Source organism: Pinus tabuliformis, chromosome J (assembly GCF_031772625.1).
Source record: "Pinus tabuliformis cultivar Carrire ecotype Pingquan chromosome J, CPIR1, whole genome shotgun sequence".
NCBI classification, from domain to species: Eukaryota; Viridiplantae; Streptophyta; class Pinopsida; order Pinales; family Pinaceae; genus Pinus; species Pinus tabuliformis.
Window position 1 is genome coordinate 1,422,373,591 of NC_142295.1, and position 72,089 is coordinate 1,422,445,679.

At 35.7% G+C, this 72,089-nt stretch overlaps 1 pseudogene; it reads left to right on the forward strand.

The window, feature by feature from the left end:
• Positions 1-42,781: 42,781 nt before the first annotated feature.
• Positions 42,782-50,997, forward strand: LOC149232676 (alcohol dehydrogenase class-3-like; annotated as a pseudogene).
• The last annotated feature ends 21,092 nt before the right edge of the window (positions 50,998-72,089 follow it).

Genomic DNA, 72,089 nt, shown 5'->3' on the forward strand with positions numbered 1-72,089 from the left:
CCTTGTCCCCTAAATTTGAATCTAAAGTTTCTGCAATAGAAGAAAAGGAGAATCTACGAAACCTCACTATGTCACAGCTGCATGGAATTATGACCGCTTACGAAATGAGGAAAGGAGGACCATCAGACAGAAGAGAAGCTGCATTCAAGGCTTCAGGGAAAGGAGATTACTATGATTCAGGACATCTATCAGAAGAAGACGAAGAATCAAATTTTGTCAAGAACCTTCAACGGGGTGCTGGAAGATTCAGAGGTAAGTTACCTTTCAAATTCTTTTCTTGTGGAAGAGTCGGTCACTATGCTGCAAAGTGTCCTCATAAAGAAAAGCTTGATAAAGGTAAGGAACCTGTCAGATGGAACAAGAAATAGAATGTAAATAAGAAAAATTATTACACTCATGAAGACAATGATGGACTTTCAAATAGTAACGAAGATGAACAAGGTAACAATTATAGACTCTTAATGGCTTTTGAAGATGATGATTTCATGGATTCTATAGATGAAGAAGGTCTGTATGAAGAGATTTGTAAACTCAAAATTTGTTTAGAAGAGAAAAATATGATTATTGATACTTTGCAATTCCAACTGGCTGAAAAAGAAAAACTTCATGAAAAGTTAGAATGTGAAATTGTTGGTCTTAGAAAAGAGATTGAGAAAACAAAATCTCTTAATCTTAAATTTGTTAAAGGATCTAAAACTCTGGATGAGATCATCAATGTGCAGCGTTCTCCACTAATCAAGATAGGTCTGGGATATAATGAAGAAGCATCTCAAGCATCCACCTCCAAAAGTTATCTTGATGCAGCAAGGAGGAGCGAGCAAAGGCCTAATAGAAATAATTAGGTAAATTAGGGACACTTTACCTCAAGAATGAACAAAGACTATCAGGTAAATCGGGGACAATCTACTTTAAGGACAAACAGAAGCTACAACCAGCCTCAGGTAAAACCTTCTCAATTTGCCTCAAGAATGGATGTCAATAGAAACTACAATCATTTCGCTGGTAGATTTGATAATCACAGGAGTTTCTTCAATGGCCATTGTTTCTCTTGTCATAACTTTGGCCACAAAGTAGCTCAATGTGTTGCCTATAAGACAATCATGACTAGAGAAGCTAAAAAACAAAGGAGCATGACTGGGATCGTGAAAAGAACCTACAATAACTTTTCTGCTCTTGAAAATGAAATAGAATGCTCCATTTGTAACAACTTCAGTCATGAAGATTTTGAATGCAGGAGCAGGTTTCAGCAGACAACTCAGAAGGACAAGCCTCAAGTGTCAAAACATGGAGAATGAAGGAACCACAACCAAAGAGATGTGGTATAGCTTTATATGCAGAAGGACAAGAAAATCAATGGTACATTGACAGTGGCTGTTCGAAACACATGACGGGTGATAAGGAAAAACTCCAGTCATATAGTGCCTTAGAGAAGGAGAAGAATGTCTCTTTTGGAAATGACACCCCTGCACTCATAAAAGGTTAAGGTTCTGTTCAGTTTAAAGAAAAGGTCAAAGCTGGAAATGTTATGTATGTTGATGGGTTAAAGCATAATCTGTTGAGTGTCAGTCAGATGTGTGATCAAGGAACGGAGGTAATATTTCGATCAAATGGATGTAGTGTTCGTGATCTTGATACAAGAAAATAGTGATCAAAGGCATAAGGACTCCAAATAATTTATACGTATTCAAAGAAGGACAACATCAATGCTACTAAGCAAGAACGATGAACACTGTTTATGGCACAGAAGGTTGGGGAATCTTAGCTTCTCACAGATAAGGAAAGCATGTAAATACCAGGAAGTTCGTGGTCTTCCAGACATCAGAATTCCAGACAATACAATTTGCAAATCATGTCAGTTTGGTAAGCGAACCAGAACTAACTTCCCTAAGAAGGAAGGATCAGCTAGCAGGCCACTTGAACTTGTCCATATTGATGTATGTGGCCCATCTAGGAAAAGGTCACCTCGAGCAGAAGAATATTTCATATTATTCATTGACGACTTTTCCAGGATGTGTTGGATAGGACTTATGAAGCACAAAGACAAAGCCTTTGAAAAGTTCAAATCATTCAAAGCCTTGGTGGAAAATGAATCAGATCACAAAATCAAATGCCTCAGGTCTGATAGAGGTGGGGAGTTTACCTCGAATGAATTTTTCGACTTTTGTGAAGAACATGGAATAAGAAGGGAATTCTCTACGGCTAGGACTCCACAGCAAAATGGAGTGGTGGAAAGGATGAACAGAACGGTTCAACAAATGGCTCGTGCTATGCTTGATGAGTCTGGAACTCCCCCAACCTTTTGGGGTGAAGCTGCATTTACTGTAGTTGTTATTCTCAACAAGACAAATATTCAGGTGAACAACACTCAAACTCCTCATGAGCTCTAGTATGGTGAGACTCCTTCGGTAAAACATTTCAAAATTTTTGGAAGCAAGTGTTATATTAAAAATAATGATGAAAATCTTGGCAAGTTTGAACCTAGAGTAGATGAAGGCATTCTCCTTGGTTATTCTCTTCACAAAAAAGCATACAAATGTTACAATAAAAGGCTTGGAAGAATTGTTGACAACATTGATGTAGTGGTGGATGAAAAAGAAAACACTCCCAGGCCGGTAAGATCTGAAGACTTCGAAGATGATGAGGACTATCCATCAACATTAAATTAGATTCATAATGAAGAAGAAACCCATTAGGCACCAAAGGAACAGATAATTATAGAAGAAAAGACTCCATCCAGGTATGTTCAAAAGAATCATCCAGAATCTCAAATTTTAGGGCAAGAGGAGGCAGGCATACAAACAAGAAGAACAATTGCAGAAGCTTCAAGCTATTTGGCATTACATTCCTCCACTGAACCAAAAAATGTAAGAGAGGCATGCAAAGATGAATGCTGGGTCAAGGCAATGAATGAAGAACTTGAACAGATTGAAAGGAATAACACTTGGGAATTGGTTCCTAGACCAAAAGATAAGAATGTCATAGGGACAAAGTGGATTTTCAAAAATAAACTAAATGAAAATGGAGATGTGGTTAGAAACAAGGCAAGACTTGTTTGTAAAGGATATGCGCAACAAGAGGGCATAGACTTTGAAGAAACCTTTGCACCAGTTGCTAGACTTGAGGCTATAAGAATGTTTCTTGCTCTCCCTAGCTTTCAAAAGTTCAAAGTATTTCAGATGGACATAAAATCTACCTTTCTGAATGGAGACTTGAATGAAGAAGTGTACATTGAACAACCAGATGGGTTCATCCTTGAAAATGATCCAAATTTTGTATGCGGGCTCAAAAAGGCTCTCTATGGTTTTAAAGAGGCTCCTAGGGCATGGTATTATCGGTTGGATAAATATCTTCATCAACAAGGTTTTATAAAAGGATCTACTGACAGCAATCTATATATAAAGGTTGATAATGAAAAGTTGCTAATACTTGTTGTGTATGTAGATGATATCATATTTGGTAGCAATGAAGAAGACATGAGTCAAAAGTTTTCCTTGGTGATGCAAAAGGAGTGTGAAATGTCCATGCTTAGTGAATTCACATATTTCCTTGGTTTGCAAGTCCAACAAAACAAAGACGGTATTTTTCTATCACAAACCAAGTATCTCAAGCAGATCTTGAAGAAATATGGGATGGAGGATTCGAAACCAGTATGTACCCCTATGGTGACAGGATGCAGCCTCAGCGCAAATGATGAGTCGGCAGTAGTACATCAACCAACCTATAGATCCATGATTGGAAGTCTGCTTTATTTGACAGGTACCTGACCAGACATCATGCATGCAGTGGGAATTGTTGGAAGATTTCAGGCAAATCCAAAGGAAACTCATCTTCAGGCAGTTAAGAGAATATTCAAGTACCTTCAAGGAACTCAAAACTATGGCTTATGGTATCCTAGAGATAAATATCTCACACTTCATGCTTATATAGATGCAGATTGGGCCGGAAGCGTGGATGACAGGAAAAGCACTAGTGGTGGTGCATTCTTCATGGGTCCTAGATTAGTATCTTGGTTCAGCAAGAAACAAAGCTCTATTGCATTATCTACAGCTGAAGCAGAATATGTAGCTACTGCATCTTGCTGCACACAACTCCTTTGGATGATGCAAACATTGCAAGACATGCAAATCACTTGTACTCCACCTATCTCCATCTTCTGTGATAATACAAGTGCAATCAGTATTTCAAAGAATCCTGTCATGCATTCAAAGACCAAGCACATTCCAATCAATTATCATTTTCTTCGAGAACAAGTGCTTGAACAAAAGGTCAAGTTGGAGGATGTTCCCTCTAAGGAACAAGTTGCAGATATACTCACCAAACTGCTGCCTAGCGAGACCTTTGAATGCCTCGGGCAAAAGCTAGGGGTAGTTGATGCATCATCTTGCTATTGAATCTTGTCTGTTTCAGAGATTGTTGGTTGTACGCGAGTTTCATATGAGGTATATGCGTACATTCTGTGGTTTATGGATTGGTCGAAGAACGAATGGCACAGGTTCAGGGGAACATATATTCTTCTAATAATGCATTGTTGGCATTATTGTAGAAATCTTGGAGGAGCATGTACAGAAGGAGTACATGGATGCTGATCTAATATTGCTGCTAATGTTTTGTCTCTATGTATTATACTTCTTTTGTCAAGGTCATGTAACAGCCTATGTCTAGGATGAATGATGTAATCTTCTTGGTTGTCATATGTAAATTTCTGATGAAGGATGATCCCCACTTGGTTGGGTGATGAATGTATAGAATCTTTTGGTGATAGGAAGGTCATTTGGTGTATGGTGGCTTATGGTCCTTCTTGAAGAAATTTTTTTTTCAGATCTGGCCTACAGTCAGGGGGAGCACGATCAACACAACAGAACAGAGTTTTCAGCATGTTTTCAGGGGGAGCATAATCCTTTGCCCTTGATGACAAAGGGGGAGAATGACTTTGAGGATCTTGGTGTTTCCATCAAGTCCAAAGGGGGAGATTGTTGGAATTATGATTCAGGTTTGGCGCTGTGGCATAGGTGTTGTCCTTGATGGCAACTCACTCAAGTGGAAAATATCTGTTCAGGCTCTCAAAATAATAAAAAATGTGATACCCGCAGGTGAGCCTAACAAAAGCTGTGGACCCACAGGTTCTCCGAACAAAAGGTGCGAACGTCAAATTCACTCACTTTCATGCAGAAAAGTGGGCGCACATGGGAATTTTTATGATTGGTCCATGGTATCTAGTCCGACGTGTTTGATCCTATGGTTTTGGTCCATGGTATTGCATCTAAAATATTGAACCCCGGTTTTTAGGTCCCTTGTATTGGCTTTCTATGGTATTGATCCATGGTTTGAGTAAGGGCTTGCCTATAAAAAGGAAATGAGATCAATTGGCTAAGTGCTGATGTGTTGAATATCTTAAGAGGAACAAGATCTGAAATATTTGTAATCGGTTGGTGAGTTAGAGTTGAACCTGAGCATGAGAAGACAGATCAATTGAGGGGTCGTGATCTCTTTGGCGCATGATCAGATCTATGGATCTGAGAGTTTGTCGCACATTAGAGGACTGATAATTTGGCTCTATTCGGAGGTCCGCAGATGATCCACAGCGCAGGTGCGGTGGTACCCGGCTCAATGACAAGATCAGGTGCGGAGGTACAAAGAATAGTAGAAGGAACAAGCACGAAGGTACACAGTCGAGTAGAAGGCGCAAGTGCGGAGGTGCGTAGTCCAGCAGAAGCCGCAGGTGCGGAGGTGCGCAGTCTAGCAGACAGATCAGGTGCGGAGATCCGCAATCCAGTAAACGACGTAGGTGCGGAGGTGCGTAGTTCAGAAGATGGATCAGGTGTGGAGGTGCGCTGTCGAGTAGACAGAGCAGGTGCAGAGCTACGCAGGCTAGACACAGAAGAACTATGGATATTCGCAGGTTTCTATTGGTGAAGTTGCAGACTTTTCTTGAAATATTTGTTGGCTTCCTTTTGTCTATTGTTGCAGAGTTTTGGGTTTAGATTACTAGTATTTCTTTTCTGGTTACTGCATTCTGAGAAGCTATTGGTTGATTCATTGATTGTAAAATGAGATTGGTTGATTCACATGTACTTGATGATTATTTGATGTTCATGGATCCAGTCTGAAAATTAATGAAACATGGTCCTTGGAAGAAAAGAAGTAGGTCAGCACCTACGTACTAGTAGCTCAGCTAGTACAAGAGCTAAGGGGGTTGTAGCTCCCTTCCAGGAGAGACTGGAAAACGAGAGAGGGTTGTAGCTCTCTGCAGGTTACAGCCTGCGTACTGGTAAAGGACTGCACCAGTACAAAATCATTGTAAAAGAAGTTTCTAATTGAAAGAAGATAGAGACACATTGCAGCAAGTCGTTTTCACCCACATTGGGTTTCCACCTTATAGCTGGTGTTCTCTAGTGTGTCTGTCCGTTTTTCTTGTTCCTGTTCATTATTATATGGTACTGACATTCAAATTAATGGTCAACAACTGAAGAATAAATTAAATTATAAATCTAGAGGGAATATTGAAAAGAATTTAATAATACTGATTCACCCCCCCTCTCAGTATTATTTCCAACAGCATTAAATTGTGAGAGGCCCCAGAATCCAACATTGCATTGTGTAGAATTTTGTCATGGATACTAAGGCTTATGTAAAAAGGTGGAACTCCTCCTTCTAATGGTTTTCCATTAACATTTGGACTGAATATAAGTTCTAGTTATCATCAAACAAGTTAACTGAATCCTCATTTTCAGCAATGTTTAAGGTATTGTTTATCTGTGATTTATAAGGTTCATTCTTGATCAGTTCTATTAAAGGGACTAGAATCTTTAGCTTTGCTATCTCTTCTCCCAAATTGAAAGGCAAAGAGGCTTTTTCTGTTTGAAGGTTTTGGGTTTCAGCAGTAGGGATTTGAGGAGGATTGTCTTCTTTTTCTTTATTGGGGATCTCTTTATGTGGATTTTCAAGTGGAATTGAAGTGGATGGTTGATTAGCAGAAGGTTGATCAGAGGTTATATCCACAATTGTGGGGCTAGAAGGATTAAGGTTCTGCCTAGGAAGAATTTGGAGGATCTTTGAAACAGGAGCTTGTTTTATTTTTTGGGGTTGATTTTGTGTTGTTTTCCTAGTTTTGTTAAGGACATCTACATTCCTTTTGCTTATTAGATTATATTGCTTGTGAACTTCGAAAATCACAGTCATATCCGTGTTTATAATCAAATGATTCACCAGAATGTACCTTTAATTGATGTAGCATATACAGTTCCTACTCATCTTGGGTTAGAAAAACAATGTCCTCATCATTTACTCCCATCAGGTTAATTTGTGTATCATGCTCTAGATTTTCTGGTTGGGATGCCTCTACATAATTTTCTTGAAAATGAGGCCTAATGTTCTGATCTGGTCCATTTTTCCCTATGTTTTGGTTATTTCTTAAATTTGGATTTCTAAATGGAGGTGCTTGTTGGTTATCCCATTGGGGTTTCCTTTCCATGTTACCTATTCTCTCCATTAGTCTTTCCATGTTTTTGGCCAAGTTATCTATTTTAAGATCAGATGGTGAAGTTTCTTCCTTAGCATTTCTCTTTTCATTTCTAACTCTAGCTCTTTTAGCTAACAAATTAGCTTCTACAATAACAGCTACACTTTGAATTTCTTCTAACATTGGGAGGCTTATTTCCTAATTTGGTATGACATATTAGTATCAAAACCATCAGGGAACTTTATTAACGCTAAGTCAGGTGGGGGTCTAAGGTTAACTGGGATTGCATTATATATATTATTGAATCTAGTGCAGTAATCTTGAACAGTTTCATTAGGTCCTCTCTTAATATTCTCATATTCCGAAAGGATTTGTAAGGGATTCTTTTTCTTTTCCAACCTATCAATAAACAACCTTTGGAAATTTGCTAGGTCTGCTATGTGGTTGGCAGGAAAGGCTTTAAACCACTTCTTGACATCACTAGTCAAATATTGGGCAAAGAGTCTCATCTGGACATCGGCTTCATCTAATTCATGTAGTTCAAAGAAGTCAGACATCTCGTTTACATATTTCTGGGTAGTGTAGTGACCAATAGCATCACACAAGGGCATCTTACTCTGATAATCTGCAGGCATAACATGAAGTTGGGAACGTAAAACAAGAGGAGCATATCTGTTTTCCATTTTTGTTGATTGGGAGGGGATAATTTGTGGGGTTGATATACTTGGAATTAATGTAGTAGTGGATGAAGAACTAGGACCAGTAGGTGGTGAATGAGTAATGATAGGTTGGTGAGGGAGTGAAGGTGTAAATGGTGGTGCAGAATGGAATTCAGAAGGTACTAAAGTCGAAGGGAATAATGGTGAATTCAAAGTAGTGGAGATCTTCTCAGAAAACTCAGTGGTAGTAGTAGTATTAATGGATGATTGTGGAGATTTCAGAATATACTCATCAATTGATCTGTTGGCCTGTTGGACTTCAAGGTCTGCAATGAAATCAGGGTCTAGAATAGTTTCGTATATTTCACTTTCAGATTTTGTTTTAAATAATGAAAGATCAAATTTCTCATCAAAGGGAGGATATTCTAAAAATAACCACTCATCAGGACATGAATTAGCTTTAACTAAAGGTGTTTGACTAACTGAACTTTCTTCTTTTTTAGATTTTCTTGAAATCAAGTTGGGATTATCAACTACTAGGGTAGGGTTGGGATCTGGATTAGCCCTAGTAAAATGAGTCTTCCTTGAAGCCAGAATTTCAAATTTTTTAATTGTTTTTGTGAGATTTTTCAATATAACTTCTAACAAACAACTTTAAGAGGCTCAAAATATAGAATTAGAATTTTCTTAAAGCTTTATTAGGACTGAGGAATTGTTGGTTCCCCAGTGGAGTCGCCACTATGTTATCACTCAAAATTTTCTCTAGAAGTTATTAGAAGAAAGAAAATGAGCGAGGTAACCACAAACCAACTTTGGAGCATAGGCTCTAGCCAACCTAAGTCCAGAGAGGGCTCTCTCTATATGATTTAGCTTTGTTCAATGGGATTTTAGGCTAGTTCTTAATGTTCAAGGAATTTTTTATTTGTATTGAAGATTGGGTGGTGGGGATCTTTAAACAGATGGACATGATGATGTCTCTAGTCCATTGGGCTATGGATTCAACAAAATAGCAACAGGACTGGATCAACTCACTAAAGGGAATGTTCAAAGGGAACGATAGTAGAGTAGAGTGCAGGTCTTTAAGCCAGAGGGATGGAAAAGGTTTTAACTAGGGTGAGAGAGCAATTAAGAATTCTCAGACCGGGATTGAAACGAGGAACAAAGGGTAATTGGAAACAAATGGCAATTAAGAATCCTTTGCTATAGATTAAAAGGAAATAGCCTAAACTAAGGAGAAATTAAGAATTCCTTATCTTAGATTATCAGCAGAAAACATGTATTTGCCTAACTGTTATAGCAAATTGTAATTAAACAAATTCTAATACAATCTTATAGTTATGGCATTTAGATTTAGATAAACAATATGGAAAAACTTTAAGAGATAACAACAATGTGAGAAAATACTTGTCTACACTTCGCTCTACACATGAATCCTTTGAAATATTGGGTCTTTATTCATCAATCCAGCTTGCTAGCTCAGTCAATGCTCCAATGGATTTACAGTCTTTCGATCAAGAAGTCTATAGAAATGTCTAAGAATCCACCCTACATACTTCGAATTGTGAAGTATTTATACTAAGGTGTTATTACAAATATCTCAAAACTGACTTTGAGATTTAATCTAGGAAATACAAATATCTTCTCGCAAGAAGATAGAGGCAGCTAATGATCTGCTTTCATGTTGTCCCTTTTATTGTAGTATTACTGGTTGTTATTGTTTGTTTTAGCTCTTATGCTCTTTGTTATTTGAGTCATTACGCTGGAGGCTTTATTTACTTCAGGCTTTCATCTTATACTCTCTGTCACTAATACTCTTTCACTCTAATGGCCTATCTTTATCATTTACTATGTTTCTTCCTTTACTGCACAATTTAACCTTTTACTGTGTGTTTCAACAGTAAGTTATTTTCCTTTTTTTTACGTGTATCAGCATCGGGAAGTGGATATTGATCAAGTTTCAATATGTTTTGTTTATTTGTCTTCTAAATGCATCTTTGGTTTGGTTCCTCTGTTTTGACTGTCAATATCTCTATATAAGTGTTTTCTTCTCGGCTCTGTGTGTACCTGTATAATGGTCTTGTTTATTTGAATATCGGCTTTTAACAGGTTTCTGGTCGAGTCTTGGAGTAAACAGGTTTTGCAACTAGTATTAGAATTGTTTATCCAAGCTCTGATCTTCGGCTACTTATCTGTAAAATTCAACAATAATTGAGAAAACCCCGATTGGTTGGAAAGGCACTTGATGGCTTTATTCGCCCAGGGATGCTTTGGGAAGGGGTCATGGCGGTGTTTAAGATGTAATTGGAGGTCAAGTGGTGTTATAGAGGTTCAGGGTGGCGTTGAAGGTTTATATGGGTTTACACTGTTAAACAAACAAAAAGCGTGAAAACAAAGTTTTCGGGGTTTAAAGTCTTAACGGGTAAATTTTCAAATATGGCGTGAAGTTTCATATTTACGAAGGATAGGTAGTTGATCGGATCAATGGGGAGGTGGTTTTTAGGGTCGTCGCATTGCTTTTGTGGCGTGGGCGGTTTTTAGGAGGGGTCACCCGATGTATGTTGGAGCTTAACACGTAGCCATCAGGGGGTCGAGGAAAAATGCCTTATCGTGTCGGTAAAGGTAGCCTATCGGGCTCAGTCGATATGGCCGCAGTCCGTTAGATTTACGCGATTGCAGTCTGACGGTAGTCGGGCAGGGAAGCTGTGGGGAGGAATTGAACGAGAGATGAGGGGGGCAGGGGTTTTAATCACAACGGTTTGGGATTAGCTTAGGAATAAATATTGGGTTAAGCGATCAGGCGGGGCTTAATTGCACAATTAGGGAATCGGGTGAGGTTATTGATGGGATTAACTTAGGTTTACTAGGATTAGGTAAAGTAACTAAATTTGTATTGAGATATGGGTAATTCATATAATTTTTATGAAAACTAAGGATTTGGGTATTTACATAGGAATTTATTTTATTTACGGGAAAAGGGTTTTAATGGGAAATATATAATAAAATTAATAATTAATATAAAATGAGTGGGCAAAGTGGGCTTTTCCTTATTAAAAAGGCAAAATGTATGTTTGCGATTATGCTTTATCCTTAGGATAAAAAGTTTTTTTGGGTTTTTTGAGCGGAAAGGGATTTGCTAGGGGGATTTTTACTTTTCCTAGGTAAATGGTGTTTAACCTTAGGAAAAGGGGTTTTCTTAGGGTGATGAGGGGAAATGGTTTGTTATGAAGGGGGAATCATTTTATGAAGGGGATTCAAGCACTTGTGTCCCTAAGTCATTAAGCCGAGGGTCCGGTCCCACCAAAAGTCAGAGAAATGCTCTGAGCCTCTTTAAATTGTAGGATTAAAAGTACTTAGAACATACTTGCGGATAGGAAATTAGTAAGTAAAGGGGAAAAGTGAATGAGGGGGAGTTAATCACATGAACTTGTAAACCTTTTGTATTTGTCTTCATAGTTGACCATACATGTTGAAAGATGAATCTAAGCATGATGCATGTGCTTTGCTCCAAGTAACTTTGTAGTTAAGCAACCTTTTTTCTACTTACCCATTTCTTACCTCTAACATGTTTTCTTCATTACTTTGGGTGCATTTAGGATAGCAAACTCTTATTCATCTATTTTTCTTTTGAAAAGTAATCTATCTAATTCTAACCTTATATCATCCAAGGGCTCAGATTAAACTTATGAGCTCCTTTTATTTTCTCTACCTAACTATAATCTGCCAAGATTAAACTGTTTGGTCATATTTATTCTCTAATCTATAAACATAAAATTCAAATCATGGAACAACCAAGATTAAATATTTTGATTACCATGGATTGTGGCAAGAATAACAAGTTGCACACAATCATTATTATGCATAAAAAGTAAATAGTAGTGGCATTTAGACTTGCACACTTTCATGGTCTTTTTATTTTTAGGGTTCATATATTTTCATTTTTTTGACCTTCTCTTATTCTTTTTGTCCTTTGATTTTTCTTTTAGGACATACCCTCTTTACATTTTTTACTTTTTTTAATATGGAAAACATTTGCAGAAATCAAAGGTATGTACAATACTACAAGGCTTAACCTTAGTCATTCAAAATTATGACTCCTATTGGTATAGGAACCTAACAAGGGGGAGATTTTGGTGGTTGAATTTGCATGCTTTTACCCACATTTTTACCTTGTTTCCTGTATCCATTTTACACCATTGTTGGTCAATTTACATTCTAAAACACACTTGTATACCTCTTTTCATGTCGATATGAATCCTTAATCAATGAAGCATAGTCATAGGGGATTTTTGCCTAAGTGGCTTGCTAATTCAATTACTCTTGCAGATTTGGAGGAAGAATGATAAGGAATGTGGTTTAATGAATGATGACCATCGATCTGGTAGCGCTATCCTGGGATACCATTTGCAATGGTGGGTCAACCTCTCAATCAAAACACTACTGTATTTATATTTTGTTTTTCTTTGGAAACCACTATGTAATTGTAGGCAGACAGTTGTCATAATTCTAGGAGATGTTAGTGTTAACAAATTATATAAGTAGAGTTACGGGGCTATGAAAGCCAATAGTTAAGATCGAAAGAGAATTACATTCACTTTGAGTATGTAACAACATACTTGGTAATTCCCTTTTTTATTAATGAAATTCTGATCTTCTGAGCATTTCATGATTTCTTAATCTTGCCGCAACCCTGATCAGGGAGTTGGGCACACTCTCCTGACCATGTGTTGTTGGAATAGATGTGTGCATAGATTTATTTCAGTTGAGTTATTTATCGTTGTGAATGATTATCAATGTGTTTTTGTAAGTCTTAATTTGTTTTTATTCATATTGCTGTTACAGTTGTTACTTGTTGTTATAATTATTGCTTTCTGTTACATATTGTTAAGTTTATAATTGAATGGTCAATGTTGGGTAAGGAAACTGTGGCCTGCATATTGCATGATAGCCTTGAAATAACGCGTAGAGCCTTGGGTTGAAAATTAATGTGGAATTGGGTGAATTTCATGATTCATATCTAAACACTAACATGTATGGCGGAGGAGTAGTGGTATAAAAAATTGTGGTATGGGAGCGTGTTGTGGCCACAACCACCACCCTATTAAAACCTGCCTTGGTAGAAATTTTGATTGGGTCCCCTAAAAGTCAATCTTTCACCTCTCCAAATAATCTATTTTATCCCAGAGACTTTAACTCTTTGCCGAGTCGAATCTTCATGGTTAAGCCCTCCTTAATAAAGCCCTGCTGCATGGTTCATTCATGAGCCAGTCTAGCCATCCATTCATTTCCTTCATCAAGACTTTTTTCAACCCTCAAAAACCTTCTATCGCACCTTTATTTCCATTATAGCTCTTTACAATCGAAATGCTTTGCAAACATGCATAACTCACCCTTTTTCGCCTATCGCAATCAACACTAAGGCATAATGTTCACCACTATACTCCAGACCCAACGACATTATTAACCATAATATATATATATATATATATATATATATATATATATATATATATATATATATATATATATATATAGATATAGATATAGATATAGATATAGATATAGATATAGATATAGATATAGATATAGATATATATATCTATATATATATATATATATATATATATATATATATATATATATATATCGGGTCCGGAGCCCCATCGCATATCGCAATCGGCGGGAGTCAAAGCTAGGCCATAAGGCCAATGCGATACAGTGGACCCGACAGGACTATCAAGTATAATACATACATTATTAGATCCACTTCCCCAATCACATGTCGCAATCGATAGAACCCAAGGGTTATATATAAGGTGCACTGTGATATACTGGACCCACCGACAACTATGAATTTGGGTATATAATATTTCACATGTGGCCTTATGATTGGATGCGAATTTTCCCGTGCATTCCCATGTTTTCGATAAAGTGTTGTGGTATGGTATTTAAAAGGAAAAGCCCATAAGGCAGACTCGTCGGGATTATTAAGTGCAACATATGCATATATCGAGTCCGCTTCCCCAATCGCATATCACAATCGAGCTTCAATGACACCCAAGGTCCTTTCACTCGCCATTGAAGCATTGCGATGCGATATGGCAAACCCAACGATAACTATAGGCCTGGGTGTATATCATTTGAAGTTCGACCTTATGGTTGGCTGCAGGTTTTCCCATGTTTTCCTATGTATTTCGCCAAAATGACGTGGTTCGGTTTTCGAAGGAAAATCTCGTAAAGTGAGTAGGTCTGCTCTTGAAGCATTGTTAAGACAATCCTTGAGTAAAATGAATATTAGGGGCAACAAGAATACGTGTCACAGCAAGGCCCAGTGGTTTGATAATTATAGTTGCTCTGTGTGCAAGATTAAATAGAAACTGTGGTTGAATGCAAGGATTGTTTATGATCATGTTGTGTTTTTTCATAATCATAAAACTAATGTTAATTATCTCTGCAGGCAAGGAGTAAAAGAAACGCATGAGCAGATCCTGAGAGTCCATATATGCGGATGTGTTCCATTTAAAGATGCAGCCTTAGGCCTTCTCGATCGGGTTTCCACGAGTTGCTTGTGTATTCCAAAGAGAAATTGTCCCAGGTTTCATCATGAAGAGATGACACATAGTCATCCTCTTCTAATTAATATCTATTCATTTCCCCAAGAAAGGAAGCGCTCCAGCAGATATGCCTTCTACGTGTCAGTAGCGACACTGATTGTTCTACGTCTGTGTATTCTAATATGTATATTGAAAAGAACAGGGGGAAGGTGAAAGGTTAGGGTAAGACCGAGAGTCACTTCTAGTTGCATAACTATTACCTCCAGATAGGAGAGGAGGACTTTTTTTGGGTAGGACAACTTTTGGTTTATTGTGAATAAAGCAAACTGTTTAGGTCTAAAAGGAGCCTTTTGTTTCAGATCTATTCTCTTCCTCTTTTATATGTTTGGAATCAGGGTGTTGTTGCTGGCATAAAGATAAATGTGTTTTGCTTTGTGCATATTGATAATATACAGTTCATGGTTATTCCTGGTTATTTGAATATAATTCAATGGCATGCTTAACTCGTGAAAGGTTGTTGATTTGAAACTTTGTTAAACATCAGTTGCAAGTGTTATTTGTATGGAAATGAATGTGTATTCCTGTATAAGTAATTGTATTGCAATTAGGATTTAATATAGCCTTGTTCTTATGTGAACCAATAATTGATTCATTTGAACTTAGAATCTATATATGATGTTTAACCTCTTTTTTGTTATGCTCCTGTAGGATAGATTAGGATAGTTAGGACTAGACTAGAGTAGTTAGAAGTAGTGTAGATAGGATTTTATACATATAGGTTAGTTGTTTCTTTTGTTGATTTAAATTGAAGTCTTTCTCCAGGAAGCAATCTCTCAACACCTTTAACAGTTTATGTGATCCTTTAAAACCCGTTGGAGCTAGCCATCCCAAACAAAAGCAGATTTAATTGGGGTTTGTGATCGGGTTAGTTCCCCTTGTTGGTATAGCAAAAATTTTCCATGTCAACAAATTGGTGCTAGAAGGAGGGCCTGAACCACCGTCCACAGCTTTTTATGATTTCATCTATAAATGGCACGCATGGACTCGAAAATATTAATGCATGGATTGTGAAGGTCGAAAAGACCCTTCCTACCATTTGGAAAAGCCTCATTTCGAAGAAGAGAAACTGTGGGAGTATCCTGTCACTCAATAACAACCAGTAAGAATACTTACCCGGGCTTATGCTCGTTCCTTCTCTCAGCTCCCCATCTTTCACTCTTTACCTCCGACAACTAAAAGAAATCCAAGGATCTATTCCATAAACGAAGAGACATATGCAACCCCGTCTCTTGAAGATATTGTGCTAGATTCCTTACAAAGTATCGACACTCCCTGGGAAGAAATTCCTGAAGATCCACTCTCTGAAGGTAATCCCTGACCCAATTTGGGAAATCCTAATAAAGAACGCCTCTAAGAAACCTTCAACCAGAACATCCCTATCCATAATATGGCTAATGTTCCTCTTCCAGGTCGGAATCAGCTACAACCGGGTGGAAACCAATTCCCACCTCCTCCAGGAGCACTCCCTCCCTAGCTCGCTCAAGATGCCGTAGCGGTACCTAGGAAGCAACATCCCTTACCAAAGAATGCAGAAATAGTACTGCCTAAATTTGACCCTAAGTGGGGAGACACTGCTGATAACCATATTCACTCTTTCTTCCTGGTCGTGCACATATTGGGGGTAGCCGATGAAGATGTGGTATGTCACTTGTTCCCTTTTACCTTGATTGGAACAACCTCCACATGGTACTTTAGCTTGAGAATAGGATCGATCACCTCATGGGTCGCCTTTCAAGAGGCATTTTTGGACAAGTTTAGCGATGAAAAAACACCTACGGCCTTAATTTTAGAACTATCCCATTTGAAAATGGAAGCCAATGAAAAGGTCAAGGACTTTAACATCCAGTTCAACACTTTGTTCAACAGAATCTCAGCTAATGCTACACCTACTGAGGAGGTGCTCATGGAATTCTACATCACTGCTCTCCCTGTCCCTACTGCGATGTGGGTCAAGAGGAGTAACACACAAACCTTACAAGGTGCAATCGATGAAGTAGTAAAAGTCGAGAATGAAATGATCAGTCTCACAACATGTCATCATACAACCGAAGGAAAGAAAGCCTCTCAGTCATCCAAGAATAATAATGGGAGTGATAGAAAAGTGGCTAAGGGCAAAGAAATGGACACCACAGATGTGGAAGGTTTGCATCGGATCATTAAGAAATTGACAAACACAGTCATCGATATGAAAATCAATTCTGGAGAGAGTACAAGTGGGAATGGAGGAGATTATAACAATAGAAAACCTTTTAAATTGTTCTATCGCAAAAGGACAGAAGGTGTTCATGGTCAGCTTGCATTGCCTGCTCCACCCAATGAAGGGAATTTAAATACAGAAGAGTTGGCTCTTATTGGATCGCTCCTTAACCAAGAAGAACCTATAGTGGAGCTAGAGCTAGAATAAGAAAATGAGAAAAAATACCAAGTAGAAGAGCCCTTGGATGAAGAATCTCAAATCAATATACTGTGGGATTTCTACACAAATGAGAACAATGACAATGAATGACATAGTATGGCAGAAATCCACACTAATGAAATCCATACACGAAGTAAAGGGCCCCTTGTGGGTGTGATGAAGCCTATAGACTAGACCAAGAAAGATGTTCACCCTTTGAAGGCATCCGCCCCCAAAGTTCCTGTCGAGAAGGGTAGACCTAGTGGTGAGTCCAAGAATACTCCAGTTGCAAACTATCCAGAGAAAGACAATACATCTCCAACTGCAACGAGGGTGACTCAAAATACTAAACTCCCACCTAAGAATGGCAAAACCGGTATGTTTACTCTACCCTACCCTATTTATAACATTGATTACAACATTGTGGATGATCTTAAGAAATCTACGGCTAATATCACATACTTTGATTTGCTGAAATTAATGCAGCAAAGAGATTTGCTCTTGAAAGCTATGAATGAGTGGAACTGTAAAACTCCCACCATCCCAAGCAGCCAAACCAAGAATTCGGTGTCTAGACCTATTAGTACCCCCAGTACAACCCAAATACCACCAGTTATGGAAGCCACTCTGTCTAAAATGAATTGAAACCCCCAAGATGTCAATGCAGCCATGATAGGGAGAAACTCAAAATCCATGACTCCACCTTTCCTTATCACATTTGAAATCCTCAACATGGACGTACATAATTTCTTGGTAGATTCCAGTGCCTCGTCCACTGTGATGCCTTATGTTGTTGTTAAAAGACTGCATGCGATACCCGAGAAAACTGGGACTCAAATTATGCAATTGGATAAGACAAATGTGAAAGTAATTGGGGAATTGGCAGAGGCGTTGATTCGGATGGCTGGTAGACCACAATACACACAAGTCATTGATATAGTGGTAGTCGATATACCCGAGGCTTATGGAATGCCACTTAGTAGGGACTGGTCAGCAAAACTGAATGGATATTTCTCAACTGATTGGTCCCATCTCTTGCTGCCTCAGAAGGGGAAGGGTGATATGATGAGAGTTGAACATGAAAGATACATGAAGTATGTGGTGACAGAATTAAACGGCCCCAATGAATCTGTTTTGGAGAATTCCCTGTAGAAACAATTGAAGAAAATCCAATAAACACACAGTTGGAAGCTCTCCCCTGTAGTGCAACTAATGAACCACCCTGTAATATAGTAGATGATAGAACTAATTTTGTAGGAAGAAATTCAATTGATGTAACATTAGAATCTATATTTTGGACACTCTATTTTGATGGCTCTAACTGCCTTGAAGGTGCAGGTGCTGATAGCATTCTCATTGATCCACAAGGGAACCAACATCTGATGACTAGACAGTTGGAGTTCACGTGCACCAACAACATGACAAAATACGAAGGCTTGCTGCAGGGCCTGAAAAATGCCATTGATATGAAGGTAAAAAATATTAAAGTTTTCGGTGACTCATAGATAATTGTGGACCGGGTAAGGAAGAGGATACACCGTAATTCGCCACACCTGGTAAGATAACAACATGAGGTATGGAACTTAATTGACAGTTTTGATTCTTTTATTATCACATACATACCTCGAGGGCAAAACCAAGATGCTGATCTGATGGCTGGTATGGCTGCAAAACATTTTCCTGATTTTAGATTAAAGAAGAATAAATGTTTTGTTGAATTGATTTTCAGACCATCCATGCCTGATAACTTCTCAAATTGGCAGGTGTTCTAAGATGACGAGCAAATCCTTGAGTTCTTGCACTGCGAGAAGACATTCGAGAATGCAATCATTGATGAAAAGGAGCATGACAAGCTTATGGATGAGAGGGAAGATGAGGAAAAGGATCAGTCCAATATGATTCCCAAGTCAGTTGTCAAGATGGAGCACTTGTATGACCTGCATGATAAATTCAAGAAGCTGACTAATTGCAAAACGCATAGCTCGTCCATGAAGTATGAATCGGTCAACCTTGGAACCAAAGAAGACCCAAAAAATGTCAATGTGGACTTGGGGTGCTCTCCACAAGAGAAGGTTGCATTTTCTAAGTTGTTTAAAGAGTACAAGGACGTCTTTGCATGGACATATGGTGACTTAAAAACCTTTGACACCAGCGTTATGCAGCATGTAATTCCGTTGGAAAAGGAGGCTAAGCCCTACCAACAAAAGCTTTGAAAGATGCATCCAAGCATAGAGCCGCTGGTGAAGAAATAATTAAACAAAATGTTGGATGCTAAAATCATTTTTCTAATCAAACACACCTGTTGGGTAGCCAATCTCGTTCTAGTAAGAAATAAAAATGGAGACATCAAGCTGCGTATCGATTTCAGAAACCTGAACAAAGCATCACAAAAGGATAACGATCCTATCCCTTCTATGGAACACATTCTTCAGTGCGTTTTTGGGTCTAAAATGTTGTCCCTATTAGATGGGTTTTCAGGATATAACCAAGTGTTGGTGTCTAATGGGGATCAGCTTAAGACAACCTTCAACACTAAATGGGGCACTTACGCATATCGTAAAATGCCTTTTGGACTTATTAATGCGGGCGCCACATTCCAGAGAGCTATGGACATAGCTTTCTGAGGGTTGATTAATAGATCAGTAGTGGTTTACATGGATGATATCACTATGTATTCATATCACAAAAGGGATCATATTTATCACCTGAAACAGATTTTCAAAAGATGCCGAAGATACGAAATATCGTTGAATCCCAAGAAGAGCGTCTTTGCAGTTACAAAAGGGAAACTATTGGGTCATATCCTTTCTAAAGAAGGGATTGTTATTGATCCTGAAAGAATAGAGACTATCATGAGAATACAACCCCCTGCAAATAAAAGGGCAATGTAATCCTTCTTCGGGAAGATTAATTTCGTTAGGAAATTTGTTTTAGGTTTTGCAGAAATAGTGCGTCATATGCAGCTAATGATGAAAAAAGATGTTTTGTATAAGTGAAGCAATGAAGCTAAGAAATCGTTTCAGCGAATCAAGGAGGCCATCACAGAAGCTCCTACCTTGGTCAGCCCCAATTTCGGGAAGGAATTCTTCTTGTACACTTTTGCTTCTAATGTTTCATATGCCGCAATCCTCACTCAAAAAAATGATGATGGAAATGAAGTCCCTATTTCTTATATGAGCTCTAATCTTCAGGGAGTAGAACTGAACTACCTAGACGTGGAGAAACAAGGCTTTGTAGTTTTTAAAGTCGTAAAACACTTTCACCCTTATTTATTAAAGGCCAGGACTAAAGTAATCGTTCCCGATCCTACTGTAAGAGCCCTCTTTGTGTAGAAAGAAATGCGTGAACGGAGAGGAAATTGGATAACTGAACTTCAAGAATTCGACCTCGAGATTAAGTTGGCAAAGATAGTTCAAGGGCAGGGATTGTGTAGGCTAGTTGCAGAAGCCTTGGCAGATAAAGAAGGGGTGCCCAAAGAACTAGAAATGCAGAGCATGAAAAAGGCACAAGTATAACTCAGGGAGGAGCCCCTATGGATTAACAAGACGCTGATGTATGAGCGCGAAACACCAGAAGCCCTTTTGGATCCTGAGTCATGGTATCATGACATACGTTTTTATCTAACATGGGGATCATGTCTTGAACACATGGATGCATCACAAAGGAGAGCGCTCATATTGAAATCTAATCAGTATCACTTGGCCAATGACACATTATACAGAAAAAATTATGATGGAATCTGGCTGAGATGTTTGGAAAAGGGTGATGTTGATCATGTCTTGAAAGAAATGCACAACGGCCCAGTAGGTGGTCACTACGAAGGAGATACCACTGCTCACAAAATATTAAGAGCTGGATATTATTGGCCCACAGTGTTCAAAGACTCGCATGCCTATGCTCGCAAATGCAAGGTATGTCAAACCACTGCAAGGCGAGAAAGAAAGCCAGCTGTTCCCCTCAGGCCCGTTATGATTTATCACCTGTTCCAGCAATGGGGCCTAGATTTCATAGGCAAGATCACTCCAAACTCTTCGCAGCAACATAAGTATATACTCACGGCGACCAACTACTTCACCAGATGGACCAAAGCCATCCTGCTTTGAAAGGTAAATGAAGATGAGGTAATATCATTTGTTGAGAAATTCATTATCAACAGGTTTGGTATCCCTGACGCTCTCATATTTGATAATGCTTCTTACTTTTCATCACTAAAATTGACTAAATTTGCAATTGATAAATCAATTCACATAAGTTATACATCAAATTATTACCCCCAGGGAAATGGAGTTGCAGAGTCCTCGAATAAAAACCTCATCCCCATAATCTGTAAATCTATCACCAACAACCAGAGGAACTGGCACAACACTCTAACAAACGCCCTTTGGGCCGATGGGGTCACCCCAAAAGTGGCCTTAGGAAACTCCCCATACTTCCTTGTGTATGGATAGGAAGCCATCTTGCCTCCCAATGTTACCCTACAATCTTTACAACTCTCCCAAGCCTCAAGAGGGACCCCTTCAACCTTACTTCAAGAAAGGATCAACCAATTGGTGAGGTTGGAGGAATTGAGAGATAAAGCTAGAAATAAATTCAGAAATCACCAAATGATTGTGAAGAGATGGTTTGATCGCCATCTGGCAGGAGATAAAGATTACCAAGTAGGAGAGCTAGTCCTGAAATGGGACAAGTTGAATGAGCCAAAAGGTAAACACACGAAATTCCAACACTTATGGCTGGGCCCATTCCAAGTTGAGGAGAAGATTGGTCAGGGAACTTACAGACTGAAAACTTTACAGGGAGAAACTGAAAAACTCCTTGTTAATGGCCAACATCTTAAGAGATACTTATAGTAGCCGCCACATGGTGGTTACCTCCTGAGTAGGTTAGGATTCATTTTATTTTGCTATTATCTTAGTTATAGTTTCATCCCTTCCATTCTTGTTGTTTCCGCAAAGTTCATTTTCCTTCTGTTTTGAATCTCAATCCTTTCTCAGCTAACTGATTTCGGTCCTCCAGTCTCATTTTCGCCTCTTCAAATCTCTTCAGATTACCCTCATTCACTGCCTTTAGCTTTTGCACCCCTCATTAACCTACTGATGAGTCTGCTGATCCTAAATCCATCGTTACCTTGCAAATCAAACAAACTTTCAATGAGCCCATGAGAACTTGAAAATCAACTGTGGAATTCAAATTGAAGTCACTGATTAGCATCTGTTGGGAACTAGATAAGATCTGTTGATTACTTGGATACCTGGAGCATGTAGGGGCATAGTTATAAAACAAAAATGTGTAACTACTACTGGACTGGCATGGAGGAATGTTGCATTTTAAATAAATCCCACATAGTCCTAGCCTATGCTTGCTTGTAAGGTTTGCAATTATTCTCCATTGGTCCCATCCACCACATTAAGTTTTCCAATACCTATCGTCTGCAAGTAAACCTCCTTTCATGGGATAAACTCACTACCATATACCCTCTGTAAAATCAAATTGTGCTCTAGTCCTTGGGCCTGAAACTAGAAGGACTTATTTAAAAGAAAATGAAATGTTGAGTCCTTATGCCAATCTGGAAGGACATGTTATTTGGGAAGCTGGTTGGAGTAGGGACTGTTTCTAGGCTTAGAGTACCAATTGACACAGCAAGCCCAACCTTGCTTAAGCGGTTTAAAAATATGGCATGATCCATGACTATGCCCCATTCAATCATATGAAAATATAGCGCTGAAATTCTTATATAAAGTGTAGATAAACATATCTACATCAAGTTTGATGAGCGATAAAGAGCTGAGGTACACACCTAAATAGGTATTGATAGACCAGTGATGGCCCCGAAAGGACTTTTGAAAGTAGAAAATAGGTAAAGGAGGGTCAATTAATCCCATAATACTACCATTGGAGAATGCTTGTCAAAGCCTTATTAGCAAGTAGAAGCTATTTGTCTTTATCCCACCTGTAGCAATTAATGTTGAAGTGGAACCCATGCCTGTCCATCTATACAGTTTGCATTTCAAGTTTATCTTAACACCTTGATGTTCTATTGATCCAAGGTTTATTTGGAAACAGAGATAACTGGTTCACCCAGCAGTTCACCATTTTTTGTGGCCACAACCACCACCCTATTAAAACCTGCCTTGGTAGCAATTTTGAATGGTTCCCCTAAAAGTCGATCTTTCACCTCTATGAGTAATCTATTTTATTCCAGAGACTTTAACTCTTTCCCGAGTCGAATATTTATGGTTAAGCCCTCCTTAATAAAGCCCTGCTGAATGGTTCATTCATGACCCAGCCTAACCATCCATTCATTTCCTTCATCGGGACTTTTTCAACCCTCAAAAACCTTCTATCGCACCTTTATTTCCATTATAACTCTTTCCAATGGAAATGCTTTGCAAACATGCATAACTCACCCTTTTTTGCCTATTGCAATCAACACTAAGGCATAATGTTCACCACTATACTCCAGACCCGACGACATTATAAACCATAATATATATATATATATATATATATATATATATCAAGTCTGGAGCCCCATCGCACATCGCAATTGACGGGAGTCAGAGCCAGGTCATAAGGCCGATGCAATATAGAGGACCCGACAGGACTATCAAGTATAATACATACATTATCAGGTACGTTTCCCCAATCGCATGTCGCAATCAGCGAAACCCAAGGGTTATATATAAGGTGCACTGTGATATACCCAACCTACTGACAACTATGAATTCGGGTATATAATATTTCACGTCTGGCCTTAGGGTTGGATGCGGGTTTTCCTGTGTATTCCCTTACTTTCGATAAAGTGTTGTGGTCTGGTATTTAAAAGGAAAAGCCCATAAGACGGACCCGTCGGGATTATTAAGTGCAACATATGCATATATCGGGTCTGCTTCCCTAATCGCATATTGCAATCAGGCTTCGATGACACCCAAGGTCCATTCACTTGCCATTGAAGCATTGTGATGCGATATGGTAGACCCGATGATAACTATAGGCCCAGGTGTATATCATTTGAAGTTCGGCCTTATGGTCGACTGTGGGTTTTCTCGTGTTTTCCTGTGTATTTCGCCAAAATGATGTGGTCCAGGTTTTCAAAGGAAAATCCTGTAAAGTGAGTAGGTCTACCCTTGAATCATTGTTAAGACAATCCTTGAGTAAAATGAATATTAGGGGCAACAAGAATACGTGTCACAACAAGGCTTGGTGGTTTGATAATTATAGTTGCTCTGCATGCAAGATTAAATAGAAACTGTGGCTGAATGCAAGGCTTGTTTATGATCATGCTGTGTTGTTTCATAATCATAAAACTAATGTTAATTATCTCTACAGGCAAGGAGTAAAAGAAACGCATGACCAGATCCGAAGAGTCCATATATGCGGATGTGTTCCGTTTAAAGATGCAGCCTTAGGCCTTCTCGATTTGGTTTCCACGAGTTGCCTGTGTATTCCGAAAGAGAAATTGTCCCAGGTTTCATCATGAAGAGATGACACATAGTCATCCTCTTCTAATCAATATCTATTCATTTCCCCAAGAAACGAAGCGCTCTAGTAAATATGCCTTCTATGTTTCAGTAGTGATACCGAATGTTCTACGTCTGTGTATTCTGATCTATATATTGAAAAGAATATGGGGAAGGCGAAAGGTTAGGGGAAGATCAAGAGTCATTTCCAGCTGCATAAGTATTACCTCCGGATAGGAGAGAAGGACTTTTTTTGGGAAGGATAGCTTTTGGTTTATTGTGAATAAAGTAGACTGTTCGGGTCTAAAAGGAGCCTTTTGTTTCAGATCTATTCTCTTCCTCTTTTATATGTTTGGAATCAGGGTTTTGTTGCTGGCATAAAGATAAATGTGTTTTTCTTTGTGCATATTGATAATATACAACTCATGGTTATTCCTGGTTATTTAATTATAATTCAATGGCATGCTTAACTCATGAAAGGTTGTTGATTCGAAACTTTGTTAAACATCAGTTGCAAGTGTTATTTGTATGGAAAGGAATGTGTATTCTTGTATAAGTAATTGGATTGCAATTAGGATTTAATACAACCTTGTTCTTATGTGAGCCAGTAATTGATTCATTTGAACTTGGAATCTATATATGATGTTTAACCTCTTTTTTGTTATACTCCTGCAGGATAGATTAGGATAGTTAGGACTAGACTAGAGTAGTTAGAAGTAGTGTAGATAGGATTTGATACATATAGGTTAGTTGTTTCTTTTGTTGATTTAAATTAAAGACTTCCTCTAGGAAGCAATCTCTCAACACCTTTAATAGTTTATGTGATCCTTTAAAACCTGTTAGAGCTAGCCATCCCAAACGAAAGTAGATCTAATTGGGGTTTGTGATCGAGTTAGTTCCCCTTGTTGGTATAGCGAAAATTTGCCATGTCAACAGAGCAGTATGGGAGTATAGCAATAGTATAGTGGACATTGTTCAATGTATACCATTCAACATTCGTGGACTGATGGTATGCGGGACTGGTCATATATATATATAGTTGAGTCTCGAAAATGTCATTCATTTCCATTACACTTTCACTATTATGTTCATTATATCACCTCCATTTCACTACTATGTCACCACATTCATCCCACTTTCATTATCATTGGGCCACATTTATGTTTTTCCAATATTTATTAATTCTAAGCCTTTCAAGTGAATTTGTGGTTAAAAATTAGAAAATAATGTGCATATGCTTATACCTAACAAATGGGTTGAGATTGTTGACATGTGTAGGTTGAAAGAAGGCTTTTAGAAGACCCTTATGTGGCACTCTAAGGCCAAATTCGAATTTGAGTGAAAAGAATCATGGGATCATGAGGATATGTGTCACAGCTCCTAATTGTATTGTAACTCTAAGAAGACATGTGTCTTATCAGTTCCTATTTTGATTAGGACGCTAGAGGTAGAGGGAGAGATTCATGGACTCTCATTAATGACATGGCTTCTCATCTTTTTGTATAAATAGGAGATCTCTCTCCTTCATTTGTTAGTTCTTAAATCTCTTTAGCTTGTGAGTTCTTTAGCTTCGAGTTTGTAGTTCTTCCTTAATAGCTTTTGAAAGCTTTGGAGAACTTTGTTGTACTTTGTGACTTTGAAGAATTTGAATAAAGCTTTGATGTTCTCAACATGGAAGGAGATGTGAAGTAGATTTCATGGAGCATATTAGAATGTAAGGTAGAGTAGATTTCATTTTGTAATTTTGCTTTAATTTCATTATGTCATTTGATTGCTTTCAAGTTTGATAGATTAGATTTTTCGTTCATGCAATTTTAATTCATGCAAGTGTGTTCAACCGGTTGATTGTAGATTAGTAATGCACATAGCTTTTTAATGACTAATGACATGATGGAATCATCTTGTCCTTCTGCTGATTTATTTTTTGAGTTCTAATTCCAACATTGTTATCTCTTTCAGTTTTGTTTTGTTCATTTACTTTTCTGCAAGATAGATATTAGACTGCTCATGTCATTTTCAGTTACCTCCTACAGCCAGAGTGACTCAAATGGTGAGGGATTGAAGTATGAATGCGTAGTTTGATATTAAATTCTTTTTCTGCAAGTTAGTTATTGAATTGCTCATGTCATTTTCAGTTACCTCCTATAGCCAGAGCGACTCAAATGGTGAGGGATTGAAGTATGAATGCGTAGTTTGATATTAGTTTATTTTTCTGCAAGTTAGTTATTGAATTGCTCATGTCATTTTCAATTACCTCCTATAGCCAGAGCGAGTCGAATGGTGAGGGATTGAAGTATGAATGTGTAGTTTAATATGAGTTTCATTTTATGCAAATTAGATATCAGATTGCTCAATTTGTTTATGATTACCTCCTATAGCTAGAGCGAGTCGAATGGTGAGGGGTCAGAATATGAGTTGATGTAATATGATTTAGTTTACTTTGCTTACAGTTTTTGAATTGCTTTAAGTTCGGTTTTCTTTTTATACAGCAGCAAGGATACTGGGTTTCATAGTCACTAGCTCATTGATTGGTTGTTGCATTCTATTTTGATTGAAGTAGTTGCATATTTACACTTTTGTTTAAGTACTAATTCCATCAATAACATGTTTTGAGATCTTGTCTTGAAATCTCTATCCATACTTGTCCTTTAAAAGTATTCTTAAGACCTTAGAATAGGATTTCCATTTGCATTAGACACTTTAGGAAACCAACAAGAACAAAATCTCCAAAACAACATAAACTATAAAACAACGAAGTAAGAAAAAGGTTAACTAAGCACATATGGTGCACCACACTTCATCAGTTTACGATACCCGGATTGATAATTTATGTAGAGCAATTTAAGACGTTAAATTGACTAGACATTTTGGCACCATTGCCAGGGAAGTATAATTAGGAGACCTTATTTCTTACATCTAAAAAAATTAATAATTCTTGAGTATGCTCTCCTCCTGCACTTTGTGTGATCTGGAGGATCAGAAAGAGGATTGTTATGTAAAAAAAAAAAAATTAATAATTCTTGAGTATGCTCTCCACCTGCACTTTGTGTGATCTAGAGGATCAAAAAAGGAATTATTATGTTAACAAAAAAAAAAAGAAAAAAAAAGGGAGACAAAATAAACTTCATCATTTCAATTGATTCAAAAAAAGAAAAAATGAAACCCAACTACTTTGATAGGTTCAAATTGTCTAAAATTGACTGGTTATGGTTTGTAGTGGTCCTCAAAACACTGTATCCTATTCAAATAAGGTTTTGCAACTTAGCTGCGGAATGTAGCCTGATTCCACAGCTGGTTGAGAATTCCGCAGCTGTTTCAAGGTTTAGCAGGTTACAAGCATTCAATAAAAAAACTGACCACATGGGCATCTCTAGAATTGTCCCGACATGGATCCTATCCTAGTCATCCAGCTAAGACTGATAAAAAATGAGCTTAAAACCTCAGCCAAAGTCCTTTTTTTCGCATGTTTTACTTGAAGTCTTTGCTGCCTGAAATTGAAAATCATTAATCCTTATTATAAAAATTTACAATTTTAGAGAAAAAAAAAAAGAAAAATAATCTATGGCTTTCACTGTGGCTTCAACAAGAAAATCTGCCTCCCTGTTCAAGCTTTGGCCTGAAACAAACCTGCAAGAACATTTGTTAAAAAAAAAAAAAAAAAAAAACACCATTGTTTTGTTTAATGAAATGTATATGTATATTTTTAATTTTTGAAAATATAACATATAATTTTATTAACAAAACAATTAAAAAAACATTAAAAAGAATATAATAAATTTTATTATTTTGTTTGATAAAATATATATGTGTATTTTTAATTTTTGAAAACATAACATATGTAATTTTATTAACAAAAATAAAAAATAAAAAATAAAAATTACGTTTCATACAATAAAACAATCTCTGCATTTCTTGAAGTAAAGCATCAAAATCTCCAGACCTTGATCTCTCGAGCTGAGCCAGCTAGAAAGAACTGCACGCGAGTCTGATGCTTAACACATGCAAGTCAAACCTGACTGACTTTGATTTCACTTGAACTCGTAGTTGAATGAAAAAAAATCGATCTAGCTCTAGAGAGGACAGAGAAGGAAAAACTCTCCATGGCTGCGTTGAAAAAATTTGGATTGAAGCGAGGACTTTTTAACATGTATGGTAAATGCAGAGAATGCACAAAGTCGTATCATACAACCACTAATGCGAAAATTTTACAGGCCGAATGCAGAACGGTAAAACTCAAAAAAACGTAAACAGCTAAAAAAAACGTCAAATTTCAAATGCACGATTTGGCCAAACAGAGACGAATTTGAAGAAAAGAAAACATGGGTTTTTTCACCAGTTGGGTCAATTAGATAACTCAGAAACCATTTTAGGAGATTCGTGGTGGTCTGGGCGAAATCTTCGGTTCTTTGGAGCCCATTTTTGTAGGCCGCGGGGAAAAAACGAGATTTGAATCAATTAACTGATAGTTGATTTAATTGCTTTTGATTTGGAATAATGGCATGCTAATGATTAACCGTTTGTTGATTTTTTCCACCACGTCTTCTTCACTTATGCCACCTATTTTCAATTCATTAACGCTTGTTAACAACAGTTTCGATTTAAGGCGGCTTTCCATTATGTGACTTATCCTAATTGAACACGACTCTCTGTCATTAAAACCCGTGAAATTGTTGCCACCCGTCTGCGCTTGTTCCGCTACTTCCTATTTAACAATAAGAGGATCAAACACGACACTAGAATTATATGAAAAGGATTATAGCTTGTCGATATTTATTCCTTTGGCATATGTTTATTCCTTGGTTATTCGGGGGATTCCTTACAAGGCGTACGGTAGCATTGTTCAAATTTATAAAAAGGTGAGTTCTGCTCTAAGGCCTGCGGCAATGGAAAATGTTACCAATCAAGAAATAAGGAAAGTTATTGAAAATATATGATAGTGGCATCAGCAAAGCCTTCTGCTGTAGCACGTCTGAATGACCCATTTTTCAGAGATGTAGAGTCGAGTAGGTAGTGCACATGCACGTTAAACTTCCCAATTATTTTGAGATTGACTTGGGTGTTTCTGTTACAGCATGCATAGGAATTGTTGGTGACAAATACTAATAAAAAAAATATGAGCAGCACAAGAGTTGGTACTCTGATCTATTTCCATCTTTAAAACTGTTTTGCTTCATATTTCAAAGTTTTTATTTTTCAGGCAAACAGTAAAAAAAAAAAAAAAAAAAAAATGATGGGGCTCATTGGGAGAGCTAAATCAGTTGAACTTTCTTTAGCTAGATAAAAGGGGCAGTCAGGGATATGTGTCTGATGGTTGACTGTTTCAGCCACTTTCCGCAGCTGATTCAACTTTCCGCAGCTGGTTCAACTTTCCGCAGCTATTTTGTTAAACTCTAGGTTGCAGGTGTCATCAAGCAAAACAAGCCACATGGGTAGCTGGGGGAATGTCAGTACATGGATGGTGTCCTATTCATTTGATCCAATTCAATGAAAAAGACCCCGGTCAAGAGGAAGTCAAGTTGAGTGTTATCACTAAGTCGCCACACTGAGTCGCTGCATGTCAAGAAAAAATAATAATTTTGAATCAATGAAATGAATAAGTTATTTGCTCACTTTTCTGAAGGTATTGATTAATTTTGGACTGATGATGAAAGATGAATGGCTAATTTTTTATTCAAGATTTTTAGCTACAGAAACTGTGCACATTCCGTAGCTAAAGTCCAATTCTTTAGCTGTTCTCTAATTCCGCAGCCAGAAAAACCTCATTGTTCAAATCAGCCTATCTTTCTCATACAAAATCAGATTTTGATGATTTAAGTATCGTTGGAAAGATCTCAACAAGATCTACACAATGAGAAATCTATCATTAGAGTTTGAAATGGAAAATAATGAAATAAATTGCTAAAAAGAAACAACATTCAACTTGGGGCACCAATTCCAAAGGAGGTATAAATTCTTTTGATTTTTCCTTTGAGAACTTGTTTCATTAATACAAATTCTTTGTTTTGTGTGTAAATATCATAACTAGAGAGATTTATCACCTCTCTCCTTTGATAATCTTACATTCCATTGTAGAAGAAGTATTAGGATTTTTTGCAGGTTCCAGGAGGAAGAACAAATCACTACAAGAGAATGGTGTTTCTCTAAGAGACCAATTTGTTTCATAAGAGGATGATCAACAACAAAGAGGAAATATGCTGATGCAAAATCAAATCCAAACACTTGAAAAACTTTCAGATACTATTGTCTCCATCACATCCATACTTCATAATAAACCATTCATCGCATTTTCCTCCATATTTTCCATTTACATTCACATACACTTTCCATCTCTTTTTGTCCATTCATAACCCACAAATAAAAGCAAGAGGCTCATTCACATGCTCATTGCCCATTGCCATTTCTACTCTCCATTGCCATTTTCCATTTTCATCTTCCATTCCTTGTCATTTTCATTCCGCAAATAAGCCCTGCTTCAATGAAAATTATTGAGTCCATAGTCCTTTGAGTCTAAGTTTTTTGTAAAAACGCCTTGAGGCTTGCATGCCTTAATGGCAAGTCCTCATGCTGACAAACAATGGGAATACATTAATGTCCCTTGTTCGTTAGATCTTCTAGGTGACTCGACATCGACAAATTCATTCGTGCCTAGCAAGATGTGTTTGGGCATCTTGACTCATTGTCATCAATGGTGAGAGTTCTCATGTTGACTAGTGGCATCCATTAATGGCCACTAAGACAACAATTTCCTACTATGTTCGACATCAGAACATCTTTTCACATAGTAGGAATTGTGCCAGTGAGTTTTGAAGACATGAAGGCTATTATTTTCAACATTTTGGAGCAGATTCAACAAGTTTTAGTAGAAGCAATAAAAAGTCATCTTATCTCTCTATCCATGACTCCTCTTGTTCAGCCACTTGAAGAAGAATATGATCAGAAATTTTCAGCCACTACAAATACAACTCATCCATTCCAAAGGGTAAATGAAGGTACGTCATTTTCTAACTTTTGACCATAGAATTCCATAAAAAGCTAGAATCATAATTGTTGGAAAAACATTTCTCTTCCTCATTTCATAAAATTGCCAATACCATCAGTTGGGGGGGAATACATTCATATTCATATCTTGCCATGTCCATATCATATTCAGGAGCCCACATACTTCCAACATATATTAATTATTACATTGTTATTATGAGCATACAATGGCTTTTGAAAAAGTGCTTAAAGGATAAATTGGATACAAACAAAATCATGGTTGTCACGCAAGAACCAACCATCATGCAATCCAATAAAGATATACTTTGCAACAATAATCAAAATATCATTATGCAAAGTTCAAAGATCAAAATAGAAGGCAACAAAAAAAAAAATGGTTGTAACAGAAGAACCAACCATGTTGCAATTCAAGTAAAACACTTTGCAAAAATATGAAGTTATCAAATGATATCATGCAAAGTTAAGCCAAAGCTCAAGGATCAAAAGAGTTAATGTAATATATATTGCATGAGGACATGCAATAGCTTCAGTTGGGGGGTATGTTGAGTCTTGAAAATGTCATTCATTTCCATTACACTTTCACTATTATGTCTATTATATCACCTCCATTTCACCTCCATTTCACTACTATGTCACCACATTCATCCCACTTTCATTATCATTGGGCCACATTTATGTTTTTCCAATATTTATTAATTCTAAGCCTTTCAAGTGAATTTGTGGTTAAAAATTAGAAAATAATGTGCATATGCTTATACCTAACAAATGGGTTGAGATTGTTGACATGTGTAGGTTGAAAGAAGGCTTCTAGAAGACCCTTATGTGGCACTCTAAGGCCAGATTCGAATTTGAGTGGAAAGAATCATGGGATCATGAGGATATGTGTCACATCTCCTAATTGTATTGTAACTCTAAGAAGACATGTGTCTTATCAGTTCCTATTTTGATTAGGACTCTAGAGGTAGAGGGAGAGATTCATGGACTCTCATTAATGAGATGGCTTCTCATATTTTTGTATAAATAGGAGATCTCTCTCCTTCATTTGTTAGTTCTTAAGTCTCTTTAGCTTGTGAGTTCTTTAGCTTGAAGTTTGTAGTTCTTCCTTGATAGCTTTTGAAAGCTTTGGAGAACTTTGTTGTACTTTGTAATCTCGAAGAATTTGAATAAAGCTTTGATGTTCTCAACATGGAAGGAGATGTGAATTAGATTTCATGGAGCATATTAGAATGTAAGGTAGAGTAGATTTCATTTTGTAATTTTGCTTTGATTTCATTATGTCATTTGTTTGCTTTCAAGTTTGATAGATTAGATTTTTCATTCATGCAATTTTAATTCATGCAAGTGTGTTCAACCGGTTGATTGTAGATTAGTAATGCACATAGCTTTTTAATGAATAATGACATGATGGATTCATCTTGTCCTTCTGCTGATTTATTTTCTGAGTTCTAATTCCAGCATTGTTATTTCTTTCAGTTTTGTTTTGTTCATTTACTTTTCTGCAAGATAGATATTAGACTGCTCATGTCATTTTCAGTTACCTCCTACAGCCAGAGAGACTCAAATGGTGATGGATTGAAGTATGAATGCGTAGTTTGATATTAGTTTCTTTTTCTGCAAGTTAGTTATTGAATTGCTCATGTCATTTTCAGTTACCTCCTATAGCCAGAGCGACTCAAATGGTGAGGGATTGAAGTATGAATGCGTAGGTTGATATTAGTTTATTTTTCTGCAAGTTAGTTATTCAATTTCTCATGTCATTTTCAGTTACCTCCTATAGCTAGAGCAAGTCGAATGGTGAGAGATTGAATTATGAATGTGTAGTTTAATATTAGTTTCATTTTATGCAAATTAGATATCAGATTGCTCAATTTGTTTATGATTACCTTCTATAGCCAAAGCGAGTCGAATGGTGAGGGGTCAGAACATGAGTTAATGTAATATGATTTAGTTTACTTTGCTTACAGTTTTTGAATTGCTTTAAGTTCAGTTTTCTTTTTATACAGTAGCAAGGATACTGGGTTTCATAGTCACTAGCTCATTGATTGGTTGTTGCATTCTATTTTGATTGAAGTAGCTGCATATTTACACTTTTGTTTAAGTACTAATTCCATTAATAACATGTTTTGAGATCTTTTGAAGTGCTAAGTTTTGGAAGTTACCATTAGGGACATAGGCCTTGTCTTGAAATCTCTATCCATACTTGTCCTTTAAAACTATTCTTAAGACCTTAGAATATGATTTCCATTTGCATTAGACACTTTAGGAAACCAACAAGAACAAAACCTCTAAAACAACATAAACTATAAAACAACGAAGTAAGAAAAAGGTTAACTAAGCACATATGGTGCACCACACTTCATCAGTTTACGATACCCGGATTGATAATTTATGTAGAGCAATTTAAGACATTAAATTGACTAGACGTATATATATATATATATATATATATATATATATATAATGAGTAGAGAGGTACGAGCAATATGGCCTTTGGAGGAATATATAACGCGGAGTGTGTAGGATAAACCAGTGTGTGGGAGGAACAATGGTATAGGATTTACCACAATTGTTCTGACTATTCCAAGGTTCGAGTATTATAAATAAATGCAAAAAGAATATATTAACAGATACCATGATGATAAAACGTTTGGTTGGTCAAGGATGTTTGGTGTTGGAGTATAGAGGAGGCCACATGATGGAGCTGGTATGGCCACCACATGTATATATTACATGACATATATTACATAGCAATTCTGTGTGGATTCAACACTGGTATCCCAGTTATACACCTACACTCACACCAGTGGGAGGTAACGGAGCAGCAATGGAGTGTGGATGGGAATTGATACTAGGGGAGGGGAGTATATATCATACCAACCCACATAATACATAAGATTTTCAAGCACAAAGATTTCACCGCACCAGATTTGACAGTCGTCTATATGTAGCCATTACACAGTTTTTCCAGCAAAGAGATAAGCCAATGTACATTCAACCAATGCTCAGAAAGTCCACTAGATTGGTGTAACTCCCAAATTGATAGACCTGTAACAGTAACAGGACTGAAGCGAAGGAGTTACAAGGGAAGAGAGCCAAATTTAGAACATAGAACCTGAAACATGTGCTCTGATACCATGTTAGACGCACATGGAATCTGAAGAGACATGAATGATAAAACAATTAATTTCCTTTTCTATTAACATCGATGTACATTTATAATACATTCTTGTGATTGTTGGATTCCTCTTCCAACGTCTCTTGGACTCCTTTAACCGTTCATCTCCCACACCTTAACCCTTGGCAGATTAGGTGTCCAACAGGACCAAAGCACTAGATTTTGTCAAAGTGGACCGAACCAAGCAGGAAAGATCAAAGTGTTCAAAGTGGAATGAATCAAACAAGCGGGAACAGAGCATAAATTCTATAGAAGGTTTTAGGAAGTGAGATGAAGAGAGAGAGAGATTAGACTATGAAAAAAATGTTGTTGAGATGAAGTTCCACTACTCTCTATTTATTTTATGATTGTAACATATCTCTATTGTAATTTTCTCCATAAGTCCATAATATCTCACACTTTATCATAGATTTGTCATGTAATGGTCCAATCTATTAACAGAAAAAGGTGTTGTGGGAATTACTTATGTGTTTATTTATATGGAGTGTTCGTAATATAATAGACCCATTTAAAATTTTGTTAATATGTTGTTTAATGTGGTAGATAGTATTTTCTTTGATGCGAGTCTTATTTTTACTTCCATGAACGATTTTGAATAAGCAAACGAATGTTGTGTAAATATTTAAATAACGAATTATTTCTCTATTAGTTTATCCTCGAATCTATCTATTGATACCCTTCATTCTTAATTGCCTTGGCATGCCTCGAGAGAGACATTTGTCCCTTGCAGAGGAGTGAAAGGGTCAGCATTGCATTAGAATACAACAAAGAATTTTATTAGCAACCAATGGTTGAACCCTAGGTCTTCAAGTAAAATTTGGTGCCAACGCTGCCTCAGGGTTCCATCCCTACGTATTTTTCTACCCACTCCTTTGTTTTCTACTAGGCCATGGCTCCACTTCCCTCCACTACATTTTAATGAGAAGTGTGCTTTAAATATCAATTGCGTGGTGATCATTTCAAAGTCCCATTGGATGGAAAATTGGCTAGCACGTTGAAAATAGACAGTTTGACCCTGATGGGTCAAGGGTTCATACCCGCTGAACCCATATTTATGTTGATAACAATAAACATACATAAAATCGTTAACTCTAAGTTTATCCACTAGTTGGGTCAATTAGGGGCCCATTTCACCACCAACTGGGTGCCACGTGGCTTGGGCCACTCAACTACCTCCAAATTTAGTAGTTTCGCCAAATTAAACCACGACTAAACCTGTTTCTAATTTTAGTGAAAATGCCGCCAACTTTAGCTACTTGTTTGGCCAGACCACAAATTTGCTAATGTCCCAAATTTATCTGGTGCTAACTAAATTCTTTATTTTTGTTAGGTTTGACCAAAACTTTGACTGAGCATAATTTTCGCATACGAACTTGGATTGAGCTGTTGTTTGCACCTTTGGATTCCTTGCAATTATATCTTTGATATAATCTTAGTTTCGATGAGATTTGAGGACATTAGGGATCTTACTGGATAATTCCTCCCCACTAAGAATCTTTTGGTCCTCTAAAAGTATAAAGAGGAAATGCAAGCTAATGTACTTCCCCATTTCTCTAATTGCATAATAAATGTCTCTAATAGGACACACTTTTCTCTCCTTCACCTTTGTACTTTAGAACCAGAATGATGAAGTCGACACCTGTATCCATATTCGGTAGCTTCTAATGTGTGTGTCACAACTTGCAAGATTCCAAGCAATACCTTACTTGCCACCAATTTATAAAACACTCATGGTCAATTTTTACAACATAACTCATACCATTTGCTATCCAACTAAAGGCCAAAATATCACTATGTCACGTATTCAAGTGATGTTATACACTTCATCAGATTTACAAGTTCTTGCCCATCTACGGGGTCTTTTAAAAGAAACATGTCATTTACAATGGTTGCCATGCTCAACTACTTAAAAAGGCAACCCATATATTACTTAACTAAGCTAATGGGCTTTCTTGTTGTAGTTGGCTTCCTTTTTGAACTACTCCATTGGTCGGTTCCCTCACAGGTGCTTTCATGTCCTTCCAATCCTTCTTTGGGTGTAGCTTGAGATGGAGCTTCCAACATGTGGATTTTTTATGTCCACCCTTGTTGCAATGGCTGCAATGGTTTTTCTTCCTTCAAACTTCTTTTACCTTCTTTTGTGTCTCCTTCATGAGTGGCATAACCTTCCTTAAATGGTTATCTTTGGTGTGGATCTGGTGAGGAGAACTTGACTCAATTCCCCCCTTAAAATGTTCACTATCACTCGAAGGTTGTGATGTTCTCTCAACATCCCACACTAACTCAAACTTGTCGCTTGAAGACTCTCTTGTCTCTGTGGGATTGGAGTGTCTTTCAGCTTCCTCTCTAGCATAACCTAATCCGACATATGGAGGTAGTTCCACCAGTCGGATGCGATTCACAATGCCATGGCCATTAAATCCTAGGCCCTTTCCTTCATATCCCATCTTCTTCATTAGTTTTGAACCGATACATGTAGTGTTCTTTTCAAAAACACCAAAATCATCATCATAATGAGAACATGAAACTAAAGAATCACTGACACTATTTACCTCAGTTTCCAATTCTGAAGCGGGTGAGGATGGATTCGCTAAGCCTTCATTACACTTCAACTTTTCTAAGGCCTCTTTTATGGCTTGTAGCTAAAGCTGCAATCCCTGCTTCTCCTATTCTACATCTTGTAGGAGTCTTCTCAGTTCTACATTCTCTACTTGAATGCTCTAATGATCTCCTCAAGTTCTCAGAGCCAATCCATAGCTATGATCTTCATCTCATCACTTAAATCTGAATACAGGTCATGTTGCACTATAGCAACAAATTATTTCTTCCTTTTTCCACCATACTTCTTAGGCTTTAACTCCGAATGTAGTTTCCAACAATGCTCCTCATCATGCCCTTCTTTCTTGCAATGAGTACAAGAGGGATTTTCATCCTTTTTCATTATTGTCGTTGTCTTCTTTGCATGGTCATCTTGTTCAATCTTTTCCCTTCTTCCAAAATGATTAACTTTCACACTAGCTTCATCAAGAGTAGTGGGTTCAAAAAACAACAATGAATGCCAAAGATAACTATGCAAAACACAAATATATTTCATCAAAGTATCAGGTGAGTCTAAAGGAATATTTAATTCCAATGCTTGTTTCCTAAACTCCTCTATAAAACTTTGAACATCCTGACCTTTACTCAGTCTCAAACGTTTCCATTCCATCATGGCTTTTCACTGGCATCCCAATGGATAAAATTTCCCTTTTAATGCAAAAGAAAACTCAGTCCATGAAGAAAGGAGTTTACCAGTATGTTGACTACCTTTTTGAAGCTTTCTCTCCCACCAAACAAGAGTTGTGTCTCCCAGTCGAAGAGATGCCAACTGGATCTTTGCCTCATCTTCTTTAATCTATTATCTTCAATAATACACTTCAATCTCTCTAATCCAGTTGTTTAGCTTTTTTGCATTAGCTTCTCCATTAAACATGGGAAAATCAAATTTCACATCTAACTAAAAATTTGGGTTTTTAGAAGCATCTCTATGATGTCTATTTGAATAATGAGAATGAGATGAAGAAGAATAATAATATCACTGGAAGATGGATATGGTGGTTCAGTACATTCTCCTCCATTTCCCTGATTTATCGAAACATTTTCCTTTGGCTTCCCTTTCTTCTTCTTTTTCTTATTTTCCACTCGATTCTCATAATCTGTAAACAATTTATCTACCATGTCTGCCATCCTGTAGAAATATTTATGGAAATTCTTGGTGCAAACATCTTTATTCTCCATTTTCCTTTTTCATGTTGCATGTCCAATCTCTGGGTCAAAAGACTTGAATTTTCCTTCACCATCTTTGAGTTTAGCCTTGATTATCATCTACACTCGCAATTCACATCGAAAACAAGACTGCTCTGATACCAATATGATGCAGGATCTTCTCTTCGATGATGTTAGCAAAATTGCATAAAAGAACATGTACAACTGTAAATGCAAACACTTAAAGAAGAATCAACATAAGAGGAGACCATAAAGACAATGCACCCAATGTGGGTTACATCTCTGGGCCCAAATTCAAAGTGGAGAGGCCTCCTCATTCATCTCAGCAAAAAGAAAGACAAGTACATGGAAAAATTCATCATTATACCTCCAATTTTGGGAGTGACCTGAAAATGGGCCACTCAAATCCCAAATTTGATTGCACTAATGAAATCCTTCCGAAATTCTTAGTAAAATGAGTATATATTCTGCCACCATTAACTCTGGACCCCCCTAGGAATCTTCAAGATTCCACAATAGAAAAGGGAATATTCTAGCCCTATGCAACAACGCTCTTTTGAAAATTTTAAAATATTTGAAATTTCTTAATGTGTTGGATTTAAAAACGAAAACAATGACTTTGATAAAATATTTTATATTCTAGCATGTAGGTTTTTACTCAGATCTTTTTTTATGTTATATCTTCTCAAACAAAATTGAGTAAGCGATTTTTATTTTACACTTGGCATCTACTCTACTCAAATGTTGGAATGAAATTCTCTCACGCAATTTATTTCCATAAACTTCAATATCATATTTTTTTTACTTATCAATATCTTGCCATCTATAATATGGTTTGTATAATAAATTGCATGCAATGTGAAAACACTTAAACACCAACTAAAAATTATATAATTTACACTAATTTAATGGTTTCACAAATACATACAAGTTCTTTAATAATGACTTCATGTTATCCTTTGCCAAGGAAATTTTACTTGAATTTAAAGAAATTTTGCATGAATTTAATAAATTATTTATATGGGTTATTTTTTTTCCCTTTCTAAGTTCAAATTAAAAATAAAAAATTAAAGAAAAAATTAACTTTTATGAAAAAAGCAATAATTTCCTTCATTTCTATTTATTAAGTTATTTCTTAATATTTATAGCTTGATGGAGTAATTTCTCAATCCTATGTTTAACCACATTAAGGGTTCATTGAGTTATTTGAAATTTTATCTCAAGTGCTTAATCAAGCATTTTAAACAATCGATCAAGATGTTGAGGGCCTTAAAAAAAAGTTTTAGCTTCTTTTTTGTAAATTTCTCTGCAACACCATTTTGTACCCTTGCAAATTTAAGTATTTGCCTTTAAGTGGCAGAGTTAATCATGTTGGATTCGTGAAGCAATCTTATATCAAATGACATATGAGTTGACATTTTTGAATTCATATGATGTTTTTCATCTAATTTCTTTCAAATATTACGTTTGAAATTTTGTTGGACAACTTCAAAATGGTTGAATAAAAAATCAATAACACAAAATATACAAAACCAAAAAATTTCAAAAAATACCATAATGTTCATTTATGAGTCCTCTTCAAAAAGGTACTCTTGGTTTTTGAATTTATTTAAACAATAGAAAAAAATCTTACTATGAACATGTCTCAAAAATGCAATTCAAATATTAATTGTTCAACTTCTAAAAATAATTAAACATATAATTTTGCATTAAAAAATAAAATTTTAATATGCATAACTTAGTTCTCTCTGTGTAGATCATGCTTACATATGAGGATTTTGAATTTTGATTTAGAGTAAAAAGGTGTTAGATCATGCTTACATATGAGGATTGTGTATTTTGATTTAGAGTAAAAGGACAATTTGTGGAGAATTATGCTGTGTTAATGATATTTTTTGCAAAAAAAATTAGTCATATAATCTGTCAATTTTCCATTAAACCAAATGTTTGTCCTTTTTATAAGTTAAAAATCTCCATAATAAAGTGAAGATAAATCTCCATAATTTATAATCTTATTATTATTATTATTATTATTATTATTATTTAAAATAAAATTGTAATTAAATTAATTTTTATTTTTTTAAATGTTTGGAATATAAAATATATCAAAAAATAAGTATCTTGATACTTATCATAATACTTATCACGCTTTGAATTTATAAAAACCCAAAATATATATATAATCAATCAATTTAATTAAAAATCTAATAAAATTTATAATTTTAAGTCATTAAATATACATACTATAAATATTTAATAGCTTAAAATTTTTCAAACACTTTGAATCCATTTTTTTATTTCAAAATACAATTTAAAATATCAAAGAAATATTTCAAAACTTTTAATCCAATTTTATATTTTAATGATTTAAACCCAAAATAAAAATACGTTAAAATCTCACCAAAAACCGTATGTATCATATTGAAATAAAATAGACAAAACACAATGGATAAGTCCACGCCGACATTAAGTGGATATATCATAGGACGGACAACACGACAGCGAGAATTGCTACGAAGATCTCGTGTGCCCTCACAAAACGCTTTGTTTTTCACTCGTGGATACTCCCATGGCTGTATCCGTGAGCGTAACGGCAAAAACCTAGCAAATGTGGAGAAAGCTATTGTGACAAATTCAGTGTGTGCAGCTCACTAATTGTACTGAGAAACTGCGCGTCTGACCTCTAAGGACCGCAAAAGACGTGTATCTCTTTGATTTCTCCCCCACCAATATTCCGTTGATTTAATTTATTTAGGTTTTTTATTAAATATTATATTATTGTATGTGTAAATTTTAATTTTGAAAATTTATAGATTTAATTTTAAAGAGATATATTTTAATAAATTTTAGTAATCAAATTAGGGTTAAAAATGAACAAACTATTATCATATATAAATTTGATATTTGATTTAAAACTGATTTTAAAAATAAAATATATATATATATATATATATACAAGAGGAAAGACGAAGCCATAATAATGGAAATTGTGTCAAGATTTTGAAAAATTCGCAATCTAAATTTTTGGAATTTTGGAAATTCTTGTTAGAGTAGTCAACCTTCAGTATTTTGGGTGCCTCAAGGGTACTTGATAGTGCTACTGTTGAATCTATTTCCGCGGTCAAAAAAATGATTCAAACACTCCTAGCCTAAACTTTTTGAATTTGATTGTCCCAAAGAATTTGGCTGACGAAATTGTGACCTCCGTAGACAACACATATAACCATTGATATCTCACTGAAAATTAACTTAAAAAATAAATAAATTATTAATATTAAGTAATGGTTAGTGCATAGCAAAATCAATTGGTTATTTTTTCTTTGCAGTTGGGTATTTAACTAACTAGAATTTATAACTAAGGATGGCTCGATTACACACAGTTGCAAGTAATATTTCAGATTTATCAAATGAAATGATAAAAAAATCAACGAATCTAAGAAAAAAAAATTGCATTTAGGTGTATTTCTATGATCTTTTTTGGTCCTCTGTAAATCCTTTTTCTTCAGTAAGAAAAAAACACTGTATTTATATTGATATGTGTAAACTAGTACATCTGTCCATATATCATATATATCATAACATTTCCTTCATATAATAAAACTATCCACTGAGTATACCTCAGTATAGATCTTGTCCACATAAAATGTTCCTTACTTCTCTATGACATCATCATAAAAGAGGAAAATAAGTATAGGAAAGTATCATTGATCCCATATCAAAGAGCACAATATATACAACATCAGCCATTAACTACAATGGGCTATATAACAGTAGTGTCCAAAATAAAATAAAAAACCAAAGATAAAACAGTCCATGTAACCCTCATCCACATAAGACGATATCAAAATAAATATCCCCTATCCAAGGAGTGGAAGTGTCCCAGATCCATAGTAATGCTGCCCAATCTTAACTCAATATGCATCCCTTCCATGGTGTCCATAAGTCCCCTCTTTGACAGTGAATCATCATTCTAATTGTAATCCCGATTGATATGTTGGATCGAATATACACTATGAGAGTCTCAATACCCAATACAATTGAGCCATCCCTAAAGATGAAATTGAGTGAGATCGTTAAATCCTTCTTTATTCCATTTGTCTAACCTACTTTGGGTTTCCGATTCAATAAATATCGAATCATTATTGTAAGTATCACTTTATTCAGTCCCATAGACCTAGCCGGTGAAATCCCGTTACTTCCCAGAAACCCATGTTTCTCATCACTTCAGATGCAGCAGGGAAAAATGCAAGAGGGACTCATGGAATCCTCTACAATGGCGCAAATTATTACCTGCAAGGGTGAGAACAGAAAAGAAAACTTATACATATATGAATTAAATTCTTCAGGTCGTATATTCTCATTTATGTAGTTAGTTACATCTAACCTGCTACGAACTACGTATCAACTGGTGTAGTATGGGAAGCAGGGCAGCCCATATCTATCCAACAAATCCAAGTGGCTCCTACTTAGGACAAAGAAGTACAAATCGAAATCACTCACACTTCTCTCTGTCATACTGATATTTATTTCTGGAAAGGAAAGGTACCACTCTCATCATCTCATTTTTCATTCATTTTATTGAAGGTTCAGTTTCATTATCTCATTTTTCATTCATTTTATTGAGGGTTCAACTCCATCTTTGCTTAATGTAATGTATTTAAACATTGCAGGATGGAGGAGCTTGGTTTCCAAGGATTCTGGGTCATGAAGGTGTAGGGTAAGTTCATTTTATATATGATCTTTCAATTACATAAGGGTAATTGAAGTGTATTTATAGATGTCTTATGTCTAAGTTGATACATGAAATTGAAAAGAAAAAGGTTTGATTTTTTTAATCCCTTCCCCTGTTTCCTAGTATTTTGATTGTTAAAATGAATATATCGTTTCTTCATCTACCCTGGTTTCAGTAAGTATTGATTAGCTTTATCATTATGACACATTATTCATCCAACGAGAATGTGTGGCTCACTCACACATTATTGTAGAAAGCGTCGGAAGTGAAGTTACAGAGTTGAAAGTAGGAGATCACGTGATTTTGACATACATGGCAGAATGCAAAGAATGTGAGCTTTGTCATCGAGGAAAGAAAAGAACAATGTCTGTCAAGTTTTCAGATTCAACTTCATGAACAAAGTTGCTTACACTCACAAAAAATGTCAATTCTCTGTCAACGGAAATCCCATCTATCATTTCTTTTGGTTGTCCATATTCAATGAATATACAATGGTGCACGTATCCTATGTAGCGAAAGTGAATCCTGAAGCTCCATTGGAAAAGATCTGTTTGCTTGGATGCAGCATTTTGGCAAGTAGTACAATCATATATTCTTCACTAAAATACACCTAGATCTGATATCCTTGCCCTGCAAAAATACACAAGTAAAATGGTTGATGCATCAAAAAATGGAGCCTAGTTTTTCATTTCCAGGATTAGGAGCTACCTCGAACGCTGGGAAGTTGAAGCCTAGTGATTTGGTATCAATCTTTGGATTGGGCACCACTAGCTTGGCTGTAAGTTGTCCCAAATATCTGAAGCAACAAATATACATACACATATTTACATAAATATTTTCTCTTGTGCAACAAAGAGTTGTTTGCATTCTATGCCTTTCTAATTACTATCTACTAGTGAATCCTGCATTGTTCAGGTTGCAAAAGGGGCTCAAATAGCTGGAGGTTCCAGAATCCTTGGAATTGACATTGACCCATGAAAGGAAGAAATATGTGGGTTGGAATTTGGAAACCACACACAGCAATAACCTCTATTACTTGAGTATATATAGAAACCATAATTCTTTGGGTTGATTCCCTTTAACATTTACACATGGGTATGGTTGTTCTGAAATTAATAGTTGTCATTTTATTTCCTAACAGCTAAACGATTTGGGGCCACCAAGTTTCTTAATCCATCTGGGGTCACAAAGTTTCTTAATCCATCCGATTTGGATAAACCCATTCAAGAGGTAATCTATGTTAACTAATCTTTCAGGATTGTTATTGTATAATATGTAATTGGTTTTACATTCCATTTTTAGGATTAATAAGTTACCGAGACACAAATGTCTCGTACCTAGATTGCACATGTATAAATAAGTAATTTTATCATTAATATGATGCTCTTTCATTGTGTTCTTTCATTGTGGAGTTTATTTGGGCTTGTACAATGGTACCAAAGCCCTGGTTGAGTTGTTTCTAAACTCCATGTACTTGAAGTCTAAGGCATACAGGAGAAAGAGAACGTGAAGACTGTGAAGATAGAGTGAAACAGAAGGTTAATCCAGTGGAGAAATGCAGTGGGATGCCCAAACTATTGACTCTTTGTAATTTTTACATCTTTCAGTGATAACGAAATACGATAGGAGAAATTCAGTGACATAACTTTTTTTTAACATATCCTTGGAAGTTAAAATACATGTTGGAGTTTTGAGTGCTTGTTGTTCTCAATAAAAATTGCCAAGACTAAGTCGAATGCCAATAATTGTTGGATTGTTTGTTAAAAGTATTAGTTCCATGCATCCAAGGGTCGCTTGTTGTTTTAATTTTGGGAGGCTTTATTTGCATTTATTGCATCAAACAGGAGTTTACTTCAGTGAAATTTTTGAAAAATAGTATTTGCATTTACTGCAGTAAACAAGAGTTTAATCACAGTATTTGCATTTACCACAGTAAACATGAGTTTAATGACAGTAAAATTTATGAAGGATAATAAGATACATTTACTGCAAATCAAATATATCTGAGTTTTCTACTGAAAGATTTATGAAGGATACAAAGTTTTAACTGAAGTATTTGTGAAGGATACTTAAAATGAAGGATATGAAGGATACAAAGTTTTTACTGAAGTATTTGTGAAAGATACTTAAAATGAAGGATATATATATTTGGTGGTTTGAATTAAATTTTTAATTGAAGAGTGGTCAATTTTCTAGTAAAATAAAAATTTTGGAGGCTAACAAGATTTGAACATAGATCTTTGCTAGGCTATTTTTGAAACTTACCATTAAACCACAAAGCCAACTTTGTTTGAAACAAGAGGAGAAACGAATTTATATCTTTTCAGAAGTATTGCATATATTTTGAATTTGAAAGGATTTGAAGAATACTTGGTTGCATAACAATTATGACTTCAATAGTTTCCATAGTTGGAGTTGTTCTTAATGGAAAGGAAAATTATCAAGAGTGGTTTAGAAAGCTTAAAAGTGCCCTTGTTTTTAATGATTTGTGGGAAGTTTTTCAAGGAAAGAAGGATAGTGATGGAAAAGAAATTGCACCAGAGCCACCTGATAATGAGAAGCAACATGCAATTTGGGAGACAAAAGACAACAAGGCATATGCATTAATAACTGCATCGGTGACAGAAGAGGTAAGAAGATATATCGTTTCATGTGGTAGTGCATTCGAAGCATTAAATAATTTGAAAGAATTATATGATTCATACTCAGAACATGAAATTATTCAATTATTGTTAAAGTTGTTTAATTTGGAGATGAAGGATAATGATCTTTGAAGAGTGCCTTTGAAATAAAAGCCATTTTTCATGATATAGAAGCCAATGGAATTAAAGTAGATTTACAACTTACAACTTTTATAAAAGTCCTTCACCCTATCTATTCACACTATTTGAAATCTCTCCAAGCTAGTGGGTAGTTAAAAGACATTACATTTGATAAACTAGTAAGAAAAATAGATGAGAGAGAAAAAGCCTTTGGGAAGAAAGAGGTTCCACCTAACTCTAATGTAGAAACTTTGTGCCTTGCACAAAAGGATCAGAAATCTCATGCTGAAACTTCTAGAGGTGATAAAAGTAGTAGAGGTCGTGGTAGGAGAAATTATAGAGGCAGGGGGGGCAAAAAATAATCACAGAGGCCGACAACAAAATGATAGACAACAAAGGAATTTTAATGAGAGACTAGCTATCAAATGTTTTAGATGTGGTAAAATTGGTCATACTGCTACTAACTATAAAATCCCTTGGGAGAAAATCAATGAAAGGAGAGAACAGTTGAATGAAAAGAAAGATCATCCTCCACCAGATAAGGGAAAATCATAAGAGTATGCACATTACATTGTTGCTCACTGTAATTTTAATATTAATGATGTTTTCAACACTACATTTTCTTCATGGTGAGATAGTTGGATTTTGGATTCAGGAGCCACTTGCCATATGAAATTTAGGCGATATTTTTTTGAAACATTCAATGATGATATTGATGGTGTTATTTACTTTGCTGACAAGTCTCAAATTAAACCATCTGGCATTGGGTCTATTCGTTTGAAGATACTAAATTTTGTAGATTATGTTCTACAGGATGTACCTTATATTCCACGGTTCAACAAAATTTGATTTCTTTATCCATATTCGACAGTAGGGGCATTCTATTCATATATTTGATGGAATCATCGAGATAAGAAGAGAATTTGATCATGCATTTGTTATGATTGGTGTGGAAAACGGTACGCTTTTAAAATTAAATGGTACTTCATCTACTAATTCTCGTGAAAGTTTTGTTCTTTTAGCGCAGAAAAGTGATATCATGTCTCCTAGCTTATTGTGGCAAGTTTAATTTGGTCACATAAAATTATGGCAGCATCAAAATTATGAAAAAACAAGGTATTAAAGGTCTTCTGACAATTCCAAGAAATATTACACCTTATGATGCTTGTATTATAGGAAAGCATTGTAAAAAACCTTTTCATATTTCTTCTTTCATATCTTCACGAAAACTAGGTCTCATCCATTCATATTTATGTGGACTAAGGTCTTGTTGCAACTGCAAATGGAAATAAATATGTGCTGGCATTTATTGATGATTACTCGAGAATGTTTTGGGTGTATTTGTTGAAGAATAAGTCACAAGTGTTTGAAGTTTTTAAAAATTTCCATTTGATGATTAAAAATGAAACTCAACAGAATATAGGAATTATTAGAACTAATAATGGTGGCGAGTACACTTCTCATGTTTTTGAACAATAGTTGAAGGAAAATGGAAGCAAACATCAGACTACCATACCGTATAATCCACAACAGAATGGCGTCTTAGAATGTATGAATCGAACTTTGCTTAATATGGTTAGAGCTATGATGTTCTTTAAGAATATTAAGTTGATGTTTTGGGGAGAAGCAGTCCTTTGTGCAGCTTATATTCACAATCGTTGTCCTTCTTCTGTCATCAATAACAAATCTCCTTATGAAATGTGGTATAACCGTCTTCCTGCTATTCAACATTTTAGAGTTTTTGGTTCTCTATGATATGCATTGATTCCTAAACATCAACGCAACAAGTTCGGTGCTAGAAGTCACAAATGTATTTTCTTTGGATATTCTACTACTTCCAAAGCTTATAGTTTGTATGATGAGGAGAACAAGAAGTTCATTCTTTCTCGAGATGTTGTTTTCCTTGAATCAAATAAAAATAATTGCATTGTTGATAGGAAACTGACTCATTCGGAAAAATTTCCATCTAAGAAGTTCTATTTTGAATCTGATAATGATGTTCCACACACTGAGGGGGATTCCCATTCTGGATCAGCCTATGGTTCTTCCATATTTGACTCATCAGAATGTTACTGCTGAAGAAAATTCGGAATGATAGTAATGTTTCTGCAGGACCAGAAATTGCTGTTGAAGAGGTTATTCTTGAGCCTGTTTTTCAAGATGAGCAACCATCACAACCACTTCAACAACCTTTACGAAGATCTATACATGCTCGAAAAGTTCCAAGCAAGTATGATGATTTTGAAACAAGAATGCCTTCTATAGGTGATTCAGGTAATTTTTCTCATGACTATGAATTCAATCGTTGTACAATTAGCGAACTTAATTGTTTTGAAGAATTCGCTAATTGTGATAAATGGAAGGATGCAATGCAAAAGGAATATGATGCACTTATTAAGAATGGAACTTGGAGGTTAGTGGATCCTCCTACAGGTGTCAAACCCATTGGTTGCAAATGGGTGTATAAGATCAAATACAAAGCAGATGGTTTGCTTGATAAATACAAGGCAAGACTTGTAGCAAAAGGCTATGCTCAGAAGGAAGGCATTGACTACACAGAGACATTTGCTCCTACAGCAAAATGGGGCACAATTAGAACTTTGTTTTCTCTTGCAGCTTGGAATAGCTAGAAGATACACCATATGGATGTTAAAACAATTTTTTTGAATGGTGATTTGAAGGAGGATGTTTATATGTTTCAACCTGAAGGTTTTCTATTAAAGGCAAAGAGAAAAAGCAATGAAAATTGGTTAAGGATTTGTATGGAATGAAACAAGCATCTCGTGCATGGTATGAAAAGTTAACTGAACATCTTCTCAAGTTGAATTATAAGTTATTTGATCTGGATGACGCAACTCTTTTTGTTAATAAAATTGGAAAGTCAGTTGTATATTTGGTTATGTATGTAGATGATTTGATGATCGCATGAGATAATGATGACTATATAGTGTCTGTTAAAAGAGAATTATTGAAAGTTTTTGACATGACATATTTGGGTTTATTACATTATTATTTAGGGATTGAAGTTGATCAGAAACCCAAATATATTTTCATTTCTCAAAAAAAGTATATTGGACAGCTATTGGACAAATTTGGGATGCAGGATTGTAATCTTGTCGCTACTCCTATGGAGCAGAATTTGAATCTTACTTCCACTGAAGGAAGTATGTTTGAAGATCCAACAAAGTACATGCAACTTGTTGGAAGTTTGAATTTTCTAACTACTACTTGACCTGACATAGCTTTTGTTGTAGAAATGAATTCTAGGTTCATGCATAAGCCATGTGAAGGTCATTGGAATGCAACAAAGCGAGTGCTCAAGTATTTGAAAGGCACTCGAACATATGGCATCAAATATTCCAAAGTTGCAGATTTCCATCTCACCGACTATTCAGATTCTAATTTTGATGGAGACAAAGAGAATAGAGTCCCTACTTATGATTATCTAATGATTCTTGGATTAGCAACCATTAGTTGGAGATCACGCAAACAATATGTTCCTGTTGATTCTACCACCGAAGCTAAATATGTTGCAGTAGCTCAAGCTACAAAAGAAATCATTTGGCTTCGCAAAATACTTGAAGACTTGTAGGAGAAACAAAAGGCTTCAACTCCACTACTCGTCGACAACTCTTCTGCAGTTCATTTGGCTAAGAATCCTAAGTTTTAAGATCGAAGCAAGCATATTAACACCAAATATCACTTGATTCGACATTATGTAGAGGACAAAGTTATTCATATGACACATTGTCCTACTTCAGAGTATATCACAGACATATTTACAAAGCCACTGGGACGTGAAAAGTTTGAAAAGTTCAAAATGTTACTCAGCATGTCAAATGTCCCTTCGAATTAAGGAGGGAATGTTAACTAATCCTTTGGTATTATTATTATATAATATGTAGTTAGTTTTACACTCTGTTTTTACGGTTAATAAGTTACCGAGACACAACTATCTTGTACCTAGATTGCACATGTATAAATAAGTAATTTTATCATTAATATGATGCTCTTTCATTGTGCTCTTTCATTGTGGAGTTTATTTGGGCTTGTACAATCTGGATTCTGTAAAGTCTCCAACACTAGTTATTTTCAGTCTATAAGGCTGGATTTAAGGGCATGAAGATTACTGACGCTAATAACATGTTGGGGATTTAGTGAATACTGCAGTTGTTACAAGTGTGGCAATCTTAGTGAGACTTGTGTTTGTTGATGTAAAACAATAGATGATGATTCCTTCATTAAAAATATGGCCCTACCTCTTTTTCTCACTAAATAAAATGCATTGTTGACAGCAGGTGATTACAGAGATCACTGAAGGAGGAGTAGATTCAAGCTACGAATGTGTTGGAAGAGTCGAATTTATGCTCTATGCACTTCAATGCTCTCACTCGGTTTTATTTTTGGTATCCTAAATGATTTGTCAAGTTTCGTATGTTAATTGCAATTTTTTCAATGATCCAACTAGGTGTGTACAAGAACATAAAAGACTAATTAGGTTTAGCTTCCTCTTTGATAACAATTTTGTTGGAAATTTTTTGAGATTTGCATTGCAGGTATGGGGAAAACAGTGATATTGGGTTTAGATGAGCTTGATAAGAAGATGTGTTTCAGTCTATTGAAGCTTCATGATGGGCGAAAGCTCAAACTTGTACCCTTTGGACTATTCAATATTTCTAATATACACAAACTGGTAGATAAATACATGAACAACTTAACTTCTCAATCTTCCTGCTCTCTAATATCTTCTAAATTGAACAAATACATAGGAGAATGAATTGAGAACAAATTTGGTAATGATTGCAGGAATTTGATCTAGACAAATACATAATCCAAAGAATGGCATTCTCAGATATTAATGCTGCCATGGAGTTTCTTTTAGCTGGGAAGTGCTTAAGGTGTGTCTTTATATGGATCCTGATTGATAGGATAAAACAGAGGACAACACAGATTTTATGTTATTGTGGGTTGCAAATATAATGATTGATAGGATGAAACAAAGGACAAAACAGATTTTATATTATTGTGGATTGCAAAGATACATATGGAGCATCTTCTCACAAAGATCGGTAGCATTATTGTGATGGTATATAAGCTTATGGATTATCTAGATCTTTTTGGAGGGCTTGATTAAAAATTATTTTCCATGTTGGTGACCTCATAGAATTTGCCCAGTGAATTTACAGCCATACAAGTAAACGCAAAGCAGTTTATCATATCATAATTAAAGCATCTTTATATTCCAATATAAGAAAAGATTTCCTGATCATTAAATATTAATTATCATTTCAATTTTTATTAATGTTTATATATGTTTTGAATATAACTTACAATTATTTTTATTTAATTAAACATAAAAAAATTAATATCCCAAATTGCAGATTAGTTAAAATTAATGAATTACAAACTCCAATAAGATCTAAATTTACTATTAACAAAAACTATGTTTTCCATGTTAGTAAAAGAACAATGTTTCATCATCAAAACATACAATATATTTTAATACATTTTCACTTTAAATATATTTTCACAAATAGTTTGCTAGTGAAGTGAATTTACAGATGTATCACTAAACTCAATTATCATTAAATATTTTTTTATTAATGCTAATTATTTATAGATTTTAGTTTTAGAGAAATATTTAAAATTGTTTTTATTTATTTAAAAATAAATAGGTTATTTTTTCTAGACTTAGAAGCATTTTGTAGGTGTGAAAATTTAAGCATTATAAATGATTGTCGAATTTTCCAAATAATTAATTATCCTTCTATAACAATTATAACTATCTTCATTATTAATTTAACAACTGAATTATGATGTTTTTTCTTATATCTCATTTCACTTATATTTATGATATTGATAAATATAAATTTGAAGAAAATGAGGAATGCCATTTTTTTTACTGTCATTGGTACTCTTTTTGTAAACTAGCAATTTCCCCAAAAAGGTGCAGAGAGACGCAGATAAGAATGTTAAGTTGAATGTAATGCCCTACTTGATCCTATCAGGCTAATTTTGATCAATGTTTAATTAATCTACAGATATTGACTTATAATTATTAAGTAATATTGTTATAAACTTACACTTGTGAATCTTAATTTTATTTTACTAATATGGATTCATTATTTATTATTATTCTATTCTCAATGTGTCTTCTCAAATCTACTTTTGGATAAAATATGGTAATTTCCAATTTATTTCTAAACTAAATATCCATGTTTATGTTCCCAATGTGTCTTCTCAAATCTACTTTTCGATAAGATATGATTTTCTCCAATTTATTTCTAAATTAAATTTCCATATTTCTATTCTCAATGTGTCTTCTCAAATCTACTTTTGGATATGATATGGTCTTTCCTAATTTATTTCTATATTAAATATCAATATTTCTATTTCCAATGTGTCTTCTCAAATCTACTTTTGGATAAAATATGGTATTCTCCAATTTATTTCTAAATTAAATAGCCATATTTATATTTCCAATGTGTCTTCTCAAATCTATTTTTGGATAACATATGGTCTTCCCCCTATAAGATGTGGCCTTCCCCGGATTAGATATGGTCTTCCCCAATTTTTTTTTAAATTAAATATCCATATTTCTATTTCCAAGGTGTCTTCTCAAATATACTTTTGGATAAGATATGATCTTCCCCAATTTATTTCTAAATTAAATGTTCATATTTCTATTCTCAATGTGTCTTCTCAAATCTACTTTTGGATAAGATATGGTCTTCCCCAATTTATTTTTAAATTAAATATCCATATTTTTATTTCTAAGGTGTCTTCTTAAATCTACTTTTGAATAAGATATGATCTTCTCTAATTTATTTCTAAATTAAATATCCATATTCTATTCCCAAAATGTCTTCTCAAATCTACTTTGGATAAGATATGGTAAAGAAAGTCAAGGATATGAAAATAAAAGGATGAAGGGGTAGTCATGACATTAACGATAGGTGGTTGAGGTGGGTGGGAGGAAAAAAAATGAACAAGAAGGAGGATGAGAAGGGAGGGGGGATCCTTAGTCTTTTTTTTGGCATTAAATGAATGTGGAGAAAGAGGAGGGAGAGAATGGAGAGAAAAATGGGAGAACTCAAACTTAGATCTATTGGAGAATGTTGGTTTTAACTTGGACACACTATAGCTAGTTGGACTTCGGTTCAGAGGGCAAGGGAACCTCTAGAGGTTCACTAGGCTAGGAAATTATTCCTAGTTGGCTAGGAGGGTAGTCATGACATTAACGATAGGTGGTTGAGGTGGGTGGGAGGAAAAAAATGAACAAGAAGGAGGATGAGAAGGGAGGGGGGATCCTTAGTCTTTTTTTTGGCATTAAATGAATGTGGAGAAAGAGGAGGGAGAGAATGGAGAGAAAAATGGGAGAACTCAAACTTAGATCTATTGGAGAATGTTGGTTTTAACTTGGACACACTATAGCTAGTTGGACTTCGGTTCAGAGGGCAAGGGAACCTCTAGAGGTTCACTGGGCTAGGAAATTATTCCTAGTTGGCTAGGAGGTAAATTTAGTCGGGTAGTCAAAAGAAGCACCCCAACAGAGCCAGGAACATCCCAACCAGGCTACTGGAACATGTATTCTTCCATTTGTTGACTACTTATGTAAATTGTTACAATGAAAATTCTTACTTGTTTAATATGTTGTAAATAAATTTTACTTGTATATTATCATCAAATAAATTTTGAGATATAAATATGTTATTTCCCTTCTTATTGTGTTTTAAATGATAAATTTAGTTTGATTAGAAGTCCTAGGTTAGGTCCTAACATTAATTAAATTGTGGTTTAGTTTTCATAATAATTTAAATATAAATTGATATATTAAATATAAATTTTCAATGTTTTTATTTTTTAAAATTTTTAGTTCCTAGGAAATATTTAGGCAAAATCACTCCTAGAATTGACCCATGACTTTCGATTAGAGAGGTGCTTTACCAACAGAAACTCATCCAATTGAGCTAACTGTCAAGGCTTTCCTCAAATAGATATACATCATATGTTTTTTTTTATCATGGTTTGGTAACAATGATATGATCCATTTCTCCCCCTTCCAATCCAACGTCCTAAAAAAATATGAATTATGTCCTTGGATATATATATATATATATATATATATAATTGCAACAATTCTCAAATAAATCCCTTTGTAGAATTGCAGTGATCTGGGAATTGAAAGAGGATTGAAATTTTCATATGAAGTGGGGCATACAAAATCTGAAGAAAGCATTGAAAAATTATTCAATCTCCACCAAAACCGTGTACAATTCATGGAAAATCAATTTAAAAATATTGAGAGACCGAGGGAAGCAAAATCGGCCCATAGATAAGAAAAAAATAAAGTGCGGAGAAATTATTGGTTTCGTGGTATGAAGTCAATAAAATAACAAGGGAGGAAAGAAAACAAAAATTAGAAATCACACATGCAGTACAAATATGAAGAAAGCGAATCTTCATTCTATATAATTCATGAGATGTATTGAAACACAGTGTGAAAGAGCACAATCAACGACAATAAATGAGACATCACGGTTATGAAATATTCTTTTAAATTCCTTCCTCCACTGTTTTCCCAGGAATTTCTTATGACACTTATTTATACATGATTTGTGAGTGTAACTTTAGATCATTAGGACCAGGGTTGGAATTTGAATTTCTCTTTACCCATCGCACATTTATTTATTTTTTTATTTTTTTATGTTTTGGGTCTTTATGCTTCCCATCAATAAAAATTATGTTTAAAATTTTTCCCTTCAAAAGTGATGTTCTCATAATAAATTAACCCTTCACCAATAAAGATTTGATTAAAAAATTACCTTTCAATAACATAATTATGTTAAAAAATTTCATATATTTATCATAAGAAAAAAAAAACCAAAATGACCATAACACAAATGACTTGTTAAATCTTGAATTTTGGTTTGAAATTGCATGGAACACTCACAATAAAATATTTGGAACGTGAAATCAAATGTTGTTGACCTGAATATGCCATAACATTTGTATATTTGAGATATGCCTAAAAAGACCTTATCAGACATAGTAAAACTATTGAATGTTATCAATAAAAACTCAAAATTAGATTAATCAATATGGTTTATGTTATGATTTACATAATCTAATATATTATTGAATTTAAATGCATCTAGAGAAGCATAAAGGGAGAAAAGTTATGCCATAGTACGAAAAATGATGCAATCCAAATGCATCAAATCTTTTATTGCATTTTCTAAAAGGTTGGTAGATGTGGCCATTTTTCAACCTTGATGGAATTTTTCATGTGCCATCAACCTATAACAACAACACATGAAAAAAAGTTCAAATGATATCTTGAATTTCTTCTTACAACAATCATCATCCATGTAACTATTCATGCTTGTATTCCACATTCCATCAATACACAAAGAACATTAAAATTTCATATCAAAAATATAAATATAGTAGAGGACAACAAAATTCATATATATATATATATATATATATATATATAAACTTTATGCAAAGTAAAAAACCATATAACTTAACAATTTTCACCTGTCAAAAAGTCTTCTTTCCTTTGCAGGTTGACAAATATCATAAATTCATTCCTATTCCAATTACGACATGTTAGGACCTATTAATGATATACAAAACGATGCATTAAATGTGTTAATTTATATTCTTGTTCTCCTTATATCTTTGATCATATTTTTCTTAGAGAACCCTCGTTCACATGCAACGGTGCTCGTTGGTATGACAAGCATTGCTTGCCATAATTTTAGCATATTTGGATACCCAGAGTGTCAATCTTTGGTTTAAGAAAATACTCTCCATGCATCTTTCATTGGGAATCTTTTTCCATTCAAATAAACCATGTCAAGAAATTGATAAAATTCTCTTTTACAAGATGTAATACCAAATATTAGTACATTTTCACCTTCACTACATATTTTATGTTGCAAATGTGAAAAAAGTATTTCAAACCAATGATTTGCATTATTTTCTCTAACATAAAGATATGAAAAATGACAAGGACTAAACAACCTTGTTGCATTAAAAATATGAAGATCTAGAATTCTTGAATAGAAACTCTCAGTCAATGCTTGAACATAATTTCTTGTAAGTTGTATGCAAATCTCAAGGGAGCCATCAATCCAAGCTTCCATTGATTGTGACAATTGTTCATCATTTATTGGAATATACAACAAATAATGTCGATGGGTATTCCCCTCTTTGTCAACATTTTCAAGGAAACCATATTTAGAGTCTTTCAAAAATTTAGTAAGATGTACAACACCTTCTGCAAAAGAATCTGGTCTACAGAAATATCTTTTAAGAGTATTTAATGCATGGTCAATAGCTATTCCAAGCGATGTGACATCCACATTATTTTCTTAAACTTTTTTGTTTAGATTATTCAACTCCTTAAAAACATCAACAAACATATTCAAACAAAATTGAACAGAAAAAATTATTGCCTTATGATACCATGAATTCTTTATTTCTCTCTTCCACAAGCTCAAAATAATAGACATTAATGTAACTAGTCTTTCAACCACTTGACCCCTAGAGAGCCATTGTATCCCATGGCTTTGAATAACCTACAAGGATTTTAATTCCAATATCTCTAATAAAGAAAATGAGTTCATTATTTCTCTTTGTGGAATTTATAACCCATGAGTATAGCTTGTTTGTTATTTTCTCAACATACAAAAACTCTGTTATATTTTTTGAAACATCTAATGCTGCAAGTGTTTCACGATGTGCGATGCAATGAGTACCAATAAGATTTGGTAGATCATTCTTTAGTAATGTGACAAATCCATTTTCACATCCAACCATAGATGAAGCACCATCAATCGAAACTGCTATTAGTTTCTCATTTTGTAGCTGCTTTGTTTCCTTTAAATTAATGATGATATCATATATATTCTTTCATTTTCCATCAAGAACAATAATCATTTTCATAAATTGTGATATTGGAGGGCCCAAACCTTTTAATCCTATATATGTAGAATACACAACAAGGTGTTGTTCCAAACCATTGTCTATACTTTCATCTAAAATTATAGACAAAAATATAATTTCTAACACTTTTCTAGTTTTCACCTCTTCAAGGTAATTTGACATGGAATGAATAAATTCAGTAGCTAATTTTCTATTTATGTGGAAAGAATACTCCACTCGAGAAGGCATATTAGGCATTTGTAGATGCATTTGAAGATGACAAAAATCTTCATAAGTAGCAATTGAAATATCATTTTGTGCAATAAAATATGCTAACTTCACGATGGTTAGAACCCTTTCTTATTAGCCTCACTTATAGCCACTATGTGTTCTGTAATGGGCTTTGCCAACCTTTCAGTTTCATATTTCTTTGAGTTGGTCTTTGATGAATAATAGATTTTGCACGAGTTGTCACAACATCATATTGAATGGTATTACATCCATCTCCAATACCCCACAGACCTTGAGCCTTGTATTTCTCACAAATTTTTCACTTCATACGAGTCTTTCCATCTTCAACATTGATACTATACACCCAAGGATGTTTTATCATCCACTCTTCTCGAAATTCATGTTTTGAGAAAACCTTCCTCCTCGAACTACTAGATCCACCATCTTGTCCTTCTTTTTCATGGCCAAGAATTTCTAGATCAACAACAAACTCTTCATCCATATCTTCATTAGCATCATCATTCAAATCAGGTATAGATGGAATATCTTTAACATTAGAAGTCTTTGATGTTTTAGAATATCCATAAAATTTGTCTATAGTTGATTGACCCTTCCTTTTTGGAGGCATTTCTATTTAAATAATTTACCTACATGAAAAACAATTACAATAAATTAATAATTTAAAAAACTTACCAAAAAAAACAACTTAACATAGTTAGCTTAAAAGATATTATCTACAAATAGAAAATAAATATAAATAAAAAGTCAATTTAGATTTAATAAAAGCATAGTTACCGATCAAACGAGAACTATTACCTGAAAACAGGCACTCTAGCCCAAAAAACCTTAAAAACATGAAAAAACAACCCAAAAATGAAAATTGTTTATGCCAGAATATTTTTTTTTTAGGGTAAATTTTCAACATTTTTTCTTTAAATGGAAGTAAAAACCATTTTTGTTTTGCAAAATGGATGAAAAAAACACCCTTAAAAAAATAAGTGTTGATTCTAGAGTAACAAAAAAAAATCGGGTTACAACTTTGACATTTTTTAGCAATGGAGTTAAACATAAAATATCGGGACTTTGAAAAGCTATAAAATTCCAACAATTCTCAGACATGATGTTAAAGATAAAATATATTGACTCTAAAAAACCTTGAAGTTGTAATTGTTTTCAACCATAACATTAAAAATATACAATTTAGAAAAACCTTAATATTTTGACAAATTTTCAACCTTGTACTTAAAAACCTCCAGTTTTTAACACATTTCAACCATGAAATTATGGACAAATTATATGACTAAAACAATTTTTAAAAATGAACAAGTAAATGAAAGATTCATTATTTCAAGAGTAATTTTTATTTCAAAAGCTAAAACTATAGCTCTTTTCAAATTTTAGCCGAAGATAACTTATCCTATTGCAAGAAAAACCTAAAATCAACCATCAAAATGAAGTGTTCCTTTTTAATGAGGCATTAAAATTTCAACAATTTTAAAATTGTCTTATACCAAATGATAAAAATAAATAATATCATGGCTATATCACTGTATAATTTTAAAAATCAACATTAATTTCTAATATTTATTTACTTTTAATCAAAATATCAACTTTCGTAGATTGAATATCACATATATTAAAGCATATAATTAGAAAAACATATAAATGACCCATAAATTCATGTAAGATCATATGGAAGTCAAAATATTTATTTCAAGTTACCATGCAAACATCATTTACATAAAATGTCTTAGACATTTATTCAAAATCATCCATAGGATCTGGCACACCATCAGATTCTACATCTTCATATGAATGACTGGATGCAGATGAAGATGACCCATATTCTTCTCTTTCTTCAACTAGAGCCCCATCTGACTCAACATGCATGCCCACCATTTCAGGTGTCAAAAGTCATCTAGATCTACAGCTAGGTTCAGTAGACTCCCATCTCAACACTACTCCTTATGGTCGCAACTTCTTCAAAATATATATGGTCTTGAAGTGAAGAGTTCCTCTCTCTATTAAATTGAAGTCATAGACAGGTATGTCAGCATCCTCCAATTTTAATAGGTCTATGCAGCGATGATTTATATTTGTACCCTTTCTTTTTCTCTTTTGTGAATTTGTTTATCAACTACCATCTCTCACTTGTACAGACCATTGAATGAGTGGGTATTTGTGGCCGACCAATGTACCTCAACAATTGTAACATATTCATTTTCTTTAATGACTTTTATAACCTTCGCAACCCAAAATGGATAGCTAAGTGGATCGCCATCTGCTAATATGGCTATCATGCAACCCTCCTTAACATCCTACATAGAACCCCTGTAAAGGTCTTCCATGGCTTCAGGTTGTGCACATGATCTTCTAGAACCAATATAGATTTCTCTTTCCTCTTCCTGTTGAGAATTAATAATGCCTTGAGATTACTCCTGTTCATTTGGCATTTTTTGAGGCCAAATAAATGGAGTCTTCAAAAGTGTATATTCATTTCCTAATATTGAGATGATATCACTTTGATCATTGAAAAAAGACACCCACCAAACTGAATCAACAACATCAAAGTAGTCATATGTATCTCTAATACATCTTTTTATTTCTTCCAGACATTCAGAATAATTTATCTCTCTCTTATGCCTTCGTGCATTATTTATTTCAACAACTGATTGTAATAATATTATCTTTGATATAGTGCAACAATCTCATCAAAAAGTTGATAGCTAAGAAGTGCTTTGCTCCCACCTTGGCGATTTCAAACCCTGAGCGCGCCTTCTCGCTTCAGCTCCTAGGGCTTACTACCCTTGACTGGTATGTGATGGACCATGTGGAGCCTCCTCTTTAGGGTGCATCGATCCCTGCCTCAACTACTAAAATTTTAGCTCAGCTGGGAGAAAATGTGGAAGCCTTTTCCTCTCTAATCTCCTCCCTTGGACTGTCTCATCCCAAGTCGTCAATATCAAAAAATTTAAGAAGATCGATGAAATACCTGAAATAATTCTACCTCCCTCCCTTCCTTGTTGCGGAGCTCTATCCCTCTCTGAATGAGGATTGGTTGGTCAGTTTACTGGACTCTGGCATTCTCCTCATTCAGTTCTCAAATGAGTGGAAAGAAATTGGGCCTCATCTATCATGGGGAAAATCTCCATCGGGTTTTGTGGAAGAGCTTATTTTACCTTACACTTCGAACCAAAAGAGGAAAAATATTTAATCTTTAGAAACAGGTCATATTTCATAGATTCAAGAGGGCTTTATCTCAACAGATGGACTCCAGACTTCGATCCAGAGTTGGATGTGCCAAATGCAGTGCCAGTATGGGTGAGGCTTCCCCATCTTCCTCTACATTGTTGGGGAGATGAATCCGTTAAATAAATAGGAAATGTAGTGGGGAAATATGTTGACAGAAGCGAGGCAAAGGAAAACATGCATGCATGTGCGAGAATATGTGTGGAAGTAGATATGGGGAAGGACTTCTCGAAGCAATCAAGATCAAAGTGGATAGTTGGGTTCACATTCAATAGCTAGATTATGAACAAATTCTAGATTAAATGCAAAGTATGTCATGAATATGGTCATTTTACTAATAGATGTGGTAAAAATCGGGAATCAAAAGAAATAGAAAACCAGGAACCAAAATGGGAGCATGTCAAGAAGAGAAATCATGCTTCCAAACCCTCATCCCATCATTCTTCTGTATCCATCCTCCATTCTTCGACCCTCCCCAACCTCCCCGCCTCCTCCTCAGCTCCTTTTCCTTCTCCTCCTAAATCTCCCCCCTCTCCTTCCTCATCTTTACCTCCTTCTTCTACCCTCCCCACCTCTTCAGATCTTTTGGATTCTAACCCCTTTAGCTCCCTTTGGGACCCTGATCTTCCCTCCACCCCTCCTTCCTCCCCTCCTCTTCTCCCCTTCCCCATCTATTCCCTCCTCCTCCTCTCCCATCCTCTACCATATCCCTTCCCATTCCTCCTTCGACCAAATAATCACTCAAACCATCTCCAAAGATCTCCTCTCCTCCCCCGATCATCCCAAACGGGGAAGCAGAAAATCCAAGCGAGAAATGAAAAATGAAGTTGTGGCAAAGGATATGGCTCTGGGTACCCAACAACCATTGGATACCTTTCTAGAAAAAAAACAAGGAGAAAACTGCTCAACCCAATAGAGGGAAAGGTCCCTCTACCCTTAACTCCAAGTGATAATCAATATAGTCTCCTAGAATTGTAGAGGAATGGGAAGTATGCCAAAACTCAAGGCAATGAAAGACTTAATAGCATCAGAGAAGCCTAATATTTTTATGATCTAGGAGACAAAGATAAATGAAAAGGAAATGGAAATAATGACTCAAAAAATGAAAAACTACCAAGGAACATCAATACCAACTATAGGAGCTTCAGGAAGGATTTATACATTATGGAAAACAGAGAAGTGGGAGTTGACTCAGGAAAAAAAAGAGCTACATTGGATGAAAATAGACCTGAAAAAAAAAATAAAAAAATTCAAAGGAGATATATTGCATTGTTAACATTTATGCCCCAAATCATTACAAGGATAAGGAAGTTTGTTGGGACACCTTAAAAAAACATCTTTTGTAGGTCAAAAATAGAGGCATAAGAATAGGAGGGGATCTCAACTTGGTACTGAATGCAGAGGAGAAGTTTGGTGGGAAATATAATGCTGATCCAAGAAGGGAAATGGTACAATATATTATGGAAACTTGCATATTAATGGACATGCCTCCTAGTAATGGGAAGTATACATGGAGTAACAAAAGAATTGGTAAAAATAATATAAAGGAAAGGCTGGACAAATTCCTAATCCAAGATACAATAGCCACCTCCTTCAGTGAAATAAAATCCAAAATCATCCATAACATTGCATCGAATCACAAATCAGTGGCACTTTCACTTGGGTTATTAGAGAACTTTGGCCATGTTCCTTTCAGATTTAGTTCCATTTGGAACGACAGTGAAGAAGAAAAAAAAATCATTGGAGATGTATGGGAAAATCAAATCATTGGCTCTCCTAATTATGTCTGGGAAACTAAACTTAAAACATTAAGGAAAGAGTTGAAACAATGGGCAAGGAGCAAACAAATAGAAACACAAAAAAGAAAGCTAGAAATAACAGAAAAAATAGAGAGAATCCAAGTTGAAAAAGAGAAGCAAGCAGAAACGCAGGAGAGTCTATGGTAGGAAAAACAAGCGTATTGGGAATTGTATAGGCAAAATAGAGTGGAAGAAGAAGAGTGGAGACTAAATTCCAGAAGTTTATGGCTTAAAGCAAGCGATAAGAACACAACCTTCTTCCATAATATTGACATGATCAGTAGAATACAAAATCATATTGATAGAATTATGGGTAATGAGGGAAAAGAAGTGAGAGGAAAAGAGGAAATAAAGAAGGAGGCTTTCAAATATTATAAAAAATTGTTACCATACTCAGCAGCAAATAGTAAGTATGAAGACTTTGTACATCATACCCCAACAAAAATTAACGATGAAGAAAACAATGAATTTACAAAATAAGTTGAAGAAAAGGAAGTGGATGTTGTTAATTGCGATCTACATCTGGATAAGGCTCCAGGCCTAGATGGGTTCCTCATCTCCTTTTATAAAAATAATTGGAGTATCATAAAAAAAGACTTGATAAGAATGATCAGAAATGTTTTTGGGAAATTCAAGATAGGAGGATTCACAAATTCCTCCTTCCTTGCTCTAGTTCCAAAAGAACTGAATGCAAACACTTTTAGCAGGTTCAGGTTGATCTCTCTATGTAACTCCTCCTACAAATTTATTAGAAAGATTTTGGTGAATACAATAAAATCAGTGCTCCAAGAAATTATCTCAAAAAACCAAGGAGGATTTGTACCAAAAAGACAAATTCTTGACAATGTCCTAATTGTCCAAGAAGCTATACACTCTAGCCTTATTAAAAAGGAAAAAGGTATCATTATAAAGCTTGATATGGAAAATTCCTTTGACGGGGTAAATCTGGACTTCCTTGTTGCAGTCCTTCAGAGATTTGGTTTCTCAAAAAGGTCAATAGATATAATTAAGGCCTATATAGTAGGTCCCTGGATTTCTCCATTGATCAATGGAAGAACAAGTGAATATTTCCAAAGTTCAAGAGGGCTTCCTCAAGGCTTCCCCCTCTCTCCTTTCCTATATATTATAATGGCAGAGTCTCTGAGCCGAAATCTCAAGAAATACAATAAAGAGCGATCTATCATAGGTCTCACAATATCCCCTGAAGTAAAAAGCATAAACCACTCTCTTTTCGTAGATGACACATTGGTCATGGGAGAGACCTCTTGTATAATGGAAAGAAGAATAAAAAAGGTACTTAAATTTTTTACGGAAGTCTTTGGTGGACTCCTAAATAATAAAAAATGTAGAATATACGGATGGAACTCTCCTCTTTACGCTCTAAAAAAAAATCAGAAATTCTGGAAATTCCTTTACAAGAAAAATGGAGCCATTTTCATTATCTAGGCCTCCCTATCTCTAAAGAAAATATGAAGACTAAGATATGGAATAAGTACATAAAAAAAATGAAAAAAATGTGCAAAACTGGGGAATGAATTGGCTAAACATGGGAAGAAGGGTGGTATTAATCAAATCATTACTCACAACACTCCCAATTTATCAGTACGCAACAATACTAGCTATGGAAAGTAACATAAACAAATCCAGCTAGTAATCAAGGGGTTCCTATGGCAAGGAGGTAAAGTATAAACAAATAATAAAAGCCTAGTGAAATGGGATGAAGTAATGCATCCCTATGAGAAAGGCGGCCTAATTATAAGGCTACCTGGGATAATGAATTTGGCATTGGGGGAAAAAATAACTTGGAGATTTATAACCAGAGAGAGTTGATGGTGGAAGCAAATCCTGGAAGAAAAATATATGAATTGTAATAGACTTCTATTATTAGAAAAAGGTTTCCAAATAAGGTCATGTTCCCAAATCTGAATTTTGATTAAAAAGACCCTCCCCTAATCAAAGAAAACTCATGTAAAATCCCCGGGAATGGTAGACTCATTAAACTGTGGAAGGATAGAATAATGGGAAATCAGCCTATTTTTTTCCAAGAAAATCTTCAATACCTGAGAAGGTGGATTAATTCAAAAGGTATCAGTATGCTGGAAGACATATCTATTTGGAGAGATGGAGATCGGGCAGATTGGAGAGTCCACAATCTTCGGTAAGGCATTGTCCCTCAGTGGAGGTCACTAGTCTCACATCTTAAACGGGATAACCCATTGAACTTGGATTCAAATGAATCTCTTCGTTTGGATCCTAATGGAGGAGTTTTTTCATTCAAATCTGGATACGCCTCCCTACATTAGAAAGAAAATAGTGATTGTGATCCATGGAGGGAGGCATGGAAAATAGAATTCCTGCCAAAAATCAAAGTGTTCATGTGGACACTCCTCAAAGGCAAGATTTTTTTTGTTTATAATCTTAAAAAGGAAGGTTATGAAGGCCCTTCACGCTGTGTAATGTGTCAGCAAAGTGAAGAAAACATCCAACATCTCTTCGTGGGATGTCCCTTTGCCCGTGCATGTTGACAAGAGCTAGTCAGACCTCTAGGGGTTAGTATTCAGCATTCAGTTCCTCTGCAAACGATCCTAACAAATTGGAAAAAAAAGTATCCATATAAATTAAAAAGTAAAGAAACAATCAAAATATTTTGGCTGAGCTTGCCCTCATTTATGTGTTGGCAAGTCTGGTTAGCAAGAAACTAGAGGATCTTCAAAGACCTCATTCCAAGCAACAAAACATTACTAGCTAAAACCTAGAGCATGATAATCAAGTTCATTAATTCCAAAGGAGCTAAAGCAATAGATATCAAACATATGCAACAAGAGGAAAGAATCTAGTTAGAATTTGCGATGAGCAAGCAGCAAAAAACAAACATCAGTAAATCAACTATTAGTAGATCTACTATTAACACTCAGAGTTGGAAAAACAGAATTAAAAAAGGAGGATTTTAAAGCATGGTCAAAAAAATTAAATAGGCCCTGTTTATTGTTTGATGGAGCTTCTAAGTCTAATCCAAGCAAGGCTGGAGCAGGAGGTCTCATCTTCGATCCAGGAGGAATAAATCCCATCACTTATGAATGGGGATTAGGAGAATTATCCAACAATAAGGTAGAAGCAAACAACCTCTTGTTGGGAACGAAAATATTAAGGCAACGGGGTAAGAAGAACCCAGTCATACTGGGGGATTTGACAATAATTATTCAATCGATGGTGGAGAGAAGAAGCCTCAAGAATCAGACTCTGAGTCAAATAACCAAAAGGGTGGAAAAAAATCTTCAGTATCTTGGAGAAGTCACCTTCAATCATATTCTAAGAGAAAATAATGGTACAACTGATATGTAGGCCAATTTGGTTGTCAATCGTCCTATGGGAGAATCTAGAATTGATAATGAAATTGCTCAAAAACCCATCCCATAGGACTTCAAACTATCAAGTGCAGAGAATTGCACTCAAGCTGAGTACATCAAGGTGGGCATCAGTCATCTCAATACGAAAAGCTAGAACATAGAAGCATAATAGAATCAGGAAAATCACAATGTACAAAAATCATTGTCGAACTCCGTTAATCAAGCAAGTCTCAGATACTCAGGCTCCCTGTGAAATGATCAAGTTATCTACCCTACAGAGGCCCTCAGCACAGCTATATAACCTTCCTTTCTTTGTGCCTGTTCCCATCTCTTCGTTGCTCTTTCTCTCTATTTTTCTCCTGTCCCCAGGCTTATTCACGCAGCTCTGGTGGTACATGTTTCTTCCTTTCGCATTAAGCTGGTGCTTTATGCCTCTTCTCCCCCTCGCGCAGCTCTGTTAGTTTGTGTTTCTCCCCTTCACATAGCTCTAGTGGCTTCCTTTCCTGCTTTGTCTCTTGGCTTATCTCTTTTTCTCAAAAAGCGCCTCTATAGCCTTCAATTCTTTGTTCTCTTCTCACTGGGAGCTCCCTGTTGGCCTGCCTTGTGGTTGGGTTAGCATTTTCTCTCGACTTATTATAACTTCTTTCTCTCCCTGCTGAAAAGGATGCCTTCACCCCTTTGGTTGCTATTTATCCTACGCCATCCTTTATTTTCCACCTAGTCACAGAAGAAGCTCTCAATCTCCCTATAATTGTCACTGTACTCCTCTGGTGACCAAGCTTATCCGCTTTGTTTTATTCTTTCCCCCTCCCTTCGTGCATCTTTGGTGGTATTCGTTTCTCCCCTTCACGCAGCTTTGGAGGTCTGTGCCTCCTCTCACGCAGTACTGGTGCATCTACTCTCATGTACTTTCCACCTCTTCTTCTCCCTGTTGGAAAGAACGCCTTCATCCTTCATGAAAAATGGAATGGAATCCTTTGGAAAATGTACCTAAGTGCGAGAGTTTTGTTGTGTGTAGAGCCAACAAATTCATGATCGAACAGATTAGAGAAACAATTAAGGACTATAAATTTGAAGCAAAGTTTGAGAACTCATTCCTGAAGAGACAGTTGGAAGAGCAGAAGATGGAAATTGCAGCTCTAAGGCACAAATGCAAGCACATGGATGAAATGATCAACTATTTGAAGACTTTACTAATCAATCAGGTGGGAGATAAATTTAACTATCAAAGTAGCAAGAATCTACTTCCATCTCATCATGAATCTTCAGTCAATAAAAAATAGATTCCTCATTTCTGCTCTTCTTCTCTCTACAAATCTCTTCCTTCAATAGTTTATTATGTTACATAAATGTATATTCTTGTTGAATCATTTCGTAGGTATTTATAAGGATAGTGCAATCAATAATTTCAGAAACAAAAAGGGAAGGGCTTGGAAGATAGGGAATGTTTGCCCTCTGGTTTTCTTCCAGGTCGCCCCTCTCCATTTTGCATTGATGTAATGGGGGCTTTCCTCCTCCATTCTTTTTTGGAATAGAAATCCAGTAACCGACTCTGTTAAAAAAAAAAATATCTTCGATGCAAATATTGTGTGATTTGGAATGAAATTCAAAAATGCTAAACCTAATGAAGGCCCCCATTCTGCAACAGTTGAATACTTCTTGCCCCATATAAGTGTTTTGCCATCAATTTTTTTGATATGAAATTGATATTGGAAGTTAATGTCATTAAGTTGTTCAATGCATTTCTCCTCACCATGCAATCCCAGAATAAACCTTCACATGTCAATAATTTCTTCCAGCACATGAAAAACAGGCCATGGAATGTATGATTTCTTAATACATTCAATTAATGATGGCAAGCTCCCAACATTATTCGTCCTCAATGTTACTGAAAAATGAATAAACATCTGATCAATATGGTCATGAGTGTGCCCAACAAGAAGGAAACTAACCTTTACCTTTTTAAAAATTCCCAATTGAACAAGCGTGTTTGGATACCCAAAAAGAACTTGATTTTTATTTTCACGGTTTGTGTTGTCCAATTGCAGATACAAAACTTCAGGACAAATACCAGACCAATGAGAAAGCACAACATGGATTATAGTTATGGTAATATTTTCATCATTATGAATAACTGGATCTGTGAAGTAAACCCTTGGCAACATATTCCCATTAAAGACCATACAACCAACCAAGTGAAACTGAATAAATTTTTCTTCTTGTAAATTTTTTGGTGTGCAAACAAAATGTGGCAGAAGTATTTTCTTTTGGTCCATACCATCAATTATCAAACCCAAATATTTATTTGGATTACCATAACACTTTTTCTATGTTTACAATTTTTGTCTTTCACTTGTTTGTTTATTGTGATGCTCTTGAAGTGCTTTGACAATGGAATCTACACATAAAATAAAAGAAATATGTTAATAAATATATTTTCATAGTTGATAACTATGCAATTTTTAAAAATAATGTTATGAATGCATACCTCTTTATGCCCCTTGAAATTTATCCCTTTTTTATTTAATAGAAGAACATGTACTGCAAATCCCCATCCTTGTCTTCTTAGGAATATGAACATTGTTGAATTCGTTCCTACATATCCTTGTAAAATATGAATATGTAATAAAATTACCATCTCCTTCAACACCTTCTGCATATTCTCTGTATAAGTTGTAGAAATTCCCACTGTAGATCAACAGACTATGCAATATACTAAAACACAATACAAGATCTACTTCTACAACACTTTGCGGAAGCTTAATCGAATTGAGCAAGATCAAGAGAACACATATAATTGAGAATGAGAAATGAATCACACATAACATAGAAGAAATAACTCGGGGAAAGCCTCAGCCTAAAACCCCAATCTCTATATTATCATACAAGTGGAAAATAGTCACAAAATTACACAAAGCCTTAGCTCGGAAGCTATCCAGCTCTCAGTATAATCCCTCTGCTGCTCATAGACAATCAAAGGCCTCTCACAAACCTTCTCCTCTGCCCTCCAAGCCTCCTATTTCCTTGCACAGTTTTTCCTGGGGTCTAGTGCTTCCACTTGTGTGAAGTCCCACCTCACACTACTCACTTGGCTCGGAAATAACTGCACAAACCTGAAGGAGATAAATCCTTCTGCATAGATGAGTTTCCTTTATAGGAAAAATTCATCCCACTGAAAGTACAATGTCCCTCCTCTAATATCAACTGGGTCTCAGACTAAACTGACATACATGAGTTATTTATGAGAGAATATTCAGTTATTTGAAGTGAAGTAGGTACATGCATGCAAGCATTAACTAACTGAATTTACATTAATTCAACAAACTGTTTGAATTAATCTAACTGGACTTGACTCAGTTAACTAAGCCAACTAATTACAACTCAATATTACAACTCATCCTTATCTCTTTAACTGATGGATAAATTCCTCAACTAATGGAGAAATTGTTGCATGTCCCCACATAGACTTCATGTTTGATTTTCCTTAACTAATTAACTCAAATTCGAATTTTACTTCACTATTTTAGTTCAAGGACTAACTAAAATAAGAATCTATCCCGAACTGCTAAAAATAGCAATGCGATTTTTAGCACTTCCATTTTTCATTCCTTGCTGCTATGTCCAACACTGGTACCCGAACTTCTATTTATAGTCGTGTTATTTTTAGCATTTCTATTTTTAGCATTTCTTGTTGCCATTTTCAACACTCCCTCTCAATAAGAAAGGCTTCAACTCAAACCCCATCCTGAACCTTTGGAATGTTTTGCATGCAACACTTCTTCCAAGTGTGGATGCTCCAGCAACTCTAAAAACAAAAAAAACTCCCAACTAACCTCTCTATTGGGCTAGAAACATACTTTGATGCTGAAGCTCCCTCTGCCATTGACAAGTTCTCCCTCTCTGACCTCTGAGCTTCTACAACACTCCATGCATCTTGCACCATTGCACACCTCTCTGTGCCATCTTGCACTGGTGCAACACTCCTGTGCCTCTCACATTGCTGCAGCCTGCTAGCTCTGCGCTGTCTTGGAATTCCTGCACTATAGCTCTCTCTGCCGCTCCATCCGCATATGTCTCTACCCACTCAGCTAGTCCTGCTACTCCTCATCGGGGCTCCCATAGCAAAGTCAAATCCAAAAGGTTGGGTACCTCAAGGATCCAGCCCCTATTTCAGCCTTCGTGGGAAAATCACTCCACATCGCCCCACCTCCCACCTAGAGGTATGGCTGCATGTGATCCCTCTACCCACCTGCCTCGAAATTTCCCCCTACTAGAGGTCTCTGCATGAGTGGATTCCTCCACTCTGTCTCTTCTCGACTTCCCCAGTTGTGGTTGCTCCACATCCTCCTGAAGTTGCTTCACCAATCGTGGCTCCTCCACAATTGCCTGAGACTTCGTTTAGCACTGCATGTTGAGAGGTAATGGACTCTCCCTCTCAACCACCAAGTCTCCATCAGTTGCTTTACTCCTCAAGGCTTTGCATACATCTTGAACCTCAAGAGAATACAGGTTCTTGACTCGTGAACCGACATGCTTCACCTGTCTAGTGGTGATGTGTCGAAGGAAAACATTTCCCTTACTGAAGACTACATCATAGCCTTTGTCTTCCAGCATTGCGATCGACACCAAATTTTTCGTTAGTCCTAGTACATACTTGACATCGGTCAAGGTAATGCGAGCTCCATGCTCCCTCTAAAAAACAACCGTGCCTACACCTGAGACATTATACTTTTCATCATTACCTGTCACTATGAGTATCTAGAAATCTTTCTCCTCCAAGATACTGAACAAACTCTTGTCACCAGTCATGTGGCAAGAAGCTCCACTGTCAAGAAACCAACCACTTCCCACCATGGATGAAACCATGCATGAAAAATGTGTGAAATCCAACTCGGACTGTGAGGCCAGTGCCTCACCTTCTGATCCTTCCACAGATCCATTCTTGAATTTCCTCAGTGGACAATTTGTAGCAAGATGGCCCACTTCATGACAACGAAAGCATCGCACTTTTGATTTTTCAAACTTCTTCCCACCATGGGAAGAACTCGATTTGGGATGAGAATCCTTCTCCTTCCCTTTCTTTGCCTTACTCACTAAGGCACAATTTTCTTCATCCTCCTTCGATGAAGAAGATCCATCTCTGGTGCTTGTTCTTATTTCCTCCTGCATCAGATCCGACCAAATTAGTTCCCAATCTGGTAGTTTTTCTCTTCCATTAATCGAGTCTTGGTAGTTATGCCAGCTCTTAGGAAGACCGAGGAGTGCAAGACTCACCATGTCATCATCAGCGGTCGTGATCCCTACACTTCCAAGCTCATCCTTACAGGTGGTGAGCTTGTTGAGATATGTAGAGATCGTGTCGCCCTTTTCACACTTGATCTTACAAAGCTTGTCTTTCAGCACCAGCTTCCTCTGATCATTGTTGTTCTGATATAGATCTTTCAATGTTTTCCACATCAAAAATGGTGTCTCCTTCCCATGGAGGCTCGAGACAATGTGGTATCGAACTCCCTCCAGGAGGATTCTCCTTGCTCTAGCCACACATTTCTTCGATTCCACTAGTTGAGTACCATCAGTCGGCTTGGGGACTTCTTGATCAATGAAGTCCTTTAGACCATTATCCTCTAATACTGCCTCCATGCAATCCTTCCAGGTTATATAATTCGAGTTGCCATGAAGGGCATACTACAGTCTTAAACCACTGAACGCCATCGGTGAAATTGAGATGTGATAAGAACTCGATTTCTATATTTAGGAACCACAAACTTTGAACTTCTCCTTATTGTATATTGTTCTTCACCTTGATCACCTTTGCTCTGATACCATGTAGAAATTCCCACTGTAGATCAACAGATTATGCAATATATTAAAACACAATACAAGTTCTACTTCTACAACACTTTGCAGAAGCTTAATCGAATTGAGAAAGATCAAGAGAACACATATAATTGAGAATGAGAAATCAATCACACATAACACAGAAGAAATAACTCGGGGAAAGCCTCAGCCTTAAACCCCAATCTCTGTATTATCATACAAGTGGAAAATCGTCATAGAATTACACAAAGCCTCAGCTCAAAAGCTATCCAGCTCTTAGTATAATCCCTCTGCTGCTCATAGACAGTCAAAGGCCTCTCACAAACCTTCTCCTCTGCCCTCCAAGCATCCTATTTCCTTGTGCAGTTTTTCGTGGGGTCCAGTGCTTCCACTTGTGTGAATTCCCACCTCACACTACTCACTTGGCTAAGAAATAACTACACAAACCTGAAGGAGATAAATCCTTCTGCATAGATGAGTTTCATTTATAGGAAAAATTCATCCAATTGATAGTACATTGTCCCTCCTCTGATCTCAACTAGGTCTCTAACTGAACTGACATGCATGAGTTATTTATGAGAGAATATTTAGTTATTTGGAGTGCAGAAGTTGCATGCATGCAAGCATTAGCTAACTAAACTTACATTAATTCAACAAACTGCTTGAATTAATCTAACTAGACTTGACTCAATTA